Source organism: Papaver somniferum, chromosome 3, assembly GCF_003573695.1.
Source record: "Papaver somniferum cultivar HN1 chromosome 3, ASM357369v1, whole genome shotgun sequence".
Taxonomy (NCBI): Eukaryota; Viridiplantae; Streptophyta; class Magnoliopsida; order Ranunculales; family Papaveraceae; genus Papaver; species Papaver somniferum.
Window position 1 is genome coordinate 23886790 of NC_039360.1, and position 71721 is coordinate 23958510.

General features: G+C 36.4%; 6 protein-coding genes across 7 annotated transcripts; 3 read left to right on the forward strand and 3 right to left on the reverse strand.

Annotated features, from left to right (window-relative positions):
- The first annotated feature begins 9894 nt into the window (after positions 1-9894).
- On the forward strand, positions 9895-13128 carry LOC113355580 (26S proteasome non-ATPase regulatory subunit 8 homolog A-like). Its single transcript, XM_026598473.1, has 6 exons — positions 9895-10061; positions 10172-10250; positions 10359-10461; positions 10973-11236; positions 11584-11695; positions 12760-13128. The coding sequence occupies exons 1-6, from the start codon at positions 9957-9959 to the stop codon at positions 12898-12900; spliced, it is 804 nt and encodes a 267-aa protein (XP_026454258.1). The 5' UTR covers positions 9895-9956; the 3' UTR covers positions 12901-13128.
- Positions 13129-14079: 951 nt separating this feature from the next.
- Positions 14080-19259, forward strand: LOC113355581 (pumilio homolog 23-like). The gene is made up of 9 exons (XM_026598474.1): positions 14080-14822; positions 15443-15745; positions 15992-16162; positions 16399-16542; positions 16680-16799; positions 17291-17476; positions 17738-17886; positions 18345-18527; positions 18637-19259. The coding sequence occupies exons 1-9, from the start codon at positions 14208-14210 to the stop codon at positions 19058-19060; spliced, it is 2295 nt and encodes a 764-aa protein (XP_026454259.1). The 5' UTR covers positions 14080-14207; the 3' UTR covers positions 19061-19259.
- Positions 19260-19789: 530 nt separating this feature from the next.
- Positions 19790-23246, reverse strand: LOC113355582. 2 transcript variants are annotated; one of them, XM_026598476.1, is made up of 6 exons: positions 22924-23246; positions 22618-22735; positions 21841-22518; positions 21366-21477; positions 20949-20999; positions 19790-20350 (listed from the first exon to the last, which is right to left on the reverse strand). In XM_026598476.1, exons 1-5 carry the CDS (start codon positions 23007-23009, stop codon positions 20974-20976), a joined length of 1020 nt encoding a protein of 339 aa, XP_026454261.1. In that variant the 5' UTR covers positions 23010-23246; the 3' UTR covers positions 19790-20350; positions 20949-20973. The 2 variants fall into 2 exon arrangements, with proteins under 2 accessions (XP_026454261.1, XP_026454260.1); XM_026598475.1 differs by lacking the exon at positions 19790-20350 and adding an exon at positions 20412-20795 and having other exon boundaries at positions 22924-23245.
- Positions 23247-35410: 12164 nt separating this feature from the next.
- LOC113355583 lies at positions 35411-39727 on the reverse strand. Its single transcript, XM_026598477.1, has 12 exons — positions 39673-39727; positions 39460-39540; positions 39206-39325; positions 38839-39130; positions 38629-38747; positions 38366-38498; positions 37916-37992; positions 37448-37645; positions 36732-36921; positions 36317-36492; positions 36068-36162; positions 35411-35982 (listed from the first exon to the last, which is right to left on the reverse strand). The coding sequence occupies exons 2-12, from the start codon at positions 39529-39531 to the stop codon at positions 35874-35876; spliced, it is 1581 nt and encodes a 526-aa protein (XP_026454262.1). The 5' UTR covers positions 39532-39540; positions 39673-39727; the 3' UTR covers positions 35411-35873.
- Positions 39680-41080, forward strand: LOC113355584 (tRNA-specific adenosine deaminase TAD3-like). Its single transcript, XM_026598478.1, has one exon. The coding sequence runs from the start codon at positions 39713-39715 to the stop codon at positions 40886-40888; it is 1176 nt and encodes a 391-aa protein (XP_026454263.1). The 5' UTR covers positions 39680-39712; the 3' UTR covers positions 40889-41080.
- A 50-nt stretch (positions 41081-41130) lies between these two features.
- LOC113355585 lies at positions 41131-43017 on the reverse strand. Its single transcript, XM_026598479.1, has 4 exons — positions 42753-43017; positions 41925-42033; positions 41608-41812; positions 41131-41452 (listed from the first exon to the last, which is right to left on the reverse strand). The coding sequence occupies exons 2-4, from the start codon at positions 42027-42029 to the stop codon at positions 41313-41315; spliced, it is 450 nt and encodes a 149-aa protein (XP_026454264.1). The 5' UTR covers positions 42030-42033; positions 42753-43017; the 3' UTR covers positions 41131-41312.
- Between the last annotated feature and the right edge of the window lie 28704 nt (positions 43018-71721).

Genomic DNA, 71721 nt, shown 5'->3' on the forward strand with positions numbered 1-71721 from the left:
AGAATTAGTGAAGAGTACGCTAGCTAAATTCAGCGTAAATTAAAGTCCTTGCAAGGCATGCCATGCAATCGCAACGTTTTTTTTTGTCTGAGTATATGCTTAGAAGCATAGACGAAAACCTCTAGTTCGAGGTATGCCAATCTAATCAGATAAAGTCCATATTCTCTTTGAGTTATGAGTTGATATCTCCTGATGAGGAGCACATCCATAAAAGTTTTGTTGATATTTTTGGATAAAAATATCCGCATATTGGAATTTGGTACCAATGGATTATAATATCCTCGTACTCTAGAGAATGATGTAAGATCGTTCATTAACTGATTAAAAACTGGTTGTCGATAATGTTCAGAGTAGCTACTGAAATCGTTGTGGATAAATATCCCCCTTTGCAAAGGAATTATCGACAAAGTTTATATGATTGGTAGATATAGACCTCAGTTCATATTGAGTTGTTTTCTCTCTTGTGTACGCTTTTGGGACATTAGTCCATCGGTTACAAATTTGATGCTTACATGAAAGCGTAATGAGTACTAATTGAAGTCGCTTGTTATGCAGCGCCTCCCCTTGACAGCGAGTTTCCTCAGAAACTAACCAGGTTAATGGAAGTATGGTCTGGTAGTCATAAATGACTCGACATCTCACCTGGTGGTAATTGTGTATCTATACTCATATAGATTTTAAGTGAAACTCTTGTTTGTCAATAATTGATGTTGTATTATCCTAGTGATGCTCTGGGCATTGATGGTGAGTATTTTATTGTTCTTTTGCATTCATTGAATGATTTAGTTGATTCATTCATAAAGCATTTTGAACTTATTATTCATGTAACCATTGTCATGTTTTCTGTTTGAGAAGTGCTACATTATGATGTTGTTACTATTCTACTACAAGATTTGCAAATTTGATGAGAGAGTCTTCCCACCGTTTGGGGGAGGAAAGGCTGTCGCCTGAAAAACAGCGTGAAGTATCCTGGTTTGCACAAAGATAAACCTGGAAATATCTCATCTTGATGTCTTCATTAGTGAAATACATGCAGAAGATTTGATATCTTCGGAAATTGCAGGTCAATTTGCTCAGGAGAAGTTGTGTATGTAGTAGCTAGTGTGTCATTAAAACATACCACAGCGTGGATGACTAGTTGATTAAAAATGTTCTGCACCTCCTAAAAGAAAGAATCAATTACAATCATTGAAAGATAGTGCTCTCAAAGAGACGATCAAAGGAAGATCTGATTTCTCTGAGTATAGTTCTCTTAATAAGAGAACGTCTCTGCAAAGGCTGTGGAACTCCAAAATGAGGGGATTCCCATAAATCATGCTTGCAATAGAGAAATCTTAAATCCTAATACAATTATTGATGGTGGCATACTCAAAGTATACAATGATACTCCCATAGATAATGTTGGTGTTGAACTACTCTCTGTATAGGAATGTCATCAAAGGAATGATTGGTTAAACATGAAAGAATGGATTCAGGTAGAATAACAGTTTCTCATAAAAATGCATGGTTTTGGTACTGCAACTAGAACTCTCGATAATATGAGCTACTCTTAACCGTAGGTGGGTGTTTGTAGTGCCGAATTCCGATGATATAACCCTTACTAGTTACAGGTGGATGTTTATGCATAATGGGAAAAGCAAAGTCAACTAATGGCACAAAGTCTTCTTATAGAAATCTGAAGTGGATTACATCGAAACATATTCACTGTTATGGATGCAATTACCTCTTTGGTACTTGTATGGAAGTCCTTCAAGGATTCGACATGCATTTAGAGGATGTGGTTGTTGCGAATCTGTATGAAATACAGATAACTGCATATAAATTCCTGAAGTTTTTAACTATTAGTTGGATCACCATGTCATATGCATTTGCACAGTAAAGGCGAAGGTAGTCAATCGTCTTAGTGAATGCTTATAATACCCAGGGATATGTGTGAACCATCTTATATTCCCATGGATTAATGCATTTACTAGATGTTGATATATACAACATCTATTTTATTGGAACTTCTGAAAAGTCCTTCACAGCACAAAAATGCTTAAAGCAGAAGTTCGGATGATATTCTCGGTAAAATAATTTGTTGATTGAGCATTGTAGATGAAAGTCCATTAATTTCGTCAACCTTAAAGATTTGGACATGTTTAATGGAGAAGCTCACACAATTGCAGTTACGCGATCTCTTACTTTAAAGATTGATCGGTTGACATCTCAGCAAAGGAGTTGTATCACTCTGTGGTTTGTATTACATGAAATATGTGTAAATGGTATATTAGCTGAAATTTGCTATAAATACCTGATATTGGATTTGTAGTAAACATGTAAGTCTAGTTCTAACCAACACCAATATCGAGAAATTTGATCCGAAGAAAAATCCTTCATCTTTGTGGTACCATTAAGCTGGATCATTTGCATAAAAGATCGCTGGATGTCTCCCACGGAGAAAAGCTAATCAGATTGTTTAAGTTTTTATTTTTCGCAGATCTTGATGCAGCTAAACATTTTCCTAGCTAATAGTCTGGTAGTAGAGGATACTTGTTTATCCTCCGATCAATTATGATTGTTCAGACAAGTTAGTGGAGAATAAAAGACTGGTACAATCAGAAGATCATTAAAGAATTGCACAAGGGAAGATCAGACCAAGTTTTCTTGAGTAAAGGAAGAGGACGAAGCCATTAGAAGATGGTTCGTGATCTATATGCAATACTATCGAACAAAACCATCAACTGAGATGACTATCAATCAGGGGGAGTAAAGCCACAAAAGACTATGGATGTTTGAAATGTTGGACATTACGTCATTTACTCTTTTTCCTTAGTCAAGGTTTTATCCCATTGGGTTTTCCTTCTCAAGGTTTTAATGAGGCATGCGAGTCCATTGTTATCTGCAGTTCGAAACGTTGTACTCTTTTTCCTTCGTCCTGGTTTTATCCCTTTGGGTTGGGCAACATCTGCGGGTTTATCATTGTTCTGAGAACTCATGTTGTAGCGATCCTGTGATTTGTCCTTCATTTATTAATTTCCAGGCTTGCTTAGTAATAATTGTGATGATGTTACTTCTTAATCTTCAGAAACCAACCATAGGGTTGGATGAGTTTGTTAGTATTAGTATTTTCCATTAAGATGTGTCTTTGTCTGCTTATATTTGTTGGTGTCGTTTTTTTAAATTAGTGACGAGTAGGAACATGTGTAGTCTGAACTTTATGAGCCTAGTCATCAGCAGTTTTAGATACGTGGCAAAGTCTTACCTTGACACAGTGGTTCACTTTCATAGAGGGTATGGTTGGAAAGACAAGTGAAAATATTGATTAAAACAATCGAAATTATCTACCTCTTCTCACGGCATCTGTAGTAACAGTGAGAGAACTCGAGAAAGATTCAAGGGAAAAAAAAACCAGAATCATGTGAACTCATACTAGTTTTCTGAGATCAATACATAGAAAGGAAGGTGAGAGCTTTGAACTTGTGGGTCACTTAGTTCGTGGATATTTGGGAGTAATTGGAAAGGGGTTTCTTTTTCTGTTCCGTTCAGATTGAAATTGAAGGTATGATTCAACTGCAATTGTTCTTGTCCCAACAAATTTGTTCTCAGTATTATGGTTATTGATTGAATCCTCTACTAATAATTCTTACTGCTTTTGACAAACTTAGTATCATCAGACCTAGGGTTTTGATTTTAACTATGCCTAGTATTGAATCATGATAAGAATTGGAACTTCAACTATGAAGAGATTAGTGAAATTTATTAATCTGTGTAACACCAAAATCATAGGGTTCATCTTTGAAACTCTTGTTGTTGTGGTATTGTTTTAGTCCTTGTCTGCTGATTCATGTTAGGGGACTGAACCCAGTTAAGGCTTAGATTTAGATAGGTTGTGATCACCTTGAATGTTGGATTTCATAAGTAGATCAATTTATTTGAAACAAACCACTCTGTCGCAGATATTTTATACGCTGTCCCGTGATATTTCGGCTCGATTTTAGGACATTTTAGACAATGAACTGAAATAAGGCTCCTTTTTCATGAAATTGGGTTCTCTGAAAGGCATATCTATTGTGATTTTAAGTATTCCTCTATGAACTACATGTCGTAGATTATATGCAACTCAGTAACTGATTGTCAGCACTCTAGCCAGTTCTATTTTCAGTGAGTTTGACATTTATGCATCTTGATCTAGTCTAAAATCCCTACTGTTAAGTTGTAGGTAATTTTGAACAACAATTTCAACATGATATTCGATGGTTCAGTTAGAGCTTTGCCTTTGAAATATGCCAGCTTATGTATCTATTGTACTGCACTCATGACAGTTCTATTTCAAGAAATTTGATAACTTACAGGTTGACTTAGCCTTAGTTTTCTAGGGTTAATGTTTAGAGTACTTTATTTCTAAGTGAGCACTCAATAATTGTTTCTACATGTGATCTCAGGTCTTTCACAGGGTTTATAGAATATTGAATTACCAATCTGAAACTTTTCTGCTTGATTTTTGAGTTTATCATGAAATCTGAAATTTTCTTGTAACTGCAGTGAGTAGGCACCTTTATGGACTTTTATAGGCATGATAGAGATCGACTTAGTTTATGATGTCTTAACGAAAATTTTAGAGGAGATTGTTATCTTTCTAGAGAGCTATTGATTTTTTAATTTTAATCAAAGATGAATGTTTTACGCAACCCGAAACTTAGACCCTCGTGCTGTTTACAAGGGTGTCAGAGGTTGAAGATAAAGTGAGTTATAATCATACTGCATTGTGCAGGTTTTACTGTATGACTAGGTGTCTCTGGATTCAGTTGGCGGACTGCGAAGATTAAGGTTTGATAGCGATTTGAGGTGGGAACTTACATTACTCTTTTGTAACCATTGATGGCTTTTTACAAAATTATGTTTATGTACTCTTACAAATTCATGCATCGTTAGTTTGTTTTCTCGAAAACTCAGTAGATTCTGTTAGTCTTTCCACCATTTGGAAATGACATGATTTGTGCTTGTTTGCCTCTGTGATTGTGTGGGAAATAAGAATTTCCTTTTTGTGGTATATATGACACTACTCCTTCTTTTGATAACTACTTACATTCATCTTTTATTGCTTAGAGTGGGTCATCATGTTCTTGGTGATATCAATAGCTAATGAGTAGTGTGGTTAGCACAAATATTATACATTGTTCGATGAAGGAGTAGTTCCATATACATGACTGTACTTGTGTGTGCTGTTCTCTTTTGATGTTTAGAATACATGCTTGTTTATTCCAGTAAATGAAATGTGTTATTATCGTTAGAAGAAAACTTGCATTCTTTAAATTCAACTTTGATGATTACAATTGAGTAGTGTAAGTATCCATTGGGCTTGTTTAGCTCACCCTTTCTAATTACTCCCAAATCTCCATGAACTAAGTGACCCACAAGTTCAAAGCTCTCACCTTCCTTTCTATGTATTGATCTCAGAAAACTAGTACGAGTTCACCTGATTCTGTTTTTTTTTTTTCCTTGAATCTTTCTCGAGTTCTCTCACTGTTACTACAGATGTTGTGAGAAGAGGTAGATAATTTCGATTGTTTTAATCAATATTTTCCCTTGTCTTTCCAACCATACCCTCTATGAAAGTGAACCATTGTGTCAAGGTAAGACTTTGCCACGTATCTAAAACTACTGATGACTAGGCTCATAAAGTTCAGACTACACATGTTCCTACTCGTCACTAATTTAAAAAAATGACACCAACAAATATAAGCAGACAAAGACACATCTTTATAGATAATACTAATACTAACAAACTCATCCAACCCTATGGTTGGTTTCTGAAGATTAAGAAGTAACAACATCACAATTATTACTAAGCAAGCGTAGAAATTAATAAATGAAGGACAAATCACAGGATCGCTACAATTTATAGCGCCCTTTTTTCTAAAATAGTAATTAGGACACAAAAAAACACACACGAAACTATCTTAAACTGAGTTTTAACTTCCAAAACAAGTTGAGGACATAAACTAGTCTTTTCATATTATACATAACTGTCTAATTTACAAGTGTTTTATTTGGTGATATAAATAAACATCCAGAAGTTAGAGTTTTACTTACAATCAAGAAACTCAAAAGAAAACACCTTCAGAAAGACACATAAACTGCACAGTACTATTGAGACCATCAATGATCTCACACGGACATAAGTTAAGACCACTTAATCGACCCAAACGTCAATTTCTTTCTTAGCCGAATCAACACCATTTACATCAAAGCTACCTGTCACTAACAAGGAGGTGGAAAGGGTGAGCTAAACAAGCCCAATGGATACTTACACTACTCAATTATAATCATCAAAGTTGAATTTAAAGAATGCAAGTTTTCTTTAAACGATAATAACACATTTCATTTACTGGAATAAACAAGCCTGTATTCTAAACATCAAAAGAGAACAACACACACAAGTACAGTCATGTATATGGAACTACTCCTTCATCGAACAATGTATAATATTTGTGCTAACCACACTACTCATTAGCTATTGATATCACCAAGAACATGATGACCCACTCTAAGCAATAAAAGATGAATGTAAGTAGTTATCAAAAGAAGGAGTAGTGTCCTATATACCACAAAAAGGAAATTCTTATTTCCCACACAATCATAGAGGCAAACAAGCACAAATCATGTCATTTCCAAATGGTGGAAAGACTAACAGAATCTACTGAGTTTTCGAGAAAAGAAACTAACGATGCATGAATTTGTAAGAGTACATAAACATAATTTTGTAAAAAGCCATCAATGGTTACAAAAGAGTAATGTAAGTTCCCACCTCAAATCGCTATCAAACCTTAATCTTCGCAGTCCGCCAACTGAATCCAGAGACACCTAGTCATACAGTAAAACCTGCACAATGCGGTATGATTATAACTCACTTTATCTTCAACCTCTGACACCCTTGTAAACAACACGAGGGTCTAAGTTTCGGGTTGCGTAAAACATTCATCTTTGATTAAAATTAAAAAATCAATAGCTCTCTAGAAAGATAACAATCTCCTCTAAAATTTTCGTTAAGACATCATAAACTAAGTCGATCTCTATCATACCTATAAAAGTCCATAAAGGTGCCTACTCACTGCAGTTACAAGAAAATTTCAGATTTCATGATAAACTCAAAAATCAAGCAGAAAAGTTTCAGATTGGTAATTCAATATTCTATAAACCCTATGAAAGACCTGAGATCACATGTAGAAACAATTACTGAGTGCTCACTTAGAAATAAAGTACTCTAAACATTAACCCTAGAAAACTAAGGCTAAGTCAACCTGTAAGTTATCAAATTTCTTGAAATAGAACTGTCATGAGTGCAGTACAGTAGATACATAAGCTGGCATATTTCAAAGGCAAAGCTCTAACTGAACCATCGAATATCATGTTGAAATTGTTGTTCAAAATTACCTACAACTTAACAGTAGGGATTTTAGACTAGATCAAGATGCATAAATGTCAAACTCACTGAAAATAGAACTGGCTGGAGTGCTGAGCAGAAGTTATTGAGTTGCATATAATCTGCGACATGTAGTTCATAGAGGAATACTTAAAATCATAATATATATGCCTTTCAGAGAACCCAATTTCATGAAAAAAGGAGCCTTATTTCAGTTCATTGTCTAAAGTGTCCTAAAATCGAGCCGAAATGTCACGGGACAACGTATGAAATATCTGCGATGGAGTGGTTTGTTTCAAATCAATTGATCTACTTATGAAATCCAACATTCAAGGTGATCACAACCTATCTAAATTTAATCCTTAACTGGGTTCAGAACCCTAACATGAATCAACAGACAGGGACTAAAACAATACCACAACAACAAGAGTTTCAAAGATAAACCATAAGATTCTGGTGTTACACAGATTAATAAATTTCACTAATCTCTCCATAGTTGAAGTTCAAATTCTATCATGATTCAATACTAGGCATAGTTAAAATCAAAACCCTAGGTCTGATGATACTAAGTTTGTCAAAAACAGTAAGAATTATTAGTAGAGGATTCAATCAATAACAATAATACTGAGAAAAAATTTGTTGGGACAAGAACAATTGCAGTTGAATCATACCTTCAATTTCAATCTGAACTGAACAGAACAAGAAACCCCTTTCCAATTACTCCCAAATTTCCATGAACTAAGTGACCCACAAGTTCAAAGCTCTCACCTTCCTTTCTATGTATTGATCTTAGAAAACTAGTATGAGTTCACCTGATTTTGTTTTTTTTTCCCTTGAATCTTTCTCGAGTTCTCTCACTGTTACTACAGATGTTGTGAGAAGAGGTAGATAATAATTTCGATTGTTTTAATCAATATTTACCTTGTCTTTCCAACCATACCCTCTATGAAAGTGAACTACTGTGTCAAGGCAAGACTTTGCCACGTATCTAAAACTGCTGATGACTAGGCTCATAAATTTTAGACTACGCATGTTCTTACTCGTTACTAATTTAAAAAAATGACACCAACAAATATAAGCAGACAAAGACACATCTTAATAGAAAATACTAATACTAATAAACTCATCCAACCCTATGGTTGGTTTCTGAAGATTAAGAAGTAACAACATCACAATTATTACTAAGCAAGCCTAAAAATTAATAAATGAAGGACAAATCAGAGGATCGCTACACATGTTTTCCTACGTTCAGTTTTTTGTCCCTCCAGATTTTCCTGACGAGGTTTTTAATGAGATAACGACTTAGAACGGTGAGCACCATCCAAAGAGATGGATATCCATAGAATTTTTGGCAGAATCAATGATCAGATTATCACATTTTACTCTAAAGTCAGGTTTTTACTGTACACGGTTTTTCCTGATAAATATTACACGAAGTCAAACGAGCTGCATCAACAATAGTATTGTGAGCTTGCAGCGTCTAGGTTTTGTCCTAAATGGTTTTCCTGACGCAACTTTAACATGAGGAGAAGGTTCGTGACGACCATCACCATTTAAAGGCTGCCAGTGTTGTATTTTTCTTCAACCATTTTTTGTCCGAGACGGATTTTTATGGCAAGGTTTTGATGAAGAAACGATCTTTTACTTAGATTTTGTTCCAGCGGATTTTTTCGGCAAAGCTTTAACAAAAAATGGTGGTCATCCAAGAAGGAGTGTTGCGTATAGAATATTCTGGTGGATGATCCACCGATTAACCCTTGGTAAAGATGAATATCATGTATATATATATCTTTTGGATAAACTTAACAACTAGGTTTAGTTATGTTTTGCCATGTGGCAAACACGTGGCCTCCAAAAATATATAAATAGCCGATGCTGATCACTTGTAAAATTAAGTTTTTAGTGCTTTATCTCTTTCATTTGGTGTCTTTAGGTCCCGCATGTGCCATACCCAGATTGCATACTATATACTGGCTTAGCTAGGTACCTTGTATGAGGTATTAGTATTCCACGTAATGTAATCAGCAGCGGTTTGGTATAAACAATTACAACAAATAGGTAAAAAAGATGTACAATGAATCCCAAAAAAAAAAGAGTGCTGGTGCGATGGTAATGGGAATTTAAAGTTCGAGGTTCGATTCTGGCTACCAGCATGAAGAAAATATGCGTCCAACGCATGAAAAATGCGTCCAGCCTTGCATCCAACACACGAAATATGCGTCCAGCCCAGCGTCACCATCTGAATCACGTGGAACGCGCATGTGGTGCACCTGACACGCGTCGAGTCAGCGTCCGGGGCGTGTCCTGCATCCAACGTTCGTCAGACGCGGTCTCAGCACCAAAACTGGTGCGTCCGTGCATCCCACTCTCAACGGTTTTTGGGAGGGTTTGTACTTTGTTTAGAATTTTTGCACCGTTTTTATTAGGGCAGTCCGTTCGGGTCCGGGTTCAGTTTCTTTCATGTATAAATAAGGGGGAATCCATATTGTTTGGTCCGTCACTTAATCCCATAAACAGAAAAGCAAAAGAAAACGAAAGAACAAGAAGAAAGATGGATCCCAAACTTACAGAAGTTGCACAGTCGTTCGAGAGATTCAAAGCTGCGTTAGTGAGGAATGATTTGGAAACCTGCAACAATCTTCTTTCTCAGCTCAAGGTAATAATATCCTCAGTCACTCGATCTCCCAAATCCCTAACCCTAGATTTTTTCTGATTTTTTGTTGATTTTCCCCCCCGTAGATCTAAGAGTTTGTGTTTTGGTTGTAGGTAATGTTGACAGGATTTAGAAGTCTTCCACCATTGCTAGAAGAAACACCAAATTCAGTTCAGGAATTGACTATAGCAAGTAAGTAGTAGTAAGCTTGATTTTATTAGAGTTAACTCAGCCGATTCACTGTTTTTCTTTTTTTTAGGGTTTTTGATTTTAATTCAATGAGGTGCGGATTTTTTACAGGGGATATATATGAGCATGCTGTTGTTCTAAGTGTGAAAGCAGAAGATCAAGATGCATTTGAGAGAGATTTCTTTCAGTTGAAGCCTTATTATGTTGATACAGCGTAAGTGTATTTATCTTTTTAACACAAAATAGATAAAACACTAGGTCAAGCTTTTCAGTTTATGAAAACTCGAATTGGGGATTTTGAGTTTATCTGAAGCCCTATGAGCTGATAGGATTGAAATTAGTTGAGGGAAATTCAGAATGGAGATTTTTGAGTTTATCCATAGCTTTGAATTTAGCTCTTTGTAGCTATATGAGCTGATAGGATTTGAATTGGTATCCTTAATTTGCTATTTCTTGAAGAATGAGACATGTTTGAGACTTTGAGTTTATCTATGTAGCTTTGGTTTTAGCTCTTTGAATCCATATGAGCTGATAAGATTGGAATTAGTTTCCGAAAACTCAGAATGGGGTTTTATGAGGTTATCCATAGCTTTGATTTTGGCTCTTTGTAGCCATATGAGCTGATAGGATTTGAACTGGTATCCTTAATTTGCTATTTCTTGAAGAATGAGACATGTTTGAGACTGAGTTCACACTTATGCAAATTCGTTTTATTGTTTGAACAGTGGACGGCTCCCACCATCAGCACAGGAGTATCCTATCTTGGGGCTTAACCTTCTAAGGCTCCTTGTCCAGAATAGGATTGCGGAGTTTCATACTGAGTTAGAGATTCTTTCTGCTGGTGCTATGGAGAATCTTTGCATCAAGCATGCTGTGGAATTGGAGCAATCTTTCATGGAAGGGGCTTATAATCGTGTTCTGAGCGCTAGGCAAACTGTTCCACATGAGACCTATGTGTACTTCATGGATCTTCTAGCAAAGACAGTCAGGTAATTCTATTGTTTCCTTCGAATATTACGAAGGTTAAAAGAATTTATTTATTTATTCCATTTTTAAGTATAAAGTAACTTTAATTAATAGTATCAGTGTAACTGAGGTGCAGTTACGGATTTAGTACCATTGTTTGTGTCTGCCAAAAGCAAGTAGTTCTATAACGCCTATCCTTCCAGATGTGCCAGCATTTTGCTCCCTATTATGATTACGGGGAAAGCTAAAATAGTTTTAGGGAAAGCTGACTTTCGTCTGGTAGACTTGGCCTATAGCTAACAATTGTGGGGATAACCACTTATTATCATTGCCTTGATTTGACCCTTTCCTGTATTTTCTCCATTTGTAGAGATGAAATAGCTGGATGTAGCGAGAAGGCATATGACTATCTGTCACTTGCCGATGCCAAACAGATGTTGATGCTGTCTTCCGACAAAGAGTTGTCTGAATACGTCACAGAGGTGTGTAACATTTTTAATAATATATGATAATTAAATGATTGCACTTAATTCTCCTGTTATTTGTCGAGATGAAAACTTGAAATGAAAATTGAAGTTTGCGTCTTAACCAACCTGATTTCATAGCTTACATACAACAAGCATGTTTGCTAGTTTGCTCATGTTCTAGCCCTTAAACTATATATATTTACTTCATACTTATATATGATAGCTCATTTTCTGTGGCATTGTAAAAGAGTTGTTCTCCGCTAAGTGCTTATAATAGCTCATTTTTGGTAGTATTGTAAAAGAAGTGTGTAAAGTTTCCTTTTTGGTGTAACCGTTATTCTACAAAACTACCCCTCCACGTTTTTATCTTGCCTAGGTTATTAGAATGAAACAGGGCTGATATAGCAATGTCCATTGATGCACTTTCATATGCTGTGAACAAGATTTTTGGAAACAAAAAAGTATCTCTTTTAAAGAGAGACCCAACAAAGTCCCCAAATCTTATGATTTCGATTTCATTAATTTCAAAACACCAACACCGGTTACAACTCTCAATTCAAACCACTCAAACCGTAACTCTGGATTTCGATTTTTGTTCGTCTTCTTCTAATTGGTTCATTTTTAGTTCTGGATTTTGATTCTAAGTTCCTAACTTCTCAAAAAATAGGAGTAGGAGCAGAAAAATCTTAGTTCACTAAGACCCAATTGGAAATAAGAGTCAATAGTGCCCCCTTTGTCAACTGAGAAATAGACTTGCGTTAGGGTGATACAAATGAGTGAACTTGAGCAAGCTAGGAAGAGAAATTGAGAATAAATTGAAAGAACTTAAAATGATTCGGCCTTTCATGCCTAGCAACGGTCCATCTTGATGTTATCACAATATTATTGAGCATGAGACGGCAAAAACACAAGTACATCAGACTTAACAATTTATATACAAAATGAGTTATGTCATGCAACAATTTTGGATTGTCGAATCATTTTCATTCATGTTGTAAGCGCATTGCGCATGCGATTTCACTAGTCTCCTGTTAGTACGAAGCTTTACTTAATGATAGTTTGAACTGCAATCCTTGCAGGAGCGTCCAGACTGGGAGATCAAGAACGGTGTTGTCTATTTTCGGAAGGCAAAAGAATCAGCACCATGCAAGGAAATCCCTTCCTTGCCACTCATCAATCAAACCCTCAGTTACGCAAGAGAATTGGAGAGAATCATTTGAAAACATACTTGCATAAATGGAATTGTATTTTGCTACTGAAAACAAATCAGACCTCCTGTGTCATTCTTATCGTCTTTTCAATAGGTCTTGTACAACTCTTTATGGTCGATCTTTATTAACAACGATTTGATTACCTTTCATAAAGGCAAAATTAACACACTTTGATATGCTGATTGACCACTTTTGAGGTTTCAATTTTCAGTAGTAATTTTTGTTTCAGAGTCGTTAGAATGTTCTTTCTTCTAATTTTATATTGTAGGAAGTAATCATCAATATTTGAATGTGTGGTGTCCTTTTAAGTTCTAAATCTCATATAAGCATAGTGCTATTATAAAGACTTAAGCAAGCAGACTTGTCAATCGACAAATGAGAAGAATAATCCTTGTAGTGGATCAATACTCATGATATTCAAAGTACGGATTCTTATCGAATTCCAACGTAATTGTGTACCCAGATACGACACCTTCAGCATCTAGCAATTAACCAGAAACAAGGAATGCGTTGGATAATTTCGCTCCGTCGCTCGTAAATATGTCTCCTCAAATACACACTCTCTGTGCACTTCCCTCTGGCCCTTCACTAACATCAATTGCTGCTCATGTCCCATTTTGTACTTTTCCTTGCTTGCCTGAAATCGTTAGCGTGTGGTCAGCAGCTAACGCAGTTGGCCAGAAACGAGGAAATGTTTCGATAATTTCACTTCTCTCTTGAAACATAGATTCCTGTGTTGAAGTGATGCATGGGTGTCGGAGACATCCTTGATTCTCATCCCATCGCAGTGTAGCCTTGCAACTCTGCTTTAGTTTGAACTTGCGCTCATATTCGTCATGGTTAACCTTATCAATCTCGTCTTGTAATTCCATTATTGGGTTGATCAATTCAAGAGCATCATCTATTGATAGTTCCATGATTTTTTTTTCTTTTACTGAAATCAAATAGAAAAGCTCTGTCTCCTTTAAATAGACGACGATGGGTTTCTTGAAGTAATTTCTTGTTTTTGTCTGACTCTACGTCTTGATCTGACTCGTCCACTGATTCGCGGGTTACGAGTCAGATGTGATCTAATTGAACTTGAACCAAGTCTCAAGTGACTGGAAGAAGCCCAAGCCCAAGCAAACGAGCGGCTCGCTTGAATTAGGTCTGATCCCATAGCCCTTTTCTTCTACCTTCGTTCTTCATTCATAGAGTTGAGCAAAGCAGCAGCAGCAAGAAGAAGAAATTAGGGTTTTTAGGGTTTACCCTTTTCTACTCTCATTTTTCTATTCATAAGGTTTTTTCGTAAATGGTAATTGCAGCAGCAGTAGTCTATGGTTTGTATTGGTTCAAAAGCGCTTCAATCAGGAAGATACAAAACTCATAACAATCACAATCTCATAGAAGAAGAGTATCCTCAAATGCCTGGGGACAGAATGAATCGTATCACTGATAATCAATCCGGAGGTAGAAGGAGTAATAATAATACTAAGGGAAGCAAAAACAGAAGACCTGGTAAAGAACAACATCACGGCGGCGGTGGTGGTGGTGATAAGTATTCGTCATATCAACAATCATCATCCGTTGTGAGGAAACAAGTGGATCCAGAGACGGCAAAGTACTTTTCGGAAATTGCTAATTTATTAGAAGGAGCTGAGATTGAGGAGCGGAATGTTATATGTGGAAATGCATTAGAGGAAACAAGAGGGAAAGAATTAGAACTTGCTACTGATTATATTATTAGTCATGATTTACAAGCATTACTTGAAGGTGCTGATTTGGATCAATTATGTGGTTTCTTACAAAATGCTGCAAAGGTGTTTCCCTTGATTGCGATGGATAGGTCAGGCTCACATGTCGCTGAGACTGCGTTGAAAGCTTTGGCTGTGCATCTTCAGGATAATGATATGTATGCCATTATTGAAGAGACTTTAACCAAGATATGTCAGGTATATATATATCTCTTTGTGCATTTCCCTTTTACAGACTCACCAATTGCTTGTCCAACTTTTACTTAAGTAATAACAAGAAACTTAGTAGCCATTAGTTTAGTTTTTTTTTTTTTCTTTTTTTGCTTACTGTTTAATGGGACTTCCACATTGTATGTATATTTGCATTTTGGATGACCGTTTTACTTGGGCACCTAATCAGTAGCCATCAAAGAACATATATGCTTATTAGTTAAACATTTCAACTACTGTTTCTTGCCTGTATATTTGTGTCTGGGCTGCGTAGTGTATCGCTGGAGTTTAATTTGATAATATGGGTAGGTTCAAAGCCAATCTAAGGCTATTTTAAGCTGTCCCGCTGGAACCTACAAGTTTACTTATTTCGGCAGAGTCTGTCACGGATATACTTATACATAAATACCATCTTTCTTGTGTACTTAAGCGATAGCATAAAACTTTGTCGCCATCAATAAATATATGTATTAGTAAAACATATGAACTACTGTTTCTTGCATGTGTATTTGCGTCTGGGATTTGACCGTATTTCTTGTACCTAATACTTCTTGTCTGCAACTGCTTGTATTTGTCCTTGGCTTTACTTGTTTGTCATCATTTGCCAGGTGATTGTGGTAAAACCTGTTAATGTGATGTGTGACCGTTATGGATCACATGTTCTGAGGAGTCTTCTTTGTCTCTGTAAAGGAGTTCCATTGGATTCTTCGAAAGAGTTTCATGTAACGAAGTCATCTACTGTTCTAGCAGAGAGGTTTAGTACCAAGGAAACAAAGGATGTTGGAAATAACACACAGCATCAGCGAGGATTTCCTGATTTACTAAAATTTCTTGTTACACGGATGATAGAATGTGCCAAAAAAGATATTGCAACTCTCTGGGTTGACCAGTGTAGCAGTTTAGTGATGCAGGTATTTCTTTGGTTGTTATTTGCTCCTGATATTCTTTAAATTTTCCTATGTGAAGTACAAGTTTTTCTTTTATAAGTGGTTTTTTCGTTTTCAGTCGTGCCTAATGGCCAGAACATTAGTTGAAGTGAAATCTAATTGAACTGTGCCCACTCACTCTTTATTGTTGTGTGCTTTCCCCCTCAGAGGTGCTAATATTACAGTGATATCCTTTCTGATATATTATTCTGGTTACGGTTCTTCCTGCAGACTGCTTTGAAGTTATTAGTGGGAGAAGATAAAGAGTTGATGAACATAATTCCTATCATTCTTGCCTGTCATGGAGAAAATACAGGAGAAGAAGGAGACCTGATACAAAATGTTGCTGTGCTGAAAACGCTGGATTTGTTGAATGACAATGCTTTTAGTCATTTAATGGAGGTCGGTTATCTGTTTCTTTGAGTGCACAAACATGTGTATTATTATGTACTCTGTGATTCCACCCTCTCTACGGTTCAAGATGTCATATAGTTGAAAATTCAGTTCAACTATTCCTGTTATGAAAGAGCTGATCACACTGTTCATACTAAAAATTCTAAACTCTCAAAAAAGATAACCAAAAGAGTAAAATATTGGACACGCTTTTTTTAAGCAAATTTCTTACATAATTGTTGCAGGTCATTTTGGAAGTGGCACCGGAGACCCTATACAATGAAATTCTCACAAAAATTTTCAGCAATAGGTTATTCAAGGTCTCTTCAACTCACTTGGGAAGTTTTGTGATCCAGTCGTTAGTTTCTGCTGCAAAAACCCAAGATCAAGTAAGTACGTATTATTACATTTAGTCATCTGAAGCAGTCCTCTTTTGCTTATGTGATCAATGTTTAGCCCATGGCTAATGAATTTGGATCTACTTGTTTCCTAATCAATTTGGTTCATTTATCATTTGCTTCTCTAGATGGACTTAATTTGGAAAGAGCTGGGTGGAAAGTTTAGAGAACTTCTTGAACTTGGGAGGTCAGGAGTGGTTGCGTCCATCATAGCTGCAAGTCAAAAGCTTCACACAAATGAAAGGAAGGTTTGTATTTTACACTTTATCTCTTTGTTTTCATTGGCATGCTAAACTTCTTAATTGTAGAATGAAAAGTGCAAAGCAGATCATGTGTACATATAAGTTCCGAAACCCCGTGTAAAGTGTAGAGATTTTCCATTAATACATAGAAGCTCCAACTATTCATTCCGCACTTCAGCTTTTGGTTAACTATATTAAAACTGGTTATGTATTATAAGTAACCTACCTGAAAGATGGTAAGATTTTTAGGGATAAATGTTGGTTTATTCTGTAACTGATACCAAAGTTTCTCAGTATATATATCTTTCAACTATTGCCAATGATAGCATTGCTGTGGACCTGTGGGGTCATATACTCATATGTCAACTACAACAGATTTTTCATTAGTCTGTTCTGCTATAATTTACTAGCAAAGATTCATAGGGGTTCACCCTATGCTGTTCACGATTTTCCAATCTGTTGTCAGTGACCTTTATTATACTTGATGTGTTGTTCAGTGTTCCGAGGCGCTTGCTGCTGCAGTATGTTCTACTTCTGAATCTAGTAACTGCATTGTTCCTCGGTTATTATTCCTAGAAAGCTACTTTAGCAGTGAAGATAAGTCCAACTGGAAGTGGGGCAAGGATGACAAGATGAATGTCTTGGGTTGTCTAATGCTACAAACAGTCTTCAAATTTCCGAGTGTATGTTATATATTCTTCTCCCTCTCTTCCTGCATGCTGTTTTCTACTTTATCCATTTTACGTCTTTCTGGTGCCTCATTCATCCTGTAGCCATCATCTAGCGGATAACTATACAAAATGATCCATGCTTTTAACCCATATACTTCAGTGCAAATTGATGTGATTTTCCATTTGACCTGTTATACTTTCATTGGTGGCATCATTGCAAATGATGGTAGATGAACTAAACTTGCGGCATTGTCTTATTTTTGATGTTAACAGGGATTTATTCAGCAATATGTGACGAGCATTTTATCCATGGAAACAAATCATGTTTTGGAAGCAGCAAAGGATGCAGGAGGAGGACGTGTTATTGACTGTTTTCTATCTTCGAATGTTTGTGCGAAACAGACACGCAGATTTATATACAAGTAAGTTGCTAATTTTCATAGCCTTTATCTTCTCCCGAACTGCTTAGTCATGATGTAGGATTCCTTGGTAAGGTACCCTGCTTGCATGTTTATCCTACACCTAGGACGTTAAAGTGAAGATAACAAAACTAAACCAGTGGATCTGCTCTTTCATCCCTTGGATATATCAGACAAGGAAAGCATCTGTTTGGCCCTCCATGTTTCCAGAGAGTTGACCGTTGAGAATAATGCTTGAACGAATTATTAATCGGTAACATTCATGTAGCAATTAGACTCAGCTAGAGTAAATTAGCAAAACAAATTTATGCTGCAACAACATCTTTCTTTCGTTTTCAACTTAAGCCTACAAGTCAAATATTTTACACATGAGATTTTCAAACTCCTTGTTTGCGTCTTTGTCAAGCATTTTACACATGGATTTTCAAACTCCTAATTTGTGTTTGTTGCTTTATCAATAGACTGCGGGAACATTTTGGAGAGCTTGCAATGCGCCCATCGGGCTCTTTTATAGTTGAAAAGTGTTTCACGGCCAGCAATCTTACATTAAGAGAGACTATAGCATCTGAGCTGTTAGCTGTGAGACCGGAACTGTCCAAAACAAAGCAAGGTCCGCATCTGTTGAGGAAGTTAGATATTGATGGGTAAGCGACCACATCCTCTTATATCTCAGTTTCATGCAATCATGGTTTTGTGCTCCTTCCATCACGATCTCCTTATTTTTCATCTTCCTTTTGTATTTGTTACATGCAGATATGCAACACGGCCTGATCAGTGGAAGTCAAGACAAGAATCGAAACAAACAGCTTACAGAGAGTTTTATGATGCTTTTGGTTCTACTAAGAAAACGAAAAAGTCGAGCGAAAGCTTTGTTGGTGAATCTTCCTCAAGATTATCACCGCCAAGGAGTGTAAAGAAGATGAGGGTAGAGGTCGACCAATTCTTGGCTTCCGCTGGTACTTCACAGCCCTCTGGCTCCTCCAACTTTCCAGGTCTTGAAGCTTCAATGGCTAAATTGGGTTTCACTGGGTTCAAACGACATCACTCTAGAGGAGAAGAACGAGGAGGGGGTAAGAAATTTAGAAAAGTCTCAGTAGAAGGCAATTCTATGAAAAAGGAAAGTAAAGAGTGGAATAGAAATAAGAAAAGGAAAGGTGGCGATGACTTTAGAGCATAGGTGGCTTAGTTCCTATGTAAGTTTCGTTCAAAGGAAGAAGCAAATTTTGTTTTGTTTTACTGTGTAAGCTAAAACTAAAACTAGTGTATGTGATAGTGCTGATGAGCTAGAAGTAAGAAACTGTGGAAGTACGTATTGAAGTTTAATATATTTGTCAGGTCAAAATATCCAAAACATACTTGAGATAGTAGGTTTCTGCAATGGTTTTGCTTGCATGAGGACAGTCGGCCAACCTACTAATACTCGCGGTTGGATAATCGTCATTAACCCGAACCGGGGTGAACAATTTGTCCATCCTTGTGCATGTCCTGCTGGAGGATACAGCTTCGTGTGTCATGGTTTCGGTTTTGATTCATTATCACAAGTATAGAAGGCTGTAATTGTTTTCGGTTCAATAGCCAAAAACGAGTTTGTTTGCATGGTCATTACATTTGGAACTATTTCATGGAGAAAGATATGCGTTAGTACTTATGATATCTCGCCGCCACTGGGTTCTTCGATTCTTCCTAGTCAAATGGTCACTAGAGTTTCGAGAACGTTATGTAGACAAGCCACCTTCTGCGGTGGTGATCTTTTCTGGAGAATGAAGCATAATGTCGGTAATAATAATCATGTTGAGACGTTGCTCTCGTTCGACCTCCACAACACCAGTGAATGAGGGTCAGTATTTAGCAGATGATCATCTTTTGGAGTTTAAAGGATATCCTTGTATTGCACATTCTGAGAGGATAACAAGAAGATCTAACAATCATCATTGCGGCCATCAGACCGGTGTTTGTTGTTACAAGGTTCATATGTATATGCTGAAGGACAAGGACAAGGACAAGCAAGTATGGACCAGGGAGGAAACTTTCAATGTTCAGATTATGGATAAGCAAGGTCCCCTCTGCTACTACGCCACCTACGCGTATATTAACGTTCTCCAATCAGGTACTGTTGTATTGGTTCAACGGGGAGCGTCTTATATTCTACAATCTGCAACAAAAACACCTCAAGGTGGTGGAATGCTCCCGCTACAATCCTAGTATCTTTCAAACTAAAATGAACGGAAACCTAGTGCGTCATATCGGTGATGATGTTAATATTTATTGCCCATCCATGGATTATCAGCTGCACGCTCAAGTGGAGAACATGGTTTCCCTGAAGACCTTCATTCCTAAAGAAGCTAAAACTATTGAATATGATTCTGCAGATGAGCTGATCCACCTTCTCAGTAACAACGCAGCTGCGGGATGGCTGGGTACCGGAAGAATAAGACAAATTTTCTGCTTTCTTCTAGTTTCTTTTGTCCTGCGATATTTCAGTTTTCTAGTAATTTTTCATTTCAGTGAAGAGTAACTTTTCTATTGCATGCAGAAGAACAATGAGAAGAATTATAAAGCAAGAGAGAAGACAAAGTGTACATTAAAAATACATTGCATTACATTACAAGTGCGAATAGAAGCCGATTAAGCTGTCATCGTTTTTTACTAATATCACGAACTTTCTACCTATATATGGCATGCCATTGGCCTTCAACATTGGAGTCCAGTACATTTTGCTGTGACATCTTTCTAGAACCATATCTCGGTGTCAATAACCATCATCAACCTTGGGGACCCATTTGGATGCCGCAAGGAATTCAGGTATATCAAAATTCCCATTTTAAAAGGTGGGATTCAATTTAAGGTATGGGATGATCAAAAGGTTACTTGCCATGACTGTTCTCTTTGCATGAGAAGGTAACTTTAGGTACCTACACGGTAGACTATACAATCATACACAAGAAAAGGAAATGGATATATACAGTCTCAAGTGGTCATCATGCCTACAAAAGCAACACAGATTACAGATCACACTACCTAGTACTGCCTACAAAAGAATATGTCAACAGTTACAGGGACCATACCTTTTTATCTCCATACAACACTTTCTCAAGCTGAATAGAATAAGAAAGGCACTGCAAACAGACAAAGAGTAGAAGATTTAGTTACGCTTCTACTTGGCACAATGGATAATTGACTTGAACAGTAACTACAAATTTGAAGTCTTCTTTATTTCCTATCAATTGCCCTGAATTCATATCAGTAACGTTAACAGTTAATCGTCCAAAAAAAAGCACTCATTGTCACTTGTATTTTCTTTCTTTAGTGCTCTTGCAGCAGTTGGCCTGACAGCGCTTGGCAATTTATTAAGCAATTAGCATGGTTCCGATAAGTTTCATGGAATTTATTTAAATTGTTGCACCGAAGTTACTTATGTATGTACCACTATTTCCCCCTTGATGGTATTCACAAGTTCAAGAAAGAGAGAACATGCAACTTACCAATTAAAAAAATTGTTAGCATGACCAGGAGCGTGACTCGAACAGGAGATTTAAACTTCATGTGTCGTGGGCTCAGTGACTGCCTCCGGCAACCACCCAATCTCGAAACAAGCTGAAATAACAGAAATTTGTTAGCATATTCCCTTTCATAGAGACAAATAGAAATCATTTAGTTAGCAGCCTGAAAACAACTGTTTAGAACACAGTGATTCATCTGAAGATTTGGTAACCTAATCATCTCAGTAGCTTCTAGCATCCGAAAAACTGCTTGATGTAACTTTTTTAGACTTCGACGCAATTTGTAAAAATAAATGCAGCAAATTTTCAGACTTGTCTGTTATCCAGAATTGCAAACTCAATTCTATAAACGTACGATTACCCAAGCAAGTGCAAAGTTCAGGGATTATTTGTATATACTTGATTTATCACTAAACGATATTCCAACATAACTTGAAGATATGAGTTAAGCTCTTACCTGAGTTAAGCGACGTACTCCTCTAATGTCCCGTGAACTTGATATCCCAACATTTGTTTGTGGAAGCTCCTCACCCCTTTGCCTCCAAAAACTACTCTTCAATACCTTTCCTTTGTTTGTTGATTCATCTTCAGATACTAACGTGTTCCTCCTGTCACCCTCATCAGCAATTACAATCTTCCAATCACCAAAATTTGGCGAACTCCACATCTTCGTTTGACCAGCTGATCTCTCTGCTTGACAATTTGCATCATCCATTGCCCCAGAAATTTCTTTCGTTTCCAGTTCTACAACATATTTAGCATCCTTATTAATAGTTAAAACCTCTTTAAATCCCTTCCGCTTACACTCCATAATCTCTTTGTCACTCGCAGCACAACCACCAGCACCACAAAGGTGCACGTCTTTAATCGACCCCGACTCCACAGATTCATCTGTTCCACTCTGAGATGTCCCAGGAGATGACCCAGAGAGAAATGCAGCTAAATCATCTCTTTCTTCTTCATCTAAATTCACCCACCGAAGAGGTTCATTCCCTCCCTCATTTAGCGCCTCCTTCAACGCAGTTTCAACACGAGCTATCTGCCCTTCTATCACACTTATAAATTGCTTATGCCTAGTCGTTCGATTATCATCAATTCGATGACTTAACCGAACCGCTCTCTCAAATTCATCTAACTGTTACAGCAAAAACAACAATCTACAATCAACAAATCATAACAACAACATTGTATTGAGTGAGTTGAGAGTTACACAGACACAGAGAGGCAGACTAACCTGCCATTTAGCAGTTCCCAGTGCAGTTTGAACCTCTCTTCGCAATTCATCGGAATAATCATCTGATTCTAACCCTTCTTTTGTCTCCCTTACCCATGTCCTGTAAACTGATTCCATTCTGCAAAAAACAAAAAACCCATTACACCATTTATAAAAAGAATCAAGATTTAACCTTTTTAATTGAAACCCATTGTTAGAAATCAAAAATAAACCTACCCAAATACCATCCAAATTAAAATTTCAGAAGCAAATTAAAAATTTGAACCTAAAAATTGGAAAATTGAAGAGGGGAAAGGAGAGACATACATATCAGCAGAATTCTGGACTTCTTCAGCAGCAGAAAAGAAGACATCTTTTTGCCATAGATCAAAACTGTTATCAACAACCATCATTCTTCTTCTTACTTTACCAAATAATGAAATACGGAGGGATTGTTTTGTAAATTAATAAGATTATATGATGATATTTTTGATGATAAAGATGAATCCTTTTTTCTGATTAATGAAATGGAGAATGAAGTTAGACAGAAGAAATCATCCAAAGAAGAAGAAGAAAAGACGTTGAAGGAATTTATGTCTTCTCTTCTCCTCTTTATTGTCTCTCTTCTCTTCTTTCTGTATTGCTTGGTGTTGCAGCTGCCTTCCTTTGTTTATTGCCTTTCTTCGTTTTCTTGGACCGCCCAACTACTTTTTTGTGGGCCCGCCCGAACCCCACGAACTTATTATTATTATTATTTTATTTTTTTTAATTATAATAAGTACTTAGTTTCGCCGCAAAAACAAAATTTACTTCAAAATATCGACCCTGCAGGAATAAATAAAAAAAAGTGAGCGATATTTATTTACATCAAAGTAAAAAAAAAAAAGAATTAATCATTAGAGATTGAAGGTTCCTAGTCTCATGGGCGGCGTTGTCTATCGATTTCGATGGAGTTAAGCTTTCTTGACTTGTTTAAAACTTCAGTCGACATAAAATTATTAGATAATTATTATCAGTATTAATAATAACGATTAATATATTATCATGACCGATTTACCAACCTATTAGACTGTTCTTTTTTTTTGTTGATTTAATTTTTGTTGCGTAGAAAAAAAATAATAATCAGTCATTGTAGAATTGGCTTTTCTATTAAAAAAAATTAGAATCCATTTTATTAGAATGTATAGAAAAAATTGATAAAATTATAGCATCACTGTAACAAGTAGCAATAATAATGGAAGTATTATATAATACAAATTATTAGTACATTTTTTTGTAAATTATCTACCCTAGCTAAATTGAGACCTATGCCACTTAATTAGGGCCTATGCATTTCTTCATCCACCCAATAGAGAATGATAAGGGATGTCTAATTTTATGTAAAATTACTAGATTAACCTTAAAAAAACTTTAATTATTCTAACACAAATACAAATACAAAATCATAACTTATTTAACAAATACAAAAATTATTAATCAAAACTCAACTTCCATCAAAATTAAAACTAAATCTTAATCAATCACAAACAACAATTATAATCTAATTTCCTTTAGGTTTACAAAAAAAACACACACCAAAAACAGACAATTCAAGTGATTGAGTTAAATCCCTTTAACCCCTTCCTTCTAAGAGATACTCTACAGTTATTTAACTCTAAAACTTTGAAATTCGCTCATCAAGGTATCTGAAAATCACCCAGAATCGGTTTATATATAAACCACAGTAATCCGATTGTGAAGCTAATCGGATTTTACCGTGAACCTACATACCCCGATTCTGAGTTGATGTGATGAACATCAACTATAATCGGATTACGTTAATACACAAATCAACCGATTCTTGATTCATGTTCGGATCATTTTGGACCATATGTAATCCGATTGTTTAGTTAAAAATCTATGTATCCAATAATCGGATTACATTATACTCCATATAAACCGATTCTGAAAAAGCTGATTCTGGAACAAATTTCATGAGTCCAAGTTTCCCAAAAAAACAAAACCACTTTCATTCATTAAGCTTGGTTCAAGTTTGCAAAATACAATATAAGAAAGCGACAAAATATAAGCATCCGATAGATCAAGTTTTTAACATAAGGAAAATACTCATTACAACAATTGGAGACCCTCGAATTGATCCGGCTCGATCAATTCCTCCCATCGCCTCATGTTGACATCTGATTAAAGTTTTTGAGAGTCGTTGTTGTAGTAAATAGGATTCGAACTCAAAGATTTGTGAAGATTAAATTTAAAGGTTTAATAAAATTATATACAAAAAAAAATATTAACAATGGTGAGAGGTACTGGGACTAAGAATTTCACCAAATTCCATTCATGTGATTCAAATAATAATTCCATGCAATTATAGCTCAAATATTAAAAATATGGACTCTTATTCTTTGCCAATATAGATTCTCAAAATATTAGTTATAAATCGTAAGCATGGAACATCAAACATTTAAGCAAGCATGACCCATCAAATAAAATGATAACTAATTAATTCGAACCATAAATCAATTAAAAACAAGTGCAAAAGTCATAAAAAGAATTATTAAAATTACCACATGCGTGAAATAGGGCTTCATCCGTCATCCCAGTGTTGGGATTTAGCTTCTCATATTAATCACTTGCTCAAAATACATGTTTGTTGCTCAAAAGTTGATTAAAATGATAAAAATGAGTAAAACAGTGAATGTACGACCCACAGAAGGCGTCACAAAAAGAACGATAAGAGACATGTGTTGCTGATGTTGAGACTGAACTACGACCCTCCAGTGTGCGTCTAGACACTGTTGATTAACGACTGTCTACGCCAGTCTGTTCTTCGTGTTCTTCGTGTTCTTCATCATCAGCAGCAGCAGAAACAGAGTTTGATCAACTCGTGATTTCTTGCTCCTGATATATCCTCTCGACCTCCAACTCTCGACACCCCCTCTAGGACTCCCAGGGAACCTATTTAAACCAAACACACGCGTTGAATCTCCTCAATTAATCCCAAATAATCTTCTTTTACTCGGGATATTTTCTTTCCTTATTCAAAGAAATACGGGATTTTCTTTCCTTTAATTCCTCTTCCGCGCTTCTGTTGATGTGGAACACACTCCAAACAAGTTTCTACAGCATCCCAACTCCATCCAAACACGTACAAACACGTTGAATCCCGTGAACAACTCTTCTCTGCACGTATTCCCCTTTTTCCAGCTCGTGGATTGCCTAGCCAATTCAAGCCAATTATGGTCGAACCAAACACCCATACCATCTTTATTATGATATATCACATCTTTCCACAAAGTTTCAGCGATTGAATCGCACAAAATCACGTCCAAATGTCAGATCAAACTTCTGCCAGTTGCATGCATAATTTTTCCCGCCTTTTTCTGATTTCAAATTTTGGAAGAAAAGGACCTCCCCTTTATCCATTCCTGGGGTCCCTTTAGCAATTGAGGCGGAAATAGTAATTTTTCTGGGTGTTTTTAACAACTCCTCCGGGTGCTTTTAGCGTATTTCTGGGGTGCCTTTAACACTTTATCCTGGGGTGTAAAACACCACTTTTTAAGCCCATTTCGCCGCAAGGGCTTATTTCTCTAAAATTTCCTACAAAGACATAAAATAACACAATAAATACAAAATCGAGCACTAACAATACATACAATTGAGACATATTAGACACATAAATGTGTCTATCAACACCCCCAAACTTATTATTTACTAGTCCTCGAGCAAAACTAATATGGAAAATAAAATCCTAACTCACTAGGTGTCCCTAGTGACCGAGTTAATCTCGGGAGGGTTTACCAGAGGTGTACCCACAAAACCAATACTCCATACCCTAGCTATCTATGCAGAACCTTGTAAGGAACTAAAGAATCTCCTTGGTTGGCATACTTATTGACTACAGGAGGAAGTATCCTGATGCGAAATTCCAATTGTTGTACATGAGTTTGCACTCAAGCATACTAAAATTCATATAAAGTGACAGAGCTCTACTCAGATAGTTTCTGGACATCATAAACCGGAGTCAACCAATCACATGGACAGATTAAGAAGATGGATGTAGAGAAAAATGTGGATGATGTTGACTAAGGTGAACCTATCCTAATGGACTGAGATACTGGTCTGGACTAATATCAACACACTGGCAAATACAAGGGAACCAGTGGTCGATAATCCTAACTCTAGGTAAACTCAGCTGGCATATACAAGGGTACCAGTGGTCGACTTTATTGTATTTATTCCGGTTGGTCTGGTCTCAATTTTTTTTTCCATCTCAGTCACTCTATTTCACCCTAGTAATGGTAAAAAAAAAAAAGTGATCAGGATTCTTTCGATGTTTCCATCACGAGAATATGGCGAAACTACCATGTTTTCTTTTTCTAACACCTGAGATCTATGCTTTTATGAATAGACTCTTTAGATGTTTCCATCTAATCAGATTGGTTCCTCAAATCCTACAACCAAAATGCTTCCATCCACTTAGATTAGTTAGTACTAACCTTAATAAGCATAAATTTCTAGTCTCTGGAGCTTATTTATTGCAACTAAGAACTTTCTCCCATACCCCCAAACTTAAATCTAACATTGTCCTCAATGTTCTAAAGATGAAATTAAAAGCATGAACAAGGAGAAATTGTAACCAATGAAGCAAAAGAGATAAGGAAAGATATTACCGTGTCGCATGAATATTGGGTTACCTCCCAAGAAGTGCTAAGTTTAAAGTCTTCAGCCAGACTTAGGAAAGGATTAGTCAACTCGAACCATAAAATAACAGTCGAAATAACTGTGGGTCTTCAAAACTAAATAGAGCTGACCAAAGGAAACTGCAATGAACCAAGAAAGTGAACAAGACTAGCATGCCCTTACTTAGTTTCCTGATTAAGAAATTTATATCTAATTGTGGTTCAGGTTCAGGTTCTATGAAAGGGTCTAAATAGAAAATTTTCATTGGTTGCGTTTCTTCATAGGTGGGATCCGAATCATTAGGTCCTAGAGTCTGGAAAAACTCAAATATGATCTTAGAAGCGTACAATAATAACCTAAATAACTGAGGATCCTCTAAGTCAATAAGATTTGACTTACATAATTGACCAAAATGAGAGTAGTGGTCATTCTTAAGCAAATGTGTCGATTCTAATTTCCTAAAGCATTTAGGTTTAGTCTCACAACTTAATATTCGACGCATTTGGAATATAAACATTCCCACAGTTGGAAGAAAACTATTTGGTCGGAAAACAAAGTCAATCTGGGGATCATAGCCTGGGCAAACCACATCAACCAGAGGATGGGTTTCTAACGACTGAACTTCTTCCTGGACATCATTAGGTTCGGGAAAACGAGTATGAAGGTAATCTTGTAAAATTGTCGAGGCAGAGATATCAAGTCCTAAGTGAAGGGACTTTCTGAGAGTTAAAGGTAAGGCACTAGGAAGGTGATAATCACCCCCAAACTTAGAGTTTTCAGTGTCTCTAGATAGACTAGTTACAATCCCCCTAATTTCTGGATCATTAGATTCTTGAAAATGGTCAATTGATTCTTCTAATTTATTATCAGGTAGTGCATCTTTACTCATCTCTACGGGTATATCTTCTTCATCTAATACTATTGTTTCTAAGTCGCTAGACTCTAAAACATCATTTTCGGAATAAATCCGTTCCTCTAAACCACTATCGGAATTCGTAATCAAAAGGAAAAACTACATCATCTAAAACGGTGGTATCCCTAATCAAATCCTCGTCCTTTTGAATAGGTGAATAATCATAAAAAATAATTTGGATTTGAACTAGAAATAATATAATCATTATAAAGATCAATTGGATTAATAGATTCCTGATCACTATGCCTACATATTTCAGATTATTCATTACTACTATCCTCATCATAATAGTACAAAGATGATTGAACCTTATCTAAATAAGTAGTGTCTTTTATTCTAGCCTCGTCCTCTAAATTAGGCAAATATCCACTATTGATATCAAAGGTAGAATTAGAAACCCTATTTTGGAAATTTAGATTATTTCAAGCAGCATTAGCCAACTTTTCATTTTCTGCCTCTAGACGTGCCTGAATTTCACTGAGCATAACACTTATACGTTCACCACTCTCGTTTATCATCTCATAATATCGTGTACACTCTTCTTTTGAACTATTCATTGCAACTAAACGTTTATACGTCCTTTCAATCCGTTGTTGGGTCTCTTCTAGAGATGGAACAGGTTCAGAAATATCATAATCAGGACTAGTTTCCAAAAACGAGTAACCAGTACTACAGTGTTCCTGATTTTCTTGCTCGTAAGACCAATTCGAGTGTGGATGGTAATTGGGCTCACCATGGTATGAACCATAACCTTGAAAAGGTTGGCGTTCCCAACTACTATTCCCACCATGGTCATAAAAATGATGATGCCCATATTCATATTCAGATCGATACTCATTGTATTGGCTTCTGTCATACCAGTTCGACATTCTTAATTACAAGGGAATTCTATACAATCACAAACAAGGATGACTCGACCAAATCAAACCTACTGATTTCTAACAAACAAAAAGCATGATGGCTCCCCTTAGATTGTTTTCTAGACCATCTTTTATTCCTTCGAAAAGGAATTCGTTACAATTTGAGCACACCCCTCTGGAATCAATCCGAGCTAATGTAAGTTGAATCGAGGCGAGGGAAGCTCAGTGGAGCTTTGATACCCAAAGCCTCACCGGTATTACAAGGCGGCGCAGTCACGCATTCAAATTACAGAAACCATCAAGAACTTTGAAGTATGCTTAAAAGAGTAACCAATATTTTTCGAAGGATTTTCCTACCAAGCTCGTTACTCTATCGGTCTCGTTCTAATCAAATTTTAAGCTTGGGTTCGCGTTAGGTTTCGTTTTCCTAAGGCGGGCAAGAAGGGAACGGTGATGAAATCCGAACCCTTATCTTATATGGCCAGTTCTTGCCCTTTACTAGGAAATTAAAGCAGCCGGTTCAGTCCTCAACATATAATCACCTTAAGGCAGACAGTAAACCCGCTGAAACGAGATTCGCGAGTGTTTAGAAGTTTACCTCCCGTACCAGTGGGCGAAGAACCGCTGTAGTCGACTCGGGCCACTGACTCCGGTGTCAGTGTGCGAACCCGAGGGGCCGAGACGATATTGTAATCGTCGTCCTTCCCTGCAAACAGTTTATATTTTTTTTTTATATATATACCCCTTCCGTAGGGTTTAAAATTAAAATAAATTGTCCAAAGTCCAGTCCAATGAAAAGAAATACAAATAATAATAATAATAATTACAAAAGTAAAATAAAATGGAAAGTCTCTTAAAAAAAATAAAAAATAAATAAATCTCTCTCTTTTTTTCTCTCTCTTTTTTCTTTATTTTTTTTTGCTTTGTCTTTTTTTTCTCTTCTCTTTTTTTTTTCTTTCATTTTTTTTTCTTTGTCTTTTTTCCTTCTCTTGTAGCTTTAAGCTTTGATTCCAAGGTCTTTAGTATCCAACTTCAAAACTGTAATACAAAGACACAACCAAAGAGACGTAAAAAGAACAAATGGAATAATAAAAAATAATAAAAACCTAAAAATTCTACCTAAGCACAAATCCGCATCGGCGACGCCAAAATGATTAAAGTTTTTGAGAGTCGTTGTTGTAGTAAATAGGATTCGAACTCAAAGATTTATGAAGATTAAATTTAAAGGTTTAATAAAATTATATACAAAAAAAAATATCAACAATGGTGAGAGGTATTGGGACTAATAATTTCACCAAATTCCATTCATGTGATTCAAATAATAATTCCATGCAATTATAGTTCAAATATTAAAAATATGGACTCTTATTCTTTGCCAATATAGATTCTCAAAATATTAGTTATAAATCGTAAGCATGGAACATCAAACATTTAAGCAAGCATGACCCATCAAATAAAATGATAACTAATTAATTCGAACCATAAATCAATTAAAAACAAGTGCAAAAGTCATAAAAAGAATTATTAAAATTACCACATGCGTGAAATAGGGCTCCATCCGTCGTCCCAGTGTTGGGATTTAGCTTCTCATATTAATCACTTGCTCAAAATACATGTTTGTTGCTCAAAAGTTGATTAAAATGATAAAAATGAGTAAAACAGTGAATGTACGACCCACAGAAGGCGTCACAAAAAGAACGATAAGATACAGGTGCTGCTGATGTTGAGACTGCACTGCGACCCTCCAGTGTGCGTCTAGACACTGTTGATTAACGACTGTCTACGCCAGTCTGTTCTTCGTGTTCTTGGTGTTCTTCATCATCAGCAGCAGCAGAAACAGAGTTTGATCAACTCGTGATTTCTTGCTCTTGAGCTATCCTCTCGACCTCCAACTCTCGACAACCCCTCTAGGACTCCCAGGGAACCTATTTAAACCAAAAACACGCGTTGAATCTCCTCCATTAATCCCAAATAATCTTCTTTTACTCGGGATATTTTCTTTCCCTTTTCAAAGAAATACGGGATTTTCTTTCCTTTAATTCCTCTTCCGCGCTTCTGTTGATGTGGAACACACTCCAAACAAGTTTTTACAGCATCCCAACTCCATCCAAACACGTACAAACACGCTGAATCCCGTGAACAACTCTTCCCTGCACGTATTCCCCTTTTTCCAGCTCGTGGATTGCCTAGCCAATTCAAGTCAATTATGGTCGAACCAAACACCCATAGCATCTTTATTATGATATATCACATCTTTCCACAAAGTTTCAGCGATTGAATCGCACAAAATCACGTCCAAATGTCCGATCAAACTTCTGCCAGTTGCATGCATCATTTTTCCCGCCTTTTTCTGATTTCAAATTTTGGAAGAAAGGGACCTCCCCTTTATCCATTCCTGGGGTCCCTTTAGCAATTGGGGAGGAAATAGTAATTTTTCTGGGTATTTTTAACAACTCCTCCGGGTGCTTTTAGCGTATTTCTGGAGTGCCTTTAACACTTTATCCTGGGGTGTAAAACACCACTTTTTAAGCCAATTTCGCCGCAAGGGCTTATTTCTCTAAAATTTCCTACAAAGACATAAAATAACACAATAAATACAAAATCGAGCACTAATAATACATACAATTGAGACATATTAGACACATAAATGTGTCTATCAACATCGTATTTTTTAAGACACTCCTTGGTGAGCTCCGAGACCTCATTTAACTTTATCTACCGGTGGTAATGGACAATCATCACGTACTCTAAGACCGATATAATGTATGTTGTTATGGTTGAATAAAACAATTCTCTGATCCTTAAGCGATTCATCCCAAATGGTGTATTTTTGTGTGTATGTATAACATGATCCCTTATCAAATACATGAACAACGCAACTCCACGTTTTCGCCAGGAGATGACCACATAGAGGTATCTGCATCAAATGCTCTCGGGTAATTGGTCCATTCCCCTTCGTCCCTTGTACTCTAGCAACCATTTTTTCAAAAATCACTTCTTTGTCTTCTCTTTTCTTTCTTCCTTCCTATCCATGTTGGTAGGTGGTTTTCCCGTCGGCGGTAGCACCATTAGTTCTCCGACCGGTACCATATGGGGGTTCGCGGCTAGTTTTAAGTCGTATATCAAAACTTTTCTTCCCAAGCCATTCTTTTGTGCGAATTTCTCGATGATTTCTCTTCCAATATCCGTGTCCACAAAGGATTCGAGTGGTTCTTCGGCTGGGGGTGGTTTGAAAGTAAGTTTCTTCCAAAACGGATCAATGATTTCAAAAGGAATCCCTTGTTGGTACTTCGCGATCATGTGACGACACGGAAATCCGAAGGCCGTCATCGTCATACACGAGCATTCAATTCTTCTTCTCCCCATCTCATTATTCACATAATATTTGTAATCCTTCATCATAGCAATGATTGCCCAATGAGACACCCTATAATTTAAATTTCTAATCAACAGATGGTGTTCCTTGTAGCTTGTGATGATTTTCATCCTACTCTCTTCCATTTGAGCGGTTATCTTGGTGATATCGGCCTTGGTGTATTCATGGATGGCTTCTTGTAATGTAACTACGGTGTTTTGGCTTCCTCGGAGCAAGATTTTCAAACGTCCATGAGATCCTTCCACGATACTTGTCGCCTCATTCTTGTAATGCATGTGTTGGTAGGTATAAGCATACACAAATTTTTCCTTGTAAGGATCCAACAATTCCTTCAAGCAATAAACCACACATTTCTCGTAATCTTTCTTCCATAGCCCTATAAAACTCTCCAAGTAGGATTCGAACTCGGCCACGGACATTGAGTGTACCATTAAATCCCAATGATATTGAAAATCCTTCCATAGTAACCCATTCGCTTCATGCTCTGATTGCCTTTTCTTCTTGTCCACCTCTCTTTTTTCCGGAGTTAGTTTTTGAAGACGCTCATCTTCGGCCTTTTCATGAGCGGTACCTTTTTGTGGATTTGGCTTTTGGATTGACCTCTACAATTACTTCTAATATTGCATTGTATGTGCCATGTGCAAAGAAAATGCTTAGCATCCGGAAAAACCACTCCAATGGCATTCATTAGTGCTTGGTCCTTATATGTTACTATGATCCTCGAAGTTTGATCGCCACGGTATATCTCCTTCAAGGTCTCTAGCATCCAATTAAAAATCACATCATTCTCCCGATCCATAAACCCCCATGCTACCGTGAAATTTTGCTTGTCGGAAGTATGGCAAGCAATGTTTAACAACGGCATATTGTACTTGTTGGTCTTGTATGTACAATTTATTAACAAAACTTGATAGAAGCATTGTGCCAACTTGATCATCTCCGGATGCGCCAAGAAAATACGAGTCACTTTGCTTTCCAATACTTGCTTCCTCATTGTGTATCCGTGCTGATCGGCTAACCATTGAGATTGTTCCATAATCGCTCTACCATCCCATGACCTCCTCCTAAAGGCTGCTCTTGCCGTGTAAATTTTCCTCAAAGTGGACAAGTTATCCTTATCATCCTCCTTAATCTTCCTAAGGATGTCACTTGGTCTACACACTTTTATTGACCTTACCGTTTCCAATTGATGTGGTTTCAACTCAAAAACGACCGCGTGTCCAACAAGAGATTCTGAATCATCATGATTGTGACAACCATTCATCACTTTAGAGAACTTGTATACCCTACTACCGTCGGGTTTCTCGGGTCTATTAACTATAATCTTAAACGGTCAATCATACTTCTTTGATTTAGTAATGTATTCCCTTGTCGTCGTCTTCACGTACAGTCTGTCCTTTTCTCAGTGACTTTCTCGTTTTCCACCTCTCTCACGAACAATTTCCAAACGGTCTTGACTTGAATGACGGCCTAAAACTAATGCACATTTGATCTCTATTCCCTTTTCTATAAACCATTGCTTTGCATCGTTTCTATCTTTCCCTTCCAAATCGGTGAAATAGTGGGCAGAGATATCAGGTCCCAACACAGATACGGCTTCGGGTTGATCTTCTTCAAACGCCACAACAATCTACAACAAATATCAACAAGTTGATGTTTCAAAATCGGGTTATAAGTTACAGTCGATTAAACCGATTTTTAACGATCGATTTACATGTGCAACTATAAAGTCCGATTTAAGAATTGTCGAAATAATTTCAAAGTCCAGAATCGGTTCGCTTCTAGTGCAATATAATCCGATTATTGTTCACATTTCTTCTGGAACTTAAAAATCGGATTACATATACACGAAAATAAACCGATTGTCAACTTTGTGTTTTCTACGTGATTTTTTAAGTGAAGACATCGGGTTATTAACATCACCAACAAAAACCGATTCTGGTCACGTACCATTCGCGACAAATTTTTTACTACAATCGGGTTATATGGTGAAGAACAAACCCCGATTCCTGTACCCAATTTGGGGATTTTACCCAGAATCGGTTTATGTCATGCTATCGAATAAACCGATTCTGGGTTAAAGTTTTGAATTTTTTTTCCTTATTCGACAATTGGGACATGCAAATACATGTTTATAGATCGTTACGACTCATACCTGTTTATTAGAAGCATTATCATCTTCTTCCTCCCGACGAAATTGTTCTTGTGCTTGAATAATATCCTCAAGCATTCTTTGGTTCACTTTCTCTTCTTCATTCAACAAATTTTCCAATTCGGTAGGATCGAAATCTGATGCACCCATCTCTTCATCACTATTAGAGTCTTCAACATTACTATATTCTTTCATTTTTGCTAAGAAAATCAAAAACCCTAGTTTTCCCTTTTTTCCCTCTACTTCTTTCCCTCCAAACCTTTAAAAAGAATGAATTTTTACTCTAATCCAAACATTATAATCCCACTGAAACACTTATTAATTTAACAAAAATTAACTTAATTAATCATCACTAATTTAATAAGGGCATATTAGGTATTAACAAAAATCAAGGATAAGGGATTTCTATAAATTACTTCATAATGACACTATTTTGTCATATAGTTATAGACCCCAATTAAATGGCATTGGCCCCGGTTTAATCAGATTATCTAACTAAGAATCTCATCTAATCAATACTAAAGGGAATATATGGTTTGTTGTGCTGGTATTATTATTATTATTATTATTGTTGGTCTTTGTTAAAAGAATCTCCTCTACTACTATCATGTATTCTTGAAGTGGGCAAACAAACAAAAAGTGTGTTTCTTGAGAGGATTAGGAGAAATGTCACATAAGATTATAACAGAGTAGACTAAGCAGAGTGGTTATGGTTTTCCAGTCAATTTCCACCATTATTTACATTTTTTTAATGACAAATATGTTTAATATAGTAGTGAAGAAGGTCAGATATGGAAGTCAAATGTGGCATCTATCCTAATCGAAAAGGCCAATTATTCTCCAGTAAGAGTCATCTTGACCACATAATTTTATTTATAGCATGTTACATGCTTTCTTTTGTCATCCAACATTCTTTGAATTACAATATCTTAGACCACATTTTTTCTGAGGTAGTGGTGGTGGTGGTGTCGGCATTTATACCAAGAATCTGACATAATGAAATAGCTTTAAACAGCAGTAGATGAAGCTTATCATAGAAGAAAAGCAAGCGTAATAAGCGTCGACCGTCAGGAGGCCATTGCTTGCGTTAGCGCCCAGCGTAGCCGCTACCAACAAAAGATTAAATGTCTTTACAGCAAGCTGTAAGCAGACCACATTTGAGTTGATGTCAGTGCGTTTATCTGTAATTGAGTTGTAGATCTGTACCCTAATGGCCACAAATACTTGCAATAACCTGTCTGAAACTTGGTACTTCTCGTGGTTCGTGGGCTTGGTTAAATCACAGACTGAATCGAAGCTTCACAGCATCTCAAGACCACTGGAACATGAAGCCAAAACAGAAGAGATGATCTTCCTCTGTAGCTCATTATATTCCAAAGCTAGCTTCACATCCCATCTAAGATTTATCCTGTAAGCAGAAATTTGTTTTTATGTCATGACAGGTATATGATTTTTTATTTATAGAACTAAAGTATATCGAAAAGTCTATTTACCGGTCAGCACTTTCTGCCTCACCAAGTCCCTCCAGCATAGGGTTGAAAATTGAGTAGAGAGTTTCCAGTACTTCTCTCTCAATTTCAACGTCTTTCTGCAGATTAACAAAACTACAAAAACTTAGAGCTGGAAGTTATATGTCTGCACTCCAGAAAAATTCCAAGAACACTATCTTTTTTTTTTAGATGATCACCCAGGAAGTAAGAAGATGTGAAAGAAACATTCTGACAATAGTTAAAGAGATTTACATGGGCATCAGTAGGTAAATTAGCACCACTCAGCGCGACACGGAGCTTATTCAACAAAGGAGGTGGCAACCCGTAATAAAAGATCTCGTGATTGCTTGAGAGCCATGTTCCCCGCACCATATGAGTAGTCCAATCAGAGTTGGAGCAATCCTCCTCAGCTTCGGGACCATCAATATCTGCATTGCATGTACAAAAAGGGAGCTGAGAAATGAATTAAAATTCTAACTCAAGTAGAGAGGGCACTGAATAGTGGCAGAAACAGAGAAAATCTTGGTTCAGCGTTGCTTAATCCCAGTTTAAATTCAAATTAGGGTCTACCAAGTTTGCCTTTGTATAAAGTATGATTTAGAACATCAGACATAGACACAGTAACTCATGCAAAATCAAAAGCTTTAGCAAATGTTAAGTTGATTACCAAGTGGAATGGTATCGTATGTGTTATCTCCTTTTGGAAGAAAACCATAGAAAGTTATAAGATGCGCACAAGAAAGCTTCCCATAACTAAGATAGCATTGTTCGCCTTTCAAGCATGGTCTTGATAACGGGAACTTTAGTGAGTTCGTTGCTGAATCAACTCTACCGTAGTTCAGTATATGTGGACATAGCTGCAAACTGAATAATATCAGAACATCTGCAAGTATTTACAAGCTCAAACATTGCAAAGATATCAAGAATAATCACATACTGCCTTATCAGCTAATGCAAAAATATTAAATATTGAACTGTATCGTAAGGACTCTGATACAGAACAATTTACTTTCCATCATACTATTAAGGCAAGTTGAAGGAATATCTCTATAAATGTGATGTGTAACGTCTAGGCTTTATCTATCCTCCAGAATCTCACTCATGCTCCAGGTAGAGTAATAGTAAACGTAAAAGTATCAAAGTTCCTGCTCCTCATTACGGGTATCAAGTGTCAACACACTCAACAAGTCTGGAATGATCCAGGTAACTGAACAGTCTGAATGTTTTTAACTGTGTCAGTTACGGTTTTTGGCTCTGCCTCCAGTAGAGGGTCCTTATAGTCTTACAAGTTCTAACTCAATTTGTTGGGGGAATGTTATCTTCTTTGAGCCCAAACCAATCCACTATATAAACACAATAATAAAATTAAGTAAGATTGAATACCGAATGATTGAGCAGGCCTGCAATTGGAACTAGGCACGTTCTCAGCTTTCCATCATTGAAAATGACTTTCATGCTATTAGAATACCAGAGCTCACATGCCCACAGGAATTTCTCCCATGTGTATAACTCTTCTTGAAATACATCTGGATGGTTGCTGCATAATGCAGGACAGAGCTCATCATATTGCGTGCGCAAGTGCTGCATAAAACAACAAATTCATTACAACGAATTGCCAGACCTTACATTTATCACTGGTGGAAGAGCTTCCAACCTTATGAAACTCGTTTCATAATCATCAAAATGATTAGAACGGTTCAGTGGGAAGGAGATAATAGGTACAATTTTGTCAAAACATTACAAATAACCAGAATATCTAATAGTTTAGGGTCTATTGCATGATCTAGTCCCCGTGTGCCTAGTCATGAGTTTGCATGCACTACTTTTAGAGAAGAATGGAAGCACTTTTACCTCTTTTGCTTGCATTATCTCTTCAAATAACAAGGTCCCATCCAGAGAAGTAAGTGCCTCGACACCAAAGCTCAACCCTAGAAAACAAATGACGCATTAAGGACACAGACAATACTCAGTGAATAGCAGAAGGACTTTACCTAGTATGAAAAAGGGACAAACAATGCTCAGTGAGTACAGAAAAATTGTCTGATAAAATGGTCTATGCCGAGATTTAAAGCAGGAGAAACAACAGAAGTAGATGAGCCAAAAATACTTCTGGGACTGTGTGCTTCATAGTGGTTTTGATGTTCTAAGCATTATAACATTAGGGCCTGTAAGCACACGAGCTTAGTGCAATAGTTGCTAGAACTATAGTTTTCCTGCAACTTCCTATCATTTTCTTACAGACAAATTGGTTATCACCCATGTATTTCCAAGCATTATCACAGAGAACAGCTGACTGCATACCTGTGTTAAATGCTTCTGGCAATGTCTCAAAGTAGAGTTTAAATTTTGAATTGGAGTTGTATCTCTCCTTCATGCTCCACAGCAATAACATTGTCTCAGTGGAGATCCCATCGACCTCTTTCAGTATATGATACTGCACCAAAGCAAATATGACTTTCTATATTTAGACTCATGAATACAGACTTTAAAATCAGAAGTCTTTATGTTTCAACCTGTACATCATGCCTACAAAGAAATTGAGTTCCGTGAAGTTCGTTACATACCATGTCAGAGTCATAAACAATGTCCTCAGAGATTATTATTGACTCCGGGATTTCCAAAGCACATTCCCCAACTTCCAAATCTGTTACTGCAACAGCTCCTCTTCCAGCTCCTTCAACATCTACGCAAGAAATAAATCACAAAAGAAAACTAATAAGAGAGTGATTGTCGATTCCCTTTCTCTTTCCAATAAAAGAATGTTAGAGACTTACAAGCAATCTGCAGCTTGGTCTGCACACCATGGTTTCGCCCCCATTCCACCAACTCATCTTCACCCTTACAACCACATTTCACAATTACCGTTTCCTCTTTACTCTTATCCCCAAACTCTCTAATCATTTCTATCACCGCATTTCGCAGAACAAGCAAAACATCAATCTTCTTCTCAGCAGCATCTTTGAGAGATGTATCAATGAGCTTGAGAACTGAATTAAGGGATTCCAACTCATTCCTAGGACTGTAGTATGGCAAAATTGCCTCAACCCCACCAAAATACAGTTCTGGCTGAAAAAACAATAGTGTCACATTGAGTACAAATTGCTTAACCCCAATTACAAATAAATTAGCAATTGAAATTACCTCATCCAGGTGTATAATTCTTGCAACTTCCACCATTACTTGCAATGCAACCAGTGGGTCTTCTGATGATGACAAAAGAATTTGTATCTCAGGTCCATAGCTCCTGAGCTGCAACAATTTCTGTCAGAGCAGAGATAATCAAGCTTAGCCCATTGATTCTAGATACTAAGGTAATGCATTTACCAAATAGAGTACTAGAAGCAATCCTCCAAATCATATTCATAAAAAATCAATAAAAACCTTGAAATTCTCACCTTTTTCTTCTCAAAAAAGCCATCATCTTTGGGTAGTGTAAGGACTAATGAAAAATCACTAAACCCTTCCATGTTTTTAGTCTGCGATGAAACAAAATTTAGAAAACACAAATTTAAGGGCTTGGGCTCACTTATTCTCCACCGTTAGATCTAGGTTTTGCAAAAACAAATTCCAATCCAAAACCTTAGCTTAGTCATATATAAAGGTTCAACCTTTATGTGAGTTTCACTACAGAATCTGAAATTCCAGAGAATGGGGTTGAAGAAGGGAGAAATTCTTCACATCCCAGACAAAATTCCACTAAAACCCAGTGAACAACCAACGATTGATGTATTTGCATCAGTTATAGAGCCGAAACTTACCAATACTCTGGTAAAGAAGTTGAGTAAAATTGCACCAATGGAGAATTACAGACACATTAAGAGAGTTTGGAAGAAGAAATCTGTGGGAGAAGGAGGAGGAGGGGATTTCCAGTTGATACTGATTTTATGCATTGCTGGTGAGAATGGTGGGAATGAGTTGCTGCCAGATGATGTTGCCGAGTTGGTAAATGCACACCAGTTGAGTCCTTTTATTGCAAAAGTTCATAAGTACGCCGCAATAACAAAAGAAGAGTGGATCGAGCAGTGCAAACTTTGGCCAACATCTTATCATCCACCAACTTACAACATTGAGGGCATCACAGGGTTCAATGAAGAGGATTCAGAATCAGTATTCCATTTCATGAAGATGGCTCTTGAGATGACGGTAGTGGGTGGTCAGGGAGTAGTCAATGCAGCAGTTATAGTAGATCCTTCAATTAAGCAGGTGATTGCTACTGCAAATGATCAAACATGTCAGGCATTTAGTGCATCAGCTCTGGATGCTAGGAATCAAGAATCATATGCTGGAGTTTCTTGTTTGTATCCATGGAATTGGGCTGAGCAAAACTCTGCTGCAGCTGGAAGCAAAGATTGCTCCTGGCATCCTCTGCGACACGCGGCTCTTGTCGCCATTGAACAGGCATCCTCCAGGGATAAGCGTCTATATCCTGGGTCGGAGGGTTTTGAAGATCGATCTGTTGATCAAGTGGATGGTACAATGCCGAAAAGACAGAAAGTTGATTTTGTGGAAGATGGGAAGGTTCTGAAACCAGCTTGCTCTAATGGTGGTTCTGATGAAGGGGGTGAACGGCCTTATCTGTGCACTGGGTATGACATTTTTGTTGCTTGGGAGCCTTGTGCAATGTGTGCAATGGCACTTGTTCATCAAAGAATTCGGCGCATATTTTATGCTTTTCCGAATCCTAACTGCGGTGCACTAGGCAGTGTTTACAGACTACAAGGGGAGAAAAGCTTGAATCATCACTATGCAGTTTTTCGAGTTCTATTACCCAAGGAGGAATCCTCGGATTCTAAAATTGTAACAAATTTTAAGATACAGTATTAACAATGAATGATGGAAAAGCCGGAGTTTCTCGGTTTTCCCACAACAAACTCTAGCTAGTTGCTTTTTTACTTATTGTTTCTGCAACAACAAAACTGCATGGTCACACATTTGTCATCCAGCACTTCCTGCAAATCCCCTTAGTCTTTGCAAAACAATGCAGCATTTGATCTTGCAGATGTAAGAACACAAGGGTTTTGACAAACTACAAAGTCGAAACCTCCATATTGAACCATAATATTATGCCATCCTTAAGTTGCTCACAAACTTTTAAATATGTCCCACTACACAACAAGTACTAACACAGAAGCAAGATTTTCATTTGGAGGCACAAATGTCAAAAGGCAACTACGTCAAACAAAATACCCACTCTAAATTAAGTTTCAATATACACAACTGACATTTTATGTTCATGTCTGTCGATCAATCACAAAATCTCCTGTCTATCAATGAGATTATAGTTTTCCTCATCCGGGAATAATCCGTGACGGCCAGCCATGAATCCTCCACCCGTAGGATGATGGACATTGTAAGACTTGCAATAACAACAGCCATTGTTTTTATCTCCTGCAAGACGAATTTGTAGAGTAGCCAATACAAGAGTCATGAATCATAATATAATGTTCCCCGGTTGACAAACAAATCATTTAGCAGGCAAAACAATGCACCTAACTGTAGCAGTAAGAGACGAACAAAACCACATCTACTTGTCAAATACACACCTGTAATTAAGTTCTTTGGCCCCATACATTTGCAAAACGTGACATGACGAACATTGTCGGTAGTCGTCAGTTCAACAAAAAACATCTCCTCTGGAGCATCAGGAACATCAGTCTTCTTAGCCGTGAAGTCGACATGGTGAAGAAAGCATGTCGCAAGAAGCACAGGTGTATGGTTACCAGGCTCCACCAGCTCATATTTTGCACCCAAGGAATTTGAGGCCAAGGCAACAGAACAAAAAACAAAGATTAAGGGAATCAAACAAAAGGGGTGATTTGATTTCAAGAAAAGCAAAATAAAGATTCAGAAGAAAACTCACTGCGTTTCTATCGTTATAAAAACTAATGGCCTCGGTTGCATATGGCCTTACGATATCCTGACATTCTTTAAGTGTGTACTGACGTAACTCATTGGGTTTATCCATACGCCTGAAATAGCAAGGATAAAAACCAAAATCACTCAAAAGTTTGAGCAAATCAAAAGTGTTCAATTGAGTTTGCGATAACGAGATGTGTCTAAATATTCTAGTCGTCCAAGGAATGGAACCTGCCCTATGTCAGTAATCTTCTAAATATTGAATTCCTAAGTCTTCCTTCTAGGATTAGGAAAAGTTAAGGAAGAAGAAAATGCACCAAACTATAACCTACTTTACTCAACCTCTTTGGAGGAGTTATTCTTGTAAGAATTACAAGGACATCATAGGAGCACCAAGAACAAATATATGGGAATCCAGGATAGCAATCCTGGCCAGGATGAAACTGTCATATTATGTGTCAATTAGGCTCGCAGCCAAAATAGCGATGTGATTGGAAGTGTTTAAAATGGATAGCACATGGGTACCACAAGATAAGCAGCAAACATGGCAACAACAACAAACATTGTACAGTAATGGTAGAAGTTAAATCGAGCATTTGGTAAACATCAATTTCAATATTTGTCACAGACCCAATAATCAAACAAAAGAGAAATGATTATAACAGTTAAAGGGGCAATATCTACTAAAAAGATGAATCAACAAATAGATAGAAAACAGGGGCTCCAAAATCCCCCAAAAAAATCCGCAATTTATAAATCAATTAGGGATTTCAAAACCCCATCCCAGATCAATTAAACAGTCGTTGAAAAAATAAATAGATAGTGAATTTACGATTTTTCAGAGTTGGATGAAGAACTAGTCCTCAATCCCTTCGAACTCCGCCATCGTTTTACCCTTTCTCTCTTTCAAAGATGAAGAACTAGCGCTCAATTTCTTCGAACTATGCATACCCGACGTCGTTTTATTCCCTCACTCTCTCTGTCTTTCACAGATGAAGAACTAGCCATCAACCTGTTCGAACTACGCAGATCCGTCATTGTTTTACCCTCTCTCTCTCTCTCTCTCTCACGGGACTTGGACACCTTTACGGCTCTACCTTCACGCCTGACCCTGTAAATACATACCATTGAATTTGGTATTTAATGTTATGGGCCTTTTTAATGTCACCATGGACTTATCTTTAGGTCCAATATATCATTTTTTAGGTCTATCACTATCACACATGTTTCTAATTATTGGGGTCTGCAACGGACGGAAGGATGCGCGTTAGGGTCACCCGTGTCCAATCCGTCAAAGTTGCGGATTTGAAAAATCCAATTATATCCGGCCTAATCAGCCACGAATTTGACATCTGCGGATCAGCGGGTGATACGGGACGGATACAGATTAACCACGGGTAATATTGTACCCAGAGAAAAAAGTTATTAGTAAAGAGGATATTGCTTCGCTTTTAACAAGGTTTAAGGAAGTTGCTCAGTTTCGGATGTGAAAATTGACTGGGAATATCAGAAGCTATGGAGACATTTGGTTATTGCGATAAACTGCCAGAAATTGTACAAGAAATATAAACCTGCGAAGCAGCCATTGGAAGATGATGATAGTAAGTTGGAACCTTTTCCTCCTGCTAGTGAGGAAGTATTATTAAAGGCTGCATATTTTGTTAAGGTGTTGTTTGCTTCTAGTTTGCAAGACGACGCAGGAGGAGGTTCGGCCACTTTAGAGGCTCCCTTGACTATAAACATACCTAGTGGAAAGGATTCTCAGAATCCATCATATAATCTCAGAATATTATTGTTCCAGTTTCTCTACAAAAACAATTTTCGTCAACTACAGTGAAAAAAATTAAAGGATTTGGTAGAACATGATCAAATGCTCGCAGCCAGTATGCAAAAAGAATAAAGGAAACCCTGGACACCATAGGAAGATAATGAACTCATTGCTGCTGTGAAGAAATTTGGTGAAAGGAACTGGCTAAGATTCGTAAGAAAGATTTCAATTGTGGTAGGATTTGTTCACATTTAGCTCAGAAATGGGGCATCATATGTATGAGTTTTTAAGGAAAGCAAATTCAGTTTGAGTTACCTGCAACAACTGTTTTGGGTTAATGCTAAAGTAATACTGACTACCAATAACCAACAGTAAAACACACTTCCCTACGGTCGGGTGAATTCGCGGATTTCAAAATCCAACCGCAACCAAACCGTTAAGAATGAGGATTTGAAAAATCCAACCGTGTTCGTCCCATAGATCTTGCGGATTGGATTTCAACCGCAATTTTGCGGACGGATACATGTGAAATCCGTGGTTCCGGACTTTTTGCTCACCCCTACTAATTATTCGGTAGTAAATTCAGAAGTCCATTATCCAATTATTTTTTTATTAAACCGCACCCGTTTAGGTTATGATTTATTATCTAAAAATACAGTAGAATAGATTTACAAGCCCCCGTTTTTTATTTTAAAGATTAGAATAACACTTGATTTTATAACTTTTTGCTGAAGATGGGATGACATATGTTGAAGATTTTTTATTCGAGCTTCTTTAGTTATGTAGTCGCAGTTGAGTTATGATTTATATCTATATACTTAACCTGAGAGATGGTGGTAGTTTTTTTAGAATTAAGAAGGTTTCATGTATGGTAATTTTCATTCCAAGGAAAATCTTTGCTTGTCATGTTAATTGTCGTATTTTCCAGAGATTAGCAGTCCGTAATTATGGATACACTTGACAATATGTTTTCTCCTAACCGTATAGAAGCCTTTAGAAAAATTGATTCTGCATGAAATGCCGAAAAAGCCCACATACCCCTGCATGAAGGTCTTGTTGTCCATAGAGTAAAGGATAAAAGAATATCCCATGGAGGAGTCTTCTTTCTTAAATGCAACATCAATAATTTATATTATCCAATCCGAACTCAAGTTTGACCATTTCGACTTGGGTATATTTCTTCTCTGGGCCATAATTGTCTTTTGGACCTTTTCCTGAGGAGTATGTTGCATGAATTTCTTGATTTTTTTTTCTATAAGGTTATTTGGATTTGGATAGGTTTTGTCAAACACTCGAGCATCTATGTTTCCAAATGAACCAAGAGATGGTTGCAATTTTATCTGATAATTGCATGAAGTTCGGTATTGTGATCCATTCTTTAACCCTAGTTTTTATTAAATCCGTACGTATTATTGTATTAACGACTTTTATGGAGAAATCAAATCATATAACTCTTGAAAATGGGAAAAAGCTCGGGATTATATGTTGTTCTGTTTCTTGCTCATTTGAGTTGCACATCGGGCATTCCGTATTTATGTCTGTATTCTGTGCCCCGAGTATTGAATAAGTTGGAAGAGATTTCAGAGCTAATTTCCAGATGAATAATTTTATTCTCGGTATTGCTTCAATCTTCAGTATCTTTTTCCAAGGGAATTCACTTGAGTTATCATTTGCTTGATCCTGACTTATGAGAAAATATATGTTTTTTCCCTTAGAAGTTTCTTGAGGGACGATATTCCAATATAATTTTTTCTTTCTCTTGACTCTTTGGGGATATAGCAAGGATTTTTGTTTTAATCCCTAGAGTGAAGTAATCATCTAGTTTTTCTTGGTCCCAACTATTTTCAGGGGATATCAACTCATTAACCTTTGTGGAGACGGTTCTTGAATATTCATGGGCTTTGACATTATAATTGAATTAGGAATCATTTATCTTCCCAGATTTTCGTGGAAGCTCCATTTTTGACTTGCCAAACAAAATTACCTATAATAAGGATCAACCTTTTTTGTATGTTTGTCCAGATCCAGGATAAATTAGATGAACTAGAGAATTCTAGTGGACAAGAGTTTGGGAAGTACTTAGCTTTAAGAAGTTGTACCCAAAGTTAGTCCTGATCTATGATTGGCCTACTGGACAGTTTATAAGTAGAACTATATTAAATTGGTGGGGATTTTTTATTCCTAGACCCTCTTAAGATATGGGCTTGCAAATGCTGACCCAGGATTTTTATGTATCCTCCTGTACTCTTGGGCTTATCTTTATTCCACCAGAAGTCTCTATATATTTTTTTCCAATTGATCTAGAGTTTTTTTCTAGGAAGATCTAATACTTGCATCTGGTACGTTGGGAAACCTTGGAGAATAGATTTTGTTAGAACTATTCTGCCTGCTTGAGAAAGCAGTTTTGACTTCCAACCTTGAAGGGTAGCATAATATTTTTGGATAAGTGGTTCAAAATTTTATTTCCTATTTTTATCAAAGAAAAGTGGGATTCCCATATATTTATCATTTTTGTCATCAAAGGGACTTTTAAGATTCTTGCAAGTATTTTTCCCAGGTTTCGGGTGAATTTTAGGGATAAGTAGATTTCATATTTCTGAAGATTGACCATTTGTTACGTAATCTCACCAAATCTAGATAAGATATCTAGTTGCTTTTTCTGGGAGCCTAGTAGGCTCAACGTTCATATTAAAAAAAGGTATGGAGAAAGTGGATCACCCCGTCTTAAGCCTCTTGAAGTGTAGAATTACGGTCCCATCAAACCATTTAAAATGATGGCTAAATATGTGGTTGAGATGCATTGCATGATAATATTTACCCAAGGATTACGAAAACCTAACGCCAAAGGATTCGATTTAATGAAATTCAACTCGACTCTATCAGAGGCTTTTGTTATATCTAGTTTTAGCCTTTTTTTTTTCTTTTTGTCTTTTGAGGTTTTCATCGAGTGAATTAGCTCATGGTCTATGATAATGTTATCGGTGATTTGTTTCCCCAGGAGAAAGGTTGATTGATTAGGGAAGATTATTTGGCTTTAGTATATTATCTAAGATTTTAGATATGATCTTGTAAATTATGTTACTTAAGATGATGGGTCTAAAATCTGCTGGGGTTTATGGGGTGGCTATTTTTGGAATTAGGATTATGAAAGAATAGTTGAACTCCATATATAGGATTCTCGATCTTTAAAAAAAATTGAACTGCGAGAATTATGTCTGATCCCAAGATATCCCAGTTAGCCTTAAAAAGACCTGGTTGAATCCATCTAGGTTGGGGGTTCCCCACTGATTCATATTGGAAATTATATACCAAATCTCTTCTTCTAATGGTATATCAGATAAAGAGAAGTTTTCAGCCTCAGTTATACAGGGTTCAATTTTATTTAATAAGTCTCCATCAAAGTTGTTGTTTTGCGGGGTGCTAATCTGAGAAAAATGGTTTAATAGAAAAGTATTGATTTGTTCTCTGTCAGAAGTATGCATAGATCCAAGAGTTCACTGATAGAGTAAATATCATTGATTCTTTTCCTATTGGATGCTGATGCATGGAAATATTATGTGTTTAGTTCATCTTCTTCGAAAAATTTATCCCTCAAAATTTGGTTATAATAGTCATTTCAAATATCATACCATTTTCTTAGTCCCGTTTGAAGATTTATTATTTTATTTATATTGGCAGAGATATTTCTGGTTATATGGAGGCTCTCAATCTTATTATTCAGGAATTTTATATTTTTGTGAATACTTCCAAAGACATCATAATTCCACTGAGATATGTCTGAAGATAATAGTTGTAGGTTCGAAGAGAAGTTTTTATCCGAGAAGTTATTGAAGTGAATATTCCATGAGTTAGCTACAACCTTGTTAACGTGGGATGTGACTACCAATATCTAATACATCTGAATGGATTTTGGACTTTGTGCTTTTACGGATTTGAGTCAAGAAGGAGAGGAGTGTGATCTGAACCAACTATAGGAAGATGACTTACCTTTGTATCCGGGAAGTTCTACGTCCAATGAAAAGATATTAATGCTCAGTCGATCTGTTCACAAATATTGGCATCTTTTCTATTGTTTGACCATGTGAATGGCACTCATTCTTATACCGCATCTTGAAGACCCAGCGAATATATTATTTGTAATATGAACGGCTTGCTACTTGAGCTAGACTTGGTTCTGCCTTATTTATATTCTGAATCAAGAATAACATTTAGGTCAGCTATTAAATCCAGGATTTAATGACCTGTTACGCTAAACTATAAATATATGACCATTTTTTGAATTTGTCATTCTGGTTTGACTGTTCCATATACATATGTAATTATAATTTCTACCTCTCCTAATTTTGTTTCAAAGTGGCACACATTGATATTTGATGATTTTAGATGTAATTTTATATTCTGTGTCACATTATGACTAACCCTTTTATAATTCCTACAGAAGGAAAAATAAACCAATTAGAGAAATGAGATTTTATAAAGAAAATTTATGTTTGAGACAATGGGATTTTGTCTCGGCTAGAAAATTTATGTAGGGTTTGTAATAATGATGAGACAGTTAAAGTGGTTCCTAGTGATTGGGGTCCAATACCTTGGATATTCTAAAAGTGCAGCCTCATAATGACTAGAGGAAAAGAGATTCTAGTCGAAACTGAAAATACTGGGACCGAAGAATAAGGAAAGAAAGAGGAGTCCAGATGCAGTTGAGCTAAAATAAATAAAGAGGTCTACATATGCACAAGGCTTTTAGAAGAGGGCAACAAATTTAGGAAAACAAAAAAATCAATGAATCCATAGGTAATTTATGTTAATTTTTTAATTTGGTTACAAGGGAAAAACTACATCCAGGTTTCACATGGATGAAGCCGCCGATAAAATCCCAAAAACCAAAACTTTTTAGTGCCTAATTTATGTAGGGCCGCAGAACTTAAGGTATCAATGACAGCTGAGGAGTATGAAGAACATTATAAGAAAAAGAAAGAGACTGGAGATGAAAATGGTGTGCCTGAGAAAGATTCTGTGGATGCTGAACAAAATGGTGATGCAATGGATGATGTTGAGGATGAAAGGTCTGTCAAAATAGGAAGAAACCAAACCGTGATGGATAACGGATCTAACCCTTATATTCAAGGACCTATTATTGTTGTTCATGATGGGGAAATGGGTTATTTCATGGTGAACTCAAATGCTGTAACAATGGATGGGATGAAGACTGAAGGAAATGAAAAGCATTGTGTTGAGGCAGGGAAGAATCAGATGCACAATCAAAGGGAGCATGCTCTTGAGGTAAAATCTTGCTTTTGTATACATACTTCTTTTCTAAATTTAGATCATTTTTTACAAAGAAATAAGCTTTTTTCGATTTTTCCTTATTACATCTGTTTAAGTAGTTATAACTCTAGTTACACTAGCAACATGAGGATTATAGCGTGGAATTGGCAAGGTTTTGTTAGTAAGAAAACTAGAGACCATCTCAAAGACCTTATTTCTAAATATGATCCTGATATAGTTTTCATTTCAGAAGCTAAAATAGGTGAAGGCAAAATGTTAAAATTGATTAAGCGATATAATTACCCAAATCATAAATTCATCTCCTCTAGAGGATTAGCTGGTGGTGTTATATTAATATGGAAGGATGGCTTCCACTTAAATGTTATAAATTGGGATTCTTAGATTATTAACTGTTCTGTACAGGATGATCCTTCTAAACCAGTTTGGCTCTTAACTTGTATGTATGGTTCGTCATAGCCAAATAACAAAGAGAAGCAATGGAATTACATCAAAAATCACAGTGAAACAATCCATCAGCCGTGGGTTATTATTGGTGATTTGAACCTGGTTTTCCCTAATGAAACAAGATTATCCTCAAACAGCATGGGCATACTTTCTTCTAATGTTTCTTCTTCAAGTACTTCTATATCAAGGGACTCTCCTTACATCAGTCTGATACAAGAAGCAGGGTTAGAAGATATGAGTTATACTGGGAAATCATTCACATAGTTTTCTAATGTTCATGGTACTAGAGTTCGGGTTCAAGACTCGATCGAGCAATTACAAATGCAGATTGGATAATTCATTTTCCGAACGCTAAAATTATACATCTTCCCCAACTAGGATCAAATCATTTTTCAATTATGTTTGATTCTTTTCATTATGAGGGTGATAGAAAACGTAAATGGAAATACTTCCAATGTTACGAAAGAGATGAATCCTTAAAACCTAAAGTCGGTGTGGAATCACCAGATAAATGGCTCTCATGCATTCAGATTGTCGAAGAAATTGATCATAACTAGAAAATACGTCTCAAAGTGGAACATGGAGAAGTTTGGGAATATACAAAGCAACATCTTTCTCTTGCATCATCAAATTGAAGCTATCCAGCAAGATAGTAAAAATATTAAAGCTACATATCAAGTGCAGCAGTTGGAAAATCAAATAGAGCATTGGCACCAAAAACAAAATGAATATTGGGGAAGAAAAACCATAGATGATTATTATCTGGAGATGGATATAAATACGAAGCACCATCATGCAAATGCAAACAAAAGACGGTCAAAAAATAACATCACATCTCTAAAAGATGAAAATGGTATTTGGTGTAGAAAGAGATTAGAACTGGAGGATTTGCTGACGAGGTATCATGGTAACTTGCACAACAGTATGAATCCAGAGAAAAATGAACAAATTTTACAGTGCATCCCCAAAAAAATATCAGCTGAAGATAATATGGAGCTCATGAGGTTACCAGACGACATGGAGGCTTTCAAAGCGTTAAAAGGAATGAAATCTTGGAAAGCACCTGGGTCGGATGGTTTTCCACCAGGTTTTTTCAAGAGTCATTGGAATCTTGTTGGAAAAGATGTTGTGGAGACGGTACAACAATTCTTCCGTATAGGTTTCTTGCTAAAAAGTCTAAACTCTACCAATGTGTCTTTAATCCCAAAGACGAAAAATAAACAATTTTCGTCTGATTTAAGACCAATTGCGTTGTGCAATACATCCTACAAGATAATCTCGAAGATTATGTCCTCAAGAATGAAGAATCTAATGTAAAAAATTATCTCTCCATCCAAGCAGCATATGTCCCGGGAAGGCAAATTTCGGATAATATCTTACTGGCACAAGAGATAATCCACACCATGAAGAGTAAGAAACAAGATACTAAGTTCTTGTATTTAAAAATATATATGGCTAAAGCCTTTGACAGGCTTGAGTGGTCGTTTCTAAATGATGTGATGATTCAAATGGGTTTTTCTCATGAATGGTGTAATCTCATTTCGCAATGCATCACTACTACAAGGATTTCTATTCTTGTCAATGTTGCCCCTTGTACTGCTTAACAACCAACACGAGGAGTACGACAAGGTGATCCATTATCACCTTATTTGTTCATAATTTTCATGGAAGCATTTTCAAGGTAACTTTACCATGCAGAATCTCAAAGTCTCATAGAAGGTATCCGAATTGCACCAAACGCTCCTTCTATCTCACACTTATTTTTCGCGGATGATTGCTTACTTTTCTTGAAAGCTGATTTGCATAATGTGAATAATATGTTGAAGATTATTAAAGATTTTGGGAAAGCGTCAGGCCAAATGGTGAACTTTGCTAAATGTAGTGTGCATTATAGTGGTCGGGTTCCTTGTAGATTTTGTAGAATACTAACGAGAATATTAAAGATGCCTATGATGCTTCCAACTGAAAAATACCTTGGCATTCCTCTTATTATTGGAAAAAAGAAAAAAAAGTCATTTTCTCATCTACATGATAGAGTTAAGAACAGACTGTCATCATGGGATGGTAAAACCATGTCCCAATGTGGTAAACCGTTGATGGTAAGAACTGTAACTAATACTATTCCGGCATATTCAATGAGCTGTTTTCAGATCCCTACAGAAATCATTAACAAAATTGAAGCTGCACAAAGAGACTTTTGGTGAGGTTTTGAGGGAAAAAGAGGCACATATGTTACATCATGGAAGAATCTGAAGATACATAAGGACTGTGGTGGTCAAGGCTTTAGAGACTTGAAGATATTAAACCAAGCTTTACTGGTCAGAGCAGCATGGAGGATTTGCACAAATACTGACACGCAGTGGGGGAAAGATATTCAGGAAAATATTTTTCATGTACAAGCTTTCTTCATGCAACAGTCAAAACAAACTATTCATGGGCATGTAATGGTTTTTAGAAACAAATTGGCTTCATTAAACAGAATAGCCAATGGAGGCTAGGAAAAGGCGATAAGATAAAAATATGGATTGATATTTGGGTGCTAGGGCTTGAATTACCACCAATTCCAAGAGAAGGCATTACAGACAGTGAGTCTTATGTTTGGGTTCAGGAGTTAATTCTTCAAGACAACCAAAACTGGAACACTGAGCTGATTCAATATCTCTTTGAAGAACACACAGAGAAGTTAATAATGAGGATGAGGATTCCTTCTGAAAAAGAGGGGGTCTATCAACACCACCCAATATTTCGCTTAGCAATTTGTATGGACAAACTCGAATATACTTTTAAGAGAATCAACAAGACTCAATCAATTAAAATTATATCAACGAGTTTATATCTCTCTCTTGATTTGATTTACTCAAGCAGGAACTACGAGTTCTAATCAAATGCAAGGAATAACTTGGATGGTACCAAAGATCAATATCCAAGGTTCAATCAATATCAATCGACAACCAAATGTCGGATTTCCAATTGATTGATTCAAACTCACAACCTGTATTATTTAAATTATAAAGATAAAACAGTATAATGCGGAAATTGAAATAACAAAGACACAAGAAATTTTGTAACGAGGAATGCAGAAAAACCCCGGGACATAGTCCAGATTGAACACACACTGTATTAAGCCGCTACAGACACTAGCCTACTCCAAGCTAACTTCAGACTGGAATGTAGTTGAACCCTAATCAATCTCCGATCGATCCAAGGTACAGTTATGCTCCTACGCCTCTGATCCCAGTAGGATACTGCGCACTTGATTCCCTTAGATGATCTCACTCATAAATAAGAGTTGCTATGACCCAAAATTACAGGCTTTGACAATAAACAAATCTGTCTCACACAGACAAGTCTATCAAAGGATCAATCTGTCTCCCACAGATAAACCCTAAAGGTTTTGTTCCATATTTTGATAATAATCAAGGTGAACAGGAACCAATTGATAATCCGGTCTTATATTCCCCGAAGAACAGCCTAGAGTTATCAATCACCTCCCACCAATCTTAATCATATGGTAGCGAAACAAGATGTTGCGGAATCACAAACAATGAGACGAAGATATTTGTGATTACTTTTTATATCTTACCTATCGGAGATATCAATCCCAATCCAATCAATCTGATTGTACTCGTACGATAGAAGATGCAATATCAGATCACACAACTACGATAAAAGTAGTATCGGTCTGGCTTCACAATCCCAATGAAGTCTTTAAGTCGTTAACCTGGTTTTAGAAGAAGAAAACCAAAGGTTAAAGGAGAATCGACTCTAGCACGCAAACTAGTATCACACATAAGGTGTGGGGATTAGTTTTGCACAATACTAGATGTCTCCTTTATATAGTCTTTCAAAACAGGGTTTGCAATCAATGTTAGCTTAGTAACAAAGCATTCAATATTCACCGTTAGATGAAAACCTGATTTAGATTCAAGCTAATATTTCTCAACCTTTAGATCGAAAACTTAGGTTGTTACACACACTTGACAATGCACGCTTCTACGTTTGTTAACCGTACCCAAACATATGCACTTGTTGGTTCAACGATAGTTAACCATATAAGCATTTCATATCAACCACGTTCTTCTTCACCATAACTAGTTCAAATGGACTTCAAATGAACTAGTTAGAGAGTTTTTCAATTGCAAGGAAATCTTATGTACTACACACGACGCAATTGAAGCAAAGATGATTTGATTCACTCGAATCGGTTCATGAACTTTTATAGCAACGGTTTGCAAACTGCATTCCTTAGTCTTTTTAAGTTTAAGTTCAGAAATCATCTTCATATATATAACCTTCTCAAGTTCGCAGACTAGGTTCGCAGACTTAAGTTACCGGGCAAAGTTTACAAACTCCAGCAGAAATCCTCGGGTATGAGAACTTCGTCGGTTCGCGGACTGGGTTCGCGGACTTAGCTTTACACAAGTAGTTTGTCAACTCCATCAGAAATTCTCGGGTTTGAGAACTTCGGCAGTTTGCGGACTTGGATCACGCCATTCTTTTGGTTCTCTTGATCAACAAAGTTCGCAAACTTTGGTTAAAGGAATAAGACTTATACATAAATGTGTTTCCACAAAAATGCTTATGTCCACCATTGGTTATATAATCTAAGCTCTCCTTTTAATCATTGAAACATTCTTAGAGGACGTTATGTAGTTGTTACACCATTTCTCGTCAAAGCAATTTTCAAGATGATTGAAACATATATATCATGACTTTCGTCATATGGTAAAGATAAACTTGATTGAAGCGAAAATATTACCAACACATATTTCGAGATATAGATAGGCGAGGTATACTCGTCTCGAAATACCAAATGTGTATAATCCAAGTCTATATATATAGCATACGACTTCTTGTCTCAAAGAGTAGGAGATAGAGTAGATAGACTTTTGAGTGATATATAAGTTCAAGTCTTCACATACCTTTTTATCGAGAAGTTCCACCGGTTCCTTGAGTAGTTCTTCTACTTGTATGATAAATCGCCATGAAGTCCTTGATCTCAACTACACTTTCTATCCTAGTCCGAGACTTAGCTATAATAGACTAGAAATCAAGACTTATATTTTTGATCACTAAAATTGACAAACATGCTTGAGATAGCAACGCATGCGAGTTCGACCGGGCAATTCTCTAACAATCTCCCCCTTTGTCAATTTTAGTGACAAAAATATCAATACATATGGAATACAAAAAAGATAAAGAAACTTTAATAGATCCTATTCCACATGTCTAATCTTCAACATTCCTCGAAATCTTCGTCACTTCCAAGTACTCCAATGATCCCAAAGGTTGTAAGTTTAGCATCACCGCTGTTGAAGATCCGTAGCTATAACAATGAGAAAACATAGTTCTCGATCATTGTTATACAGTATCATAGTATTATTACACATCGTCAAAAATCAATTGTATCACAACTTCAACAATAATACTATGGCGATATGTATCACTCCCCCTTAGTCAATACTCCATCTCACATGGAAACCACTCCCTCTTACATAATGATCCGAAAACCATATGTATTTGTAGTATGAACTACATATTAATTCTCCTCCTTTTTGTCAATAAAATTGGCAAAGGTACAAGAACGGGATCATAATGAAATTTCCGAGAGAGACATTTCATGACAAAAGGAAGAAAATACATACCAACTAATTTAGGTGAAATCATAAAGCCGAAGCTAAATGCATTCATCAAGGAGTTTAAAGATACAAGGTAACCCCTCTAATATTCCACATCCGCACACCCCTCAAGATATGACCATTAAGCACAAGTTCAAAAGAACTCTCCCCCATTAGATGTCATTCCCGAAAGAACAACAAGAGCGACCTTAATTTCAAAAGAAAAGAAGGATTTTATTGGACACCAAAAAACATGAGAATGATTTTCTATATCCAAAAAACTCAATCAAATTAATCCCAAGTAAACCCATGATTAATTTAATCGGAATACACAATCAAATTAAACACAAGAGGTGATCAATTCAATTGATTATGCTCAACATAAGAGAACTTATGGAGACACGAAAATACTCAACTAGATTAATTACAAGAGAAACCATAATTAATCTAATTGGAATACCCAACCAAACTAATCACAAAAGTAATCAATTTAATTGTCATTTGTTTTGCTCGACATAAGAAAACTTATGGAGCAATAACCAAATAACCAAACAAGATGATTAATTTAGTTCAATATGCTCGACATAACATATCTCACGAAACACCAACTAAGCTAATGAATCAAATTGGTTGTATAGTGCTCAACATAAGATGCATTACGAAGCCTCACACTAATACATAAAAATATGGATTAGGGATGATCAATACTGCGGAATACACAAGGATTCATTCTATCTTCAATCACTATTTGCATAACGATAATTAATAGACATAATCCTTGAAAACAAAAGATTTTAACCTATCTTCCATCAAATGTTTGACAATTGATGAGCACGAAAGTGCGAAGCATTTTCACCCATAAATACATTAGCTGGGACTCATTTTATCACTAATAAACTTGTTTGTAGGTGTTTTTATGAAATAAGCTCTTATGGAGAAAGTTGCTCGAAAAGTGGTTTTTGTACCCCGGAGGACACATGTTATTCGGACTCTCAGTTTTGGATAAGGGGTATCCAATTACTAAGGGGAATCCTAATTGCTATTCGTACTCCCGGATTGGATAAGGGGAGGAGCGGTGATTGCGTTTGATTTGTAAAAGGAAGGATATATTCTCGGTTTGAAGAAAATAGAGGTGAAGATATTGTTTGTGTTATTACATGCTGATTTGGAGAAGATTTTCCGTGGGAGTATATTCTGTAATGATTGGAGGAGTTATATGGAAGGAAATGGAAAGAAGATATTCTTTTTTGATTTGTTATTATCCTGAAGATAGTTCAACAGTTCAAATACACGCAACAGAAAAGGGAAGGAGAATAAAATCTCCATGATTTGGCAGAGAAGTCAAAAAAAGATATTTTCGGGTTTAAGTGATTTGATTCTCTGAGTTATAGTAGAAATTTACGTAGGATATTCTTTTAATATTTGCGGATGTCTAATGGGGGGTTTTGGGATGAATCAAACAACTTAGAATCGCGTGATAATAATGGAAAATATTCCCGCGGAGAATAATGGAGTAAAGAGAGAATATTTGCGCATTGAACAAGAGATATTGGGTGCTGCTGATACTATATAATGAGTTTACTGGAGTCATAGATGGATATCGAGAGTTGGGGATAGGCTACAGAGAAGAATAAGAAGCTTCAGAGCAGATTTCTATGCTACTGCAGAGAAGGAGAAGCTGAAGAACAATAAACTGATAAGAACTGTCGTTCTTGACCGTCACATATCCAATCCATAAATGGCAGCTCTTCTGCGACACCATATAACAATAGTTCTTCGCAACAGTTGTAACAGTGAGTTTTGTAACGACCTTGCAGCGTTGCAAATTCCTGGTTTATATTATTCTCCTCTATTTTCTTCTTTGTAAACACCATTTGAGCTATAAAAATATATTTTGAGAGTGTGTTTCACTATGTGGAGCTAAACCTTTCTCTGGGACGACGGAAGAAACCAAAATTCGTCATGTGGTAAATTCATTTAATTATTTATATGACTATTTTCATTAAATTAAAATTAGAAAAAGATTTTTCTTAATTAATTGTCATTTCGTTTGATGGTTTATGCTAAGGATTAATTCTTTTGATATGCCATGCTTAAGATTTACAATTAATATTTTAAGAATCTACCTTAGGCAAAGAAATAAAGTCAAAATTCTTATTGAATGATCTATAATGGTTTAGATTAAATAGGTGAATCGCATGAATTTGAATATTTGGTGTAATCCTTGTCCCAGTAACTCTCGCTTTTTATTTATATTTATTATTTTTATTAAATCTTTAAAATTAATCTTCACAAGTCTTAGAGTTCGAATCTTTATTACTACAACACTTCAAAAATCACATCATTTTGGCGCCGCCGACGCGGATTTGTTTTATATTAATTTTTTAGGTTTATTTTTATTTTGTACAATATTTTCATTTCATTTTAGATTTTATTTTTTTCCTTTTTATGCATTTCTTTTTGTATTTCTTTTCAGGGACTTTTTGAGGATGATGACTTCTTCCGAGGAGATGTCACCTCAGATGACGCTGGCGGAATATAAGCGTAGAAAGTCAAATTATCAGGAAACCTCATCTGAGATGATGCTTGCTGAATATAAGCGTAGGCAACAGTATGGAGTTTCTACTCCACATGTGGTAAGTGAAGAATCACCTTTAACAATATATGAGAAGTATTACAAACACACACCGCCTAGTTTGGAATAAAGATTGAGAGTTCTTGAATGTCAAAGATTATATGCTGATGATGATGAATCTTGTAGTGACTCTCTGTTCCAAACAGAACATATAGATGACCCTGTGGATGATTATGTGGATGATTTGACGAATTCCATAGATGAATCCATCCACAAGATAATTCACCCAACTTAGAGGTTGTTTCTAGACCCCTAGACTTCCAAAAGTTGCCTAATTTAGGGTTAGAATTGTGTGCTTCTAAAGTGTTGTTGGATTACTTTGCATCTAAGTACACAGAGGACTTTCCTATTCCTGATATCGTGCATGAGCCAATTGAAAATTTCCCAGTCCCAATAATATCCCCATATCATGTTCTTTACACACTTCCTTGTGTTGTAAAAACTTGGTTTGGAGGTAAGTCTGTGTTTTTGATAGTTTCAGTGTCTCCGCATCATGATAACATAAGTGTGAAGTTGTCATTTGTAAATGTTGTATTTTGGGTTGATCCCCAAATTTTCAGGTTGTTAGTTTATGGGGATCCTTTTTGTACATTCCAGTAGATGTATTTTTATTTTTATATTTTCGTTTACTTTTTGCAAATCCCATCTTAATATTTGCGTTGGATGACTCAATTACATTGAGGACAATGTAATGTTTAAGTGTGTGGGAGAGGTTAACTTTTTACTTTATTTTTTCAGGAAATTCCTTGCAAATCATGACCAGCTGTGTAGCGGGTCTATTCATTTTTCTTGCATGTTATGACCAGGTGTGTAGCGGGTTGATGTAATTTTTTAGTGGTAAATAAAGTTCGTTCAACTCGGACTTGTGTAGACTCGATTTCAGACTTAATAATAGAAAACAATAAAAACAAAGAAAATATATACACAAGGTTTGTCACAATGTCGAGAGATTACTGAGACTCAGGATTCCACCAATCCTCATATCATGTGGTTCAAAAATCAATTCTTAGACAATTATAACTCTTGTTTATTGACTCTAGTTCTTTTCCAGGGTAGATTTTAAAAAGATTAACTGTAAATCACTAGCATGATGCATCAAAAGCACTTAGACCAAGCATACATCATCATACGACTTCACAACTAATTAAGAAAAATCATAAAACGATTAAATTAATGCAAAATGTCATAAAAAGAATTAAATATAATTACCACACGCATGAAATATGGCTTTCTCCGTCATCCCAGTGTTGGGGTTTAGCTCCTCATATTAATCACTTGCTCAAAATACATGTTTGTTGCTCAAAAGTTGATTAAAAGAGTGAAAGGTGTAAAGCAGCTGATTTGCAACAGCGTAAAAGTATTACAGATCTCTGGTACAAAGAGGAACAATGATTAACTGTTATATATAAACGTTACTGCTCTTCTGCTGCTGAACAACGATACTGTTCTGCGACTGTTTTTCGTACGTCAATGTTCTTCGTGTTCTTGAGCTGTGCAGCAACAACAGAAACAGAGTTTGATACAACTCTGATTTCTTCTTCTCTGGCCCTCCTCAGGTCCCCAAACTCCAGACACCCCTTCTATATGACCCAAAAAATCTATTTATATCAAAAATACCGATTAAGTCTCTCCCAAATCTTCCAAAATATCTTTCCCTCTCTTCACGACAAAGTTGCGGCAATTTCTTGTTTTAGAATTTCTACACGTTTCTGAGCTTTCCTTTTTATTCTAAACTCTTCCTTATATAGATATAAATCTTTGGGAAGGTTCATAGCACTTTAATCTCTCTAAAATTCCCTAAAACAGGTCACACACGTGACTTTCCATATATTTCTGTTGTGATAAAAATTCGTCGATTGAGTCCAGTCTAATCGATTTCAACACCCATAAGGAGTCTATCCTATGAAAATCAGAGGTTTAATCGACCTCAAACTCCTCCAAATCAAGAACCCTAATCTGTTCTTTACTGCAACAAATTTTCCCGCCTTTTTACCGAATTTGAATTTTGGAAGATGACCTCCCCCTATCCAGTTCCGGTTTGCCAATAGTAGTTTCCCTGGGGTCACCCCTTAGTAATTGAAGTGCCCCTTATCCACACTAAGGATCCGAATAGTAATTTTCTCCCACGAGCGCAAATACCACTTTTCGAGCCAATATTCCCGCAAAAGCTTATTTCTCCAAAAACACCTACAAAGACATAAAATAACCAAATAAGTACAGAATCGAGCACTAACAATATATACAATTGAGATCAAAATAGACACATAACTGCGTCTATCACGGGTCTAAAAAAAATGAAAAATATAAAATAATAAAAAAATAAATAATAATAATAATTTGATTGTTACGGTTATGACCAGCTGTGTAGCGGGTCTTTTCTTTTTTCTTGCATGTTATGACCAGCTGTGTAGCGGGTCTAAAAAAAAATTAAAAAAATAATTTATGACCAGCTGTGTAGCGGGTCTTCTCTCTCTCTTATTTTATGATCAGCTGTGTAGCGGGTCAGTTTTCTGTTTTGCTCGAGGACTAGCAACATGTAAGTGTGGGGGAATTTGATGAGCACGAAAGTGCGAAGCATTTTCACCCATAAATACATTAGCTGGAACTCATTTTATCACTAATAAACTTGTTTGTAGGTGTTTTTATGAAATAAGCTCTTATGGAGAAAGTTGCTTGAAAAGTGGTTTTTGTACCCCAGAGGACACATGTTATTCGGACTCTCAGTTTTGGATAAGGGGTACCCAATTACTAAGGGGCATCCTAATTGCTATTCGCACTCCCGTATTGGATAAGGGGAGGAGCGGTGATTGCCTTTGATTTGTAAATGGAAGGATATATTCTCGGTTTGAAGAAAATAGAGGTGAAGATATTGTTTGTGTTATTACATGCTGATTTGGAGAAGATTTGCTGTGGGAGTATATTCTGCATTGATTGGAGGAGTTATATGGAAGGAAATGGAAAGAAGATATTCTTTTTTGATTTGTTATTATCCCGAAGATAGTTCAACAACTCATATACACGTAACAAAAAAGGGAAGGAGAATAAAATCTCCATGATTTGGCAGAGAAGTCAAAAAAAGATATTTTCGGGTTTAAGTGATTTGATTCTCTGAGTTATAGTAGGAAGTTACGTAGGATATTTTTTTAATATTTGAGGATGTCTAATGGGGGGTTTCGGGATGAATCAAACAACTTAGAATCGAGTGATAATAATGGAAAATATTCCCGTGGAGAATAATGTAGTAAAGAGAGAATATTTGCGCATTGAACAAGAGATATTGGGTGCTGCTGAGACTATATAATGAGTTTACTGGAGTCATAGATGGATATCGAGAGTTGGGGATAGGCTACAGAGAAGAATAAGAAGCTGCAGAGCAGATTTCTATGCTGCTGCAGAGAAGGAGAAGCTGAAGAACAATAAACTGATAAGAACTGTCGTTCTTGACCGTCACATATCCAATCCATAAACGACAGCTCTTCTGCGATACCATATAACAATAGTTCTTCGCAACAGTTGTAACAGTGAGTTTTGTAACGACCTTGCAGCGTTGCAAACTCCTGGTTTATATTATTCTCCTCCTTTTTCTTCTTTGTAAACACTATTTGAGCTATAAAAATATATTTTGAGCGTGTTTTTCACTATGTGGAGCTAAACCTTTCTCTGGGACGACGGAGGAAACCAAAATTCGTCATGTGGTAAATTCATTTAATTATTTATATGACTATTTGCATTAAATTAAAATTAGAAAAAGATTTTTCTTAATTAATTGTCATTTCGTTTGATGGTTTATGCTAAGGATTAATTATTTTGATATGCCATGCTTAAGATTTACAATTAATATTTTAAGAATCTACCTTAGGCAAAGAAATAGAGTCAAATTTCTTATTGGATGATCTATAATGGTTTAGAATAAATAGGTGAATCGCATGAATTTGAATATTTGGTGGAATCCTAGTCTCAGTAACTCTCGCTTTTGTTTATATTTATTATTTTCATTAAATCTTTAAAATTAATCTTCACAAGTCTTAGAGTTCGAACCTTTATTACTACAACACTTCAAAAATCACATCAACAATATAGGCTTAAGTTTTGTATTTGTCAAAAATCTAATCATTCTTTTATCAGTAAGTGAATACCGATCACAAACGACTTTACTTATGACAGAGTATGGGACAAACATGGTTCACGGACGTAAACACCAATATCCCATAACAAATTGCAATATATCAAATCATAAAGATTAATACTGCAAAAACATCATCCTCCAAATATTTTTAGAATTTAAACCAAATAAACCTAAAAAAGAACAAGAAGATGAAATATAATAGCTATGTGTAGTCACAATCATTGCTATTCAAGCACTAGTTATTCTTCCAACTAAACCAAAAATAAGATATACTAGGAAACAATGTCTTTGAGAAATTCCTTATCATTCCCGAACTCCTTGTCGTCAACAACCATTGGAATATATGGTTCGTGGAGGAAGGAGTCAATACCAACGAACCGTCTTGGATGATGATGTCGAACCAGGGCCTTCTGAATTTCCAAAGATCTTAAAACGCAAGCCTTTATTTCACTCATATCCTTTCTTACTTCTTTCAACTCATCAAGAACATCGTAAAACTTCCGAGAGTTAGAAGGGACAGCCCTTGGCTTTCTTGTATTCCTCCTCTTTCTTTTCAAGGAAGGAGTTACTGGAGATTTCTCTTTTTCCTTGATTGATGGCTTAACAATCATATTGACATCTTTTCCATCCAAAGACATGATGCTTAGAGAACAATTATAACAACTGGTTTTTGTGAGTGGAATTCACAATCTCATCAAGCAGTCTTAAGATATAAAGGATATCAGAGAGGAAAAAGGAATGTAGGTTCGCAACCTTTAAACAGGTTCGTGGACGCCCAACTCTAAACCCTATAAAGAGTAGAATTGTCGATAATAACCCTATCTTTATTTGATAGACAGGAAAAACAAACCAATTTTTTTTTTCCTAAAGCCTGAGCGGTACACAATCTTATCTCTTTTGATCAGGCACATGAGGCAAGATTTACCAAACAACAATTTGTCCACCATTTTCCTTTAGAGAGGAATCCTCAGACTTCTGTCTATCAAAGCGATTTGACCATAACTTCTTCTCTAATGGTCTTATTTTGTATTTGGAAACCAACTTCTTAGACGAAGATAAAATCCTATATACCTCAACAGTCTTCTGAGCAAGTTTAAGCTTCCTTGCCAATCAATTTGCTCTTCGTTGAAGTTTGTTGGCGTGCCTCACTTGATATTTGTACTTGTAACGTCTTGATAGTTCATGACCCTTCTGAGAACAAAACGAACACGTCAAACTTGGATATTATTCAGGAATCTGTGGTGTGAACGCAGCTAGACACATAGTAGATCCTGAAACATTACAACCAGAGTTTCCAAAGGATGGGTCAATTGATTCTTCCAGCTTGATTGGATTCTCCTCTTCACCGAAACCATCAAGGTTGATATATGTATTGCTACAATTATCAAAATTAATGTTTTCACATAGAAGACCGACACTTGATTTCCTGTCTTCATCAGAATCATAGATCTCAGACATCTCATCAAGTGTTACAGCAAGACCTTTGTTCCCAGTGTATTTTCTACGATTTGGGCACTCGTTTGCAAAATGACCAAAGCCTTTACACTTAAAGCACTATTGCATATCCTCGTCATTAGCCTCGTAAACATCCCTGTTTTTAGGAGGAACGCGAGTGTGAGGTTTATCTGATGATCTAGGTTTGTCTCTTGAAAACCGTTTACTTCTCTTCAATAGAAGATCCCTAAACTGTCTTGTGATCAAGGAGACTGATTTGTCAAGATCTTCATCCGAAAAATCATCCTCAGACTGATCATCCTCAGAGACATAAATACTTTTACCTTTATCAAGTAATTTAGTGTTCTTCTATGCTTTAAAGGAAACATCCTTTTCGATTTTGGATGTTTTCTCATGATCAAAGATCTTTAGCTTTCCAACCAATGTATTTCTGGAAAGATTATCAAGATTATTTCCCTCAACGATGACATGCTTCTTAGACTCGTATCTAGATGGCAGCGATCTGAGAATTTTCATCACAATGTCCTTTTCAGGAATAATCTTACCCAATGCAAAATATGCATTAACAATTTCAGACACTATGTAATTGAACTCATCAAATGTATCTTCATCTGCCATACGAAGGTTCTCCCAATCGGAATTAAGATTTTGAAGTATAGCTTCCTTTTCGCTGGAGTTACCTTCAAATACGGTTTCTAAGATATCCCAAGCATCTTTAGACCTAGTGCAATTTGACAAATGGTGCTGAATATTTGGGGTAATGGCATGTATGATTGCATTCAAACCGTCGAAATTTTTCTTTGCAGCAAGTTTCTCGGCAGGATTGTATTCTCCAATATTCTTAGGAACGTTTACATCTCCAACTGCCACAATGGGAGCATCATAGCCATTAACAACATATACCCATGATTGAAAATCACGTGCTTGAAGAAAAGCTCGCATAAAATTTTTCCATCATAAGTAATTAGAGCCATCGAAGACTGGTGGTACGTTAATAGAGATAGCACCTCTGTCCATAGAGTCAGATCGCTACAAACACAGACTTGTAAGGTTTTAAACGTGTTTTCCTACTCTGATACCAATTGAAAAGGCGGGGGTCTAGCAACACCACCCAATATTTCGCTTAACAATATGTATGGACAAACTCGAATATACTTTTAAGAGAATCATGATAGACGCATTTATGTGTCTATTTTGTTCTCAATGTTCTGTATTGTTAGACTCGATTAAGTACTTATTGTGTTATTTTGTGTTTTTATAGATGTTTTTAGAGAAATAAGCCTTTGCGGCGAAATGAGCTCGAAAAGTAGTGTTTTACACCCCAGGATAATGTACCGGAGGCACCTCAGAAATGCACCGGAAGCGTCCCAGAAATGTACCGGAGGAACCCAGAAAAATTACTATTTCCACCCCAATTGCTAAAGGGACACCCGTACAGGATTATGGGGAGGACACTTTTCTTCTCATAATTCAAATTTCATTTTTGGCGGGAAAATATATTCTCTCCCTGGAAGATTTTCAAATTGATTTTCGATGGATTTGTGGAGAGACTACATGACTGGAATTAATTGGGTCATATCTATTGAATATAACAAGATTATTCTGAGCGTTGGAATGAGTTAAATTTGGCTAGAAACCGCTAACTTTCAATCGAGAGTTAAACAGGGAAGATACGCTCGAGTTCTCTGTGAGAGGAATTTTTGGGAAGTTTTGTGGACTAAATTGGGAAGATATCTGATCTTCTTAAGTGTTTATGCAACTATGGAAGTATTACAGCTCATATGCGCAGGCAGAGGGGATGGAGAAGATCATATCTCAGCTGACAGTGAAGAAAATGGAAAAAATATTTTCCGAGTAATGGAGAATTATATGGAGTGAATGAGCGAGATTCGATGGGTCTGTTGGCTATAAATAGGTTGCTGGGGTTGAGCAGAGGGGGTGTCGAGAGTTTGGGGGCTTGAGGAGAACTGAGGAGCAAGAAATCACCATGAACAGCAAGCTTCCTGCTGCTGTTTTATGCTGCTGATGAAGATGAAGAACACGAAGAACAGACTCACAGAAACCGTCGTTCTTCAACAGTGACAACGACAGTGGCTCGTGGGTCTTAGAACCATAGCGACAACAGCAGTTAGATTTTATCGTTTATTTTGGACGCCTTTTGTGCGTCGCAGATTACAGTTTCACACCATTTTCTTTTCTTCTCTTTATTGTAAACACCAATTGAGCTTAATAAAATATTTTGAGAGGTATTTCACCATGATGAGCTAAACCCAACATTGGGACAACGGAGGAGGCGATTTTCGTCATTCTGGTAAATTTAATTTATTCTTTTTATGACTTTTGCATTGATTTAAAATTGAAAAATGATTTTGATTAATTAGTTATCATTTTATTTGATGTGGCATGCTTTCTTAAATGTTTGATGTCCCATGCTTACGATTTATAACTAATATTCTGAGAATCTATATTGGCAAAATAAGAGTCCTTACATTTTATGTTTTGAGCGATAATTGTTAAGGATAAATAAAATGTACCATATGCATGAGAATTGGCCAAGTCCTTAGTCCCAGTAACTCTCTACCAATTTGTCAATAATTGTATATATTTTTATTAAATCTAAAAATTTCATTTCCTTCACAAGTTCGAAAAGAATCCGTTTTAACCACTATCTACAAAAACATTTGAAAATACATTAAACATTTTGGCGCCGCCGACGCGGATTTGTGTTTAGGTAGAATTTTTAGGTTTTTACTATTATTTGTTCCTTTTTACGTTTCTTTTTGTGTCTTTGATTTACAGGTTCGAAGTGGAATACTAAGGACTTGGGAACAAAAAGCTTAAAGCTAAAAGCTAAAAGAGAAGAAAAAAAAAGACATAATATTTTTTTTAGGATTTAATTTTTATTATTATTATTTTTTTTGTATATAGCTTTTATTTATTTTTTTTAGAATTTGTAAATAGGCTTTATTTGTCATAATTTTTGTAATTTTTGGACTTTTTTTTTATTTGGACTTTATTCTGGATTTTGGACATTATTTTTATTTATTTTAAACCCTACGGAAGGGTTATATATATAAAAAAAAATTAAATATAAACTGTTTGCAGGGAAGGACGACGATTACTATATCGTCTCGGGCCCTCGGGTTCGTACATGACATAGGAGTCGTGACCCGAGTCGACTTCAACGGTTCATCCCCCGTCTGGTACGGGAGGTAAGTCCATCGAAACACTCGCGAATCTCCTGTAAGCGAGTTACTGTATTCCTTAAGGTGATTCATTGATTGAGGACGAATTTGGACTGTTTTTAAATTCCTTGTAAAGGGAAAGGCCTGGCCAATACAAGATAAGGGTTTGGATTTCATCACCGCTCCCTTCTTGCCCGCCTTAGGAAAATGAAACCTAACGCGAACCCAAGCTTAAAATTTGGAATAGAACGAGACCGATAGGGTAACGAGCTTAATAGGAAAATCGTTCGAAAAATATTGGTTGCTCTTTAAGCACACTCCAAAGTTCATGATGGTTTCTGTGAGTTGAATGCGTGACTGCGCCGCCTTGTGATAGCGGTGAGGCCTTGGGTATCAAAGCTCCACTGAGCTTCCCTCTCCTCAATTCAACTTACTTTGACTCGGATTGATTCCAGAGGGGTTTGCTCAAATTGCAACGAATTCCCTTTCGAAAGATAGAAGCTGGTATAGAAACAATATAAGTGGAGCCATCATGCTTTTTGTTTGCTAGAAATATTTAGGTTTGTTTTGGTGGAGTCGAGTCGGCCTTGTTTGTGGTTGTGTAGAATTCCCTTGCATTTAAGAATGTCGAACTGGTATGATAGAAGCCAATACAATGAGTATCGACCTGAATTTTGAATATGGACATCATCAGTTTTATGACCATGGTGGGAATAGTAGTTGGGAACGCCAACCTTTTCAAGGTTATGGTTCATACCATAGTGAGCCCAATTACTATCCACACACGAATTGGTCTTACGAGCAAGAAAATCAGGAATATTATAGTACTAGTCATGCGTTTTTGGAAAATTACTTAAAAACTAGTCCTGATTATGACATTTCTAAACCTGTTCAAAATAGTGTTTCCAATTCTACCCTTGATATCAATAGTGAATATTTTCCCAATCTAGAGGACGAGGTTAGAATAAAAGACACTACTTATTTAGATAAGGTTCAATCATCTTTGTACTATTATGATGATGAGGATAGTAGTAATGAAGAATCTGAAATATGTAGGCATAGTGACCAGGAATCTATTAATACAATTGAGATTTATAATGATTATATTATTTCTAGTTCAAACCCAAATAATTTTTATGATTATTCACCTATTCAAAAGGACGAGGATTTGATTAGGGATACCACCGTTTTAGACGATGTAGTTTTTCCTTTTGATTACGAAACCGATAGTGGTTTAGAGGAACGGGTTCATTTCGAAAATACTGTTTTAGAGTCTAGCGACTCAGAAACAATAGTCTTGGAAGAAGAATATAGACCCGTAGAGATGAGTAAAGATGCACTACCTGATAATAACTTAGAAGAATCTCTTGAATATTTTAAGGACTCTGAAGATACGGAAATTCAAGAAATAATTAGAGGTCTATCTAGAGACACTGAAAACTCTAAGTTTGGGGGTGATTATCACTTCCCTAGTGCCTTACCTTTAACTCTCAGAAAGTCCCCACACTTAGGACTTGATATCTGTGCCTCGACCATTTTACAAGATTACCTTCATACTAGTTTTCCCGAGCCTAATGATGTCCATGAAGGAGTTCAGTCGTTAGAAACCCATCCTCTGGTTGATGTGGTTTGCCCAGGCTATGATCCCCAGATTGACTTTGTTTTCCCACCAAATAGTTTTCTTCCAACTGTGGGAACATTTATATTCCAAATGTGTCGAATTTTAAGTTGTGAGACTAAACCTAAATGCTCTAGGAAATTAGAATCGACACATTTGCTTAAGAATGACCACTACTCTCATTTTGGTCAATTATGTAAGTCAAATCTTATTGACTTAGAGGATCCTCAGTTATTTAGGTTATTATTGTGCGCTTTTAAGATCATATTTGAGTTTTTCCAGACTCTAGGAACTAATAATTTGGATCCAACCTATGAAGAAACGCAGCCAATGAAAATATTCTATTTAGACCCTTTCATAGAACCTGAACCAGAACCAGAACCACAATTAGCAATAGTTATCAGGAAAATAGGTAAGGGCATGCTAGTGTTGTTCATTTCGTTGGTTCACTGCAGTTTCCTTTTGTCATCTCTTTTTGTTTTTAAAGACCCACAGTTATTCCGGCTACTGTTATACGGTTCGAGTTGACTAAACCTTTCCTACGTCTGGCTGAAGACTTTAAACTTAGCACTTCTTGGGAGGTAACCCAATCTCATGCAACACGGTAATATCTTTCCTTAACTCTTTCGCTTCAAATGGTAACAGTTTCTCCTTGTTCATGCTTTTAGTTTCATATTTAGAACATTGAGGACAATGTTAGATTTAAGTTTGGGGGTATGGGAGAAACTTTTTAGTTACAATAAATAAACTCCAGAGCCTAGAAATTTATGCGTATTTAGGATGGCACTAACCAATCTAAGTGGATGGAAGCATTTTGGTTGTAGGAGTTGAAGAACCAATCTGAATAGATGGAAACATCTAAAGAGTCTATTCATAAAAGCACAGAGCTTTGATGTTAGAAATAACATGATAGTTTCACCATATCTCGTTGAGTCCTTTTCACTTCTATTTTTATTTTGTTTTTAAACCATGTTTCTCTAAGTGATAGGTGGGGCCCACGATTCAAGTTGTTATCAATGCTAGGATGAATTAGAGTGATTGAGTTACAAAAAAAAAAAAAAAATGAAAAAAAAAAAATAATAAAAAAAAATTGAGACCAGACCATTCGACCAAAAGGAAAATTCAATAAAGTCGACCACTGGTACCCTTGTATATGCCAGTTGTGTTGACCTAGAGTTAGGTTATCGACCACTGGTACCCTTGTATATGCCAGTGTGTTGATATTAGTCAGACTAGTATCTCAATCCATTAGGATAGGTTCATTTTGGCGGAGGCCTTCAGACAGATATGGGAAACGCCGTTCACTTAGTAAACATCAAAACCATCTATGTTTTTCTATATCCATCTCTTAATCTTTCCATGTGATTAGTTTGACTCCGAATATGATGTCCATAGTGCAGCTATCTGAGTAGAGTTCTGTCACTTATATATGAATATTAGTATGCTTGAGTGCAAACTCGTGTACATCAATTGGAATTTCGCATCAGGGTACTTCCTCTTGTAGTCAATAAGTATGCCAACCAAGGAGATTCTTTAGTGCCTTCCAAGGTTCGTTGTAGATAGTTAGGGTCTGGAGTAAAGGTTTTGTGGGTACACCTCTGGTAAACCCTCCGGAGACAACACTCCGCCACTAGGGCCACCTAGGGGTTCAAATGATTTTCCTTTATAGAATAAATTTGCTCGAGGACTAGCAAATAAAATCAACAAGACTCAATCAATTAAAAGTATATCAACGAGTTTATATCTCTCTCTTGATTTGATTTACTCAAGCAGGAACTGCGAGTTCTAATCAAATGCAAGGAATAACTTGGATGATACCAAAGACCAATATCCAAGGATAAATCAATATCAATCGACAACCAAATATCGGATTTCCAATTGATTGATTCAAACACACAATCTGCATTATTTCAATTATAAAGATAAAACAATATAATGCGGAAATTGAAATAACACAGACACCAGAAATTTTGTTAATGAGGAAACCGCAAATGCAGAAAAACCCCGGGACCTAGTCCAGGTTGAACACACACAGTATTAAGCCTCTACAGACACTAGCCTACTCCATGCTAACTTCAGACTGGACTGTAGTTGAACCATAATCAATCTTCCACGGATTCAAGGTACAGTTATGCTCCTACGCCTATGATCCCAGTAGGATACTGCGCACTTGATTCCCTTAGCTGATCTCACTCATAACTAAGAGTTGCTACGACCCAAAATCACAGGCTTTGACAATAAACAAATCTGTCTCACACAGACAAGTCTATCAAAGGATCAATCTGTCTCCCACAGATAAACCCTAAAGGTTTTGTTCCATATTTTGATAATAATCAAGGTGAACAGGAACCAATTGATAATCCGGTCTTATATTCCCCGAAGAACAGCCTAGAGTTATCAATCACCTCACACCAATCTTAATCGTATGGTAGCGAAACAAGATGTTGCGGAATCACAAACAATGAGACGAAGATGTTTGTGATTACTTTATATATCTTGCCTATCGGAGATATCAATCCCAATCCAATCAATCTGATTGTACTTGTACGATAGAATATGCAAGATCAGATCACACAACTACGATAAAAGTAGTATCGGTCTGGATTCACAATCCCAATGAAGTCTTTAAGTCGTTAACCTGGTTTTAGAAGAAGAAAACCAAAGGTTAAAGGAGAATCGACTCTAGCACGCAAACTAGTATCACACATAAGGTGTGGGGATTAGTTTTGCACAATACCAGATGTCTCCTTTATATAGTCTTTCAAAACAGGGTTTGCAATCAATGTTAGCTTAGTAACAAAGCATTCAATGAAAACCTGATTTAGATTCAAGCTAATATTTCTCAACCATTAGATCGAAAACTTAGCTTGTTACACACACTTGACAATGCACGCTTCTAGGTTTGTTAACCGTACCCAAACGTATGCACTTGTTGGTTCAACAATAGTTAACCAAATGGTTAGCCATATGAGCATTTCATATCAACCATGTTCTTCTTCACCATAACTAGTTCAAATGACTTCAAATGAACTAGTTAAAGAGTTATTCAATTGCAAGGAAATCTTATGTACTAAACAAGACACAATTGAAGCAAAGATGATTTGATTCACTCGAGTCGATTCATGAACTTTTATAGCCACGGTTTGCAAACTGCATTCCTTGGTCTTTTTAAGTTTAAGTTCAAAAATCATCTTCAGATATATAACCTTCTCAAGTTCGCAGACTAGGTTCGTGGACTTAAGTTACTGGGCAGAGTTTACAAACTCTAGCAGAAATTCTCGGGTATGAGAACTTCGTCGATTCGCGGACTTAGATTCATGCAAGTAGTTTGTCAACTCCAGCAGAAATTCTCGGGTTTGAGAACTTCGGCATTTCGCGGACTGAGTTCACGGACTTGGCTCTCGCCATTCTTCCTGTTCTCTTGATCAACAAAGTTCGCAAACTTTGATTCAAGGAATATGACTTATACATAAATGTGTTGCCACAATAATGCTTATGTCCACCATTGGTTATATAATCTAAACTCTCATTTCAATCATTGAAACATTCTTAGAGGACGTTATACAGTTGTTACACCATTTCTCGTCAAAGCAATTTTCAAGATGATTGAAACATATCATGACTTTCGTCACATAGTAAAGATAAACTTGATCGAAGCGAAAA

Excerpts from the sequence above, each read along its gene's own strand:
- LOC113355582 (XM_026598476.1), bottom strand. The coding sequence starts at position 23,009 with ATGATGGTTGTTGATAACAGTTTTGATCTATGGCAAAAAGATGTCTTC. Across the intron at positions 22,519-22,617 it reads TGGGAACTGCTAAATGGCAG|TTAGATGAATTTGAGAGAGC; the intron begins GTTAGTCTGCCT and ends TTGCTGTAACAG. Across the intron at positions 21,478-21,840 it reads GAGTACGTCGCTTAACTCAG|CTTGTTTCGAGATTGGGTGG; the intron begins GTAAGAGCTTAA and ends CTGTTATTTCAG.
- LOC113355580 (XM_026598473.1), top strand. The coding sequence starts at position 9,957 with ATGGATCCCAAACTTACAGAAGTTGCACAGTCGTTCGAGAGATTCAAA. Across the intron at positions 10,062-10,171 it reads ATCTTCTTTCTCAGCTCAAG|GTAATGTTGACAGGATTTAG; the intron begins GTAATAATATCC and ends TTTTGGTTGTAG. Across the intron at positions 11,237-11,583 it reads CTTCTAGCAAAGACAGTCAG|AGATGAAATAGCTGGATGTA; the intron begins GTAATTCTATTG and ends CTCCATTTGTAG.
- LOC113355585 (XM_026598479.1), bottom strand. The coding sequence starts at position 42,029 with ATGGATAAACCCAATGAGTTACGTCAGTACACACTTAAAGAATGTCAG. Across the intron at positions 41,813-41,924 it reads TTTATAACGATAGAAACGCA|GGTGCAAAATATGAGCTGGT; the intron begins GTGAGTTTTCTT and ends TCAAATTCCTTG. Across the intron at positions 41,453-41,607 it reads GCCAAAGAACTTAATTACAG|GAGATAAAAACAATGGCTGT; the intron begins GTGTGTATTTGA and ends TTCGTCTTGCAG.
- LOC113355584 (XM_026598478.1), top strand. The coding sequence starts at position 39,713 with ATGGGGTTGAAGAAGGGAGAAATTCTTCACATCCCAGACAAAATTCCA.
- LOC113355583 (XM_026598477.1), bottom strand. The coding sequence starts at position 39,531 with ATGGAAGGGTTTAGTGATTTTTCATTAGTCCTTACACTACCCAAAGAT. Across the intron at positions 39,326-39,459 it reads GCTTTTTTGAGAAGAAAAAG|AAATTGTTGCAGCTCAGGAG; the intron begins GTGAGAATTTCA and ends CTGCTCTGACAG. Across the intron at positions 37,993-38,365 it reads GCCAGAAGCATTTAACACAG|GGTTGAGCTTTGGTGTCGAG; the intron begins GTATGCAGTCAG and ends TTTGTTTTCTAG.
- LOC113355581 (XM_026598474.1), top strand. The coding sequence starts at position 14,208 with ATGGTTTGTATTGGTTCAAAAGCGCTTCAATCAGGAAGATACAAAACT. Across the intron at positions 14,823-15,442 it reads CTTTAACCAAGATATGTCAG|GTGATTGTGGTAAAACCTGT; the intron begins GTATATATATAT and ends ATCATTTGCCAG. Across the intron at positions 17,477-17,737 it reads CAGTCTTCAAATTTCCGAGT|GGATTTATTCAGCAATATGT; the intron begins GTATGTTATATA and ends TGATGTTAACAG.